This window comes from Ranitomeya variabilis, chromosome 4, assembly GCF_051348905.1.
Source record: "Ranitomeya variabilis isolate aRanVar5 chromosome 4, aRanVar5.hap1, whole genome shotgun sequence".
Taxonomy (NCBI): Eukaryota; Metazoa; Chordata; class Amphibia; order Anura; family Dendrobatidae; genus Ranitomeya; species Ranitomeya variabilis.
This window is the reverse complement of record NC_135235.1, coordinates 531,695,820-531,767,908: the sequence shown is the minus strand read 5'-3', so window position 1 is coordinate 531,767,908 and position 72,089 is coordinate 531,695,820.

Here is a 72,089-nt window from a genome sequence, read left to right as displayed (position 1 = left end):
TCAAGTCTCCGTATAAATGCATCTGCTCAGACATAGTCTCAGGGTTCTGTTTGATGCACAGAGAGCATCATGAAGACCAAGAAACACAACAGGCAGGTCCGTGATACTGTTGTGGAGAAGTTTAAAGCCGGATTTGGATACAAAATGATTCCAAAACTTTAAACATCTCAAGGAACACTGTGCAAGCCATCATATTGAAATTGAAGGAGTATCATACCACTGCAAATCTACAAAGACCCAGCCGTCCCTCTAAACTTTAATCTCAAACAAGGAGAAGACTGATCAGAGATGCAGCCAAGAGGCCCATGATCACTCTGGATGAACTGCAAATATCTACAGCTGAGGTGGGACAGTCTGTCCATAAGACAACAATCAGTCGTACACTGCACAAATCTGGCCTTTATGGAAGAGTGGCAAAAAGAAAGCCATTTCTCAAAGATATCCATAAAAAGTGTCATTTAAAGTTTGCAAAAAGCCACCTGGGAGACACACCAAATATGTGGAAGAAGGTGCTCTGGACAGATGAAACCAAAATCGAACTTTTTGGCAACAATGCCAAACGATATGTTTGGTGTAAAGGCAACACAGCTCATCAGCCTAAACACACCATCCCCACTGTCAAACATGCTGGTGGCAGCATCATGGTTTGGGTCTGCTTTTCTTCAGCAGGGACAGGGAAGATGGTTAAAATTGATGGGAAGATGAATGGAGCCAAATACAGGACCATTCTTGAAGAAAACCTGCTGGAGTCTGCAAAAGACCTGAGACTGGGATGGAGATTTGTCTTCCAACAAGACAATGATCGCAAACATGAAGCAAAATCTACAATGGAATGGTTCACAAATAAACGTATCCAGGTGTTATAGTGGCCAAGTCAAAGTCAAGAACTTAATCCAATCGAGAATCTGTGGAAAGAGCTGAAAACTGCTGTACACAAATGATCTTCATCAAACCTCACTGAGCTCGAGCTGTTTGCCAAGGAAGAATGGGCAAGAATTTCATTTTCTCGATGTAAAAAACTGATAGAGACATACCCCAAGCGACTTGCAGCTGTAGTCGCAGCAAAAGGTGGCGCAGCAAAGTATTGATTTAAAGGGGCCGAAAAATATTGCTCGCCCCACTTTTCAGTTTTTGAATTTCCACAAAAATTTAAAATAACCAATAAATTTTGTTCAACTTCACAATTGTGTTCCACTTGTTGTTGATTCTTCACCAAAAATTTACATTTGGTATCTTTCTGTTTGAAGCATGATATGTGGGAAAAGGTTGAAAAGTTCCAGGGGGCCGAGTACTTTTGCAAGGCACTGTATATACATCTATTCTATGTGTATATATCTATCCTATCTATCCTATTCTAACTTGTCACTCTGTGATTATGCTATATTTGCTGGCTTTTAATCTATCATATATATAGAATATATATACTGTATATATATATATATATATATATATATATATATATATATATATATATATATACAGTATATATATATATACACTCACCGGCCACTTTATTAGGTACACCATGCTAGTAACGGGTTGGACCCCCTTTTGCCTTCAGAACTGCCTCAATTCTTCGTGGCATAGATTCAACAAGGTGCTGGAAGCATTCCTCAGAGATTTTGGTCCATATTGACATGATGGCATCACACAGTTGCCGCAGATTTGTCAGCTGCACATCCCAAAGATGCTCCATACAAGGCAGGATGGATCCATGCTTTCATGTTGTTTACGCCAAATTCTGACCCTACCATCCGAATGTCGCAGCAGAAATCGAGACTCATCAGACCAAGCAACGTTTTTCCAATCTTCTACTGTCCAATTTCGATGAGCTTGTACAAATTGTAGCCTCAGTTTCCTGTTCTTAGCTGAAGGGAGTGGTACCCGGTGTGGTCTTCTGCTGCTGTAGCCCATCTGCCTCAAAGTTCGACGCACTGTGCGTTCAGAGATGCTCTTAGGCCTACCTTGGTTGTAACGGGTGGCGATTTGAGTCACTGTTGCCTTTCTATCAGCTCGAACCAGTCTGCCCATTCTCCTCTGACCTCTGGCATCAACAAGGCATTTCCGCCCACAGAACTGCCGCTCACTGGATTTTTTTTCTTTTTCGGACCATTCTCTGTAAACCCTAGAGATGGTTGTGCGTGAAAATCCCAGTAGATCAGCAGTTTCTGAAATACTCAGACCAGCCCTTCTGGCACCAACAACCATGCCACGTTCAAAGGCACTCAAATCACCTTTCTTCCCCATACTGATGCTCGGTTTGAACTGCAGGAGATTGTCTTGACCATGTCTACATGCCTAAATGCACTGAGTTGCCGCCATGTGATTGGCTGATTAGAAATTAAGTGTTAACAAGAAGTTGGACAGGTGTACCTAATAAAGTGGCCGGTGAGTGTATATGCGTTTTGACGAATATTTCCTTTGAAAACGATGTGTAAATGACAGAGAATTGCTGTATGTAAAAGCTCACATTAAAATCGCATTGCAATCGGATAGCAGTCGCACTGTATACGGATGTCATACGGATACATAGGTGCGAGAAAATCGCATCATCGCATTGCAAACGGATTACACACGGATGACCATAAGGAGAACACTCCTGGGACTCTCGACAGGGAGACCTGGACCAATTTTCCATACGGTAGGTGTGACCCCGACCTAGTTCTTAGTGTTTGTGGTGGAGATCTGTCCAGCTACATACTGTAGGGACAGACATAGTTAAAGCTTGGGAATGGCCCATAGTGGGAAGGAAAGCCCTAGTAAAAGAGGACTGCTTCCTGATCATCAGATAGGCAAGAACAGTATAGCGGGCAACTATTGTTCAAGGCAGTGGGAGGCCTTACTGGAATCTCTTGCGGACATTCCTGCAACATCTAGAGACTATGGCTAGGTACAGATACTACAAAGAGTGCCTTATCCTCTAGTGTATGGAGAAAGTGGATGTTAAACTGTGTTAAGGGAAGGTAAAGGATCCCCGTCGCACTCCAGGATTGGACAGGAAATTCCTGGAAAACCAGTTAACATGAGGATAGTCCTGGAGAAACGGAGAGCGATGCTGGAGATGTACTAAAGAAACAAGGAATAAGAAGTGGTGTACCAAAAACTGCTTGCCACAGTCTGAAGAACTTGAACTGCCCATAAATGTTTGCTTGCTACAATGAACTGTGTGTCCCCTGAGTTATGTATGGCGTCTCCTGAGGAGGCAGATCTAGAGAAAGCAGAGGCCTGCGGTCTACAGGTGAGTGTGATGCACCCCACACTTGCCAGTAAGTTGGGACTGGGACATGATTTTCCTGTAAAGTGCCAGGGTGCAATGGAGCAGCAGCTCGACCATGGCTACCACGGTCACTTTACATCAGCATGGCAGTATAATCCTTTGTGAAAGTTTAATTCAATTTCTACCCACCTAGAAAAACTGACAGCTCCTCGATGTCCTTTCTCCCTGTTAAAATCTTGCCCGGCTCAGTACAAATTAACAAATTTTGAAGGCATCAAAACTATGAATTAACAAATGTGGAATTATATACTTAACAAAAAAGTGTGAAACAACTTAAAATATGTCTTATATTCTAAGTTCTTCAAAGTAGCCACCTTTTGCTTTGATGACTGCTTTGCACACTTTTGGCATTCTCTTGATGAGCTTCAAGAGGTAGTCACCGGAAATGGTCTTCCAACAATCTTGAAGGAGTTCCCAGAGATGCTTAGCTCTTGTTGGCCCTTTTGCCTTCACTCTGCGGTCCAGCTCACCCCAAACCATCTCGATTGGGTTCAGGTCTGGTGATTGTGGAGGCCAGGTCATCTGGCGTAGCACCCCATCACTCTCCTTCTTGGTCATATAGCCCTTACACAGCCTGGAGGTGTGTTTGGGGTCATTGTCCTGTTGAAAAATAAATGATGGTTCAACTAAATGCAAACCGGATGGAATAGCATGCCACTGCAAGATGCTGTGGTAGCCATGCTGGTTCAGTATGCCTTCAATTTTGAATAAATCCCCAACAGTGTCACCAGCAAAGCACCCCCACACCATCACACCTCCTCCATGCATCACGGTGGGAACCAGGCAGGTAGAGTCCATCCGTTCACCTTTTCTGCATCGCACAAAGACACGGTGGTTGGAACCAAAGATCTCAAATTTGGACTCATCAGACCAAAGCACAGATTTCCACTGGTCTAATGTCCTTTCCTTGTGTTCTTTAGCCCAAACAAGTCTCTTCTGCTTGTTGCCTGTCCTTAGCAGTGGTTTCTTAGCAGCTATTTTACCCTGAAGGCCTGCTGCACAAAGTCTCCTCTTAACAGTTGTTGTAGAGATGTGTCTGCTGCTAGAACTTTGTGTGGCATTGATCTGGTCTCTAATCTGAGCTGCTGTTAACCTGCGATTTCTGAGGCTGGTGACTCGGATAAACTTATTCTCAGAAGCAGAGGTGCCTCTTGGTCTTCCTTTCCTGGGGCGGTCCTCATGTGAGACAGTTTCTTTGTAGCTCTTGATGGTTTTTGCAACTGCACTTGGGGACACTTTCAAAGTTTTCCCAATTTTTCGGACTGACTGACCTTCATTTCTTAAAGTAAAGATGGCCACTCGTTTTTCTTTACTTAGCTGCTTTTTTCTTGCCATAATACAAATTCTAACAGTTTATTCAGTAGGACTATCAGCTGTGTATCCACCAGACTTCTGCTCAACACAGCTGATGGTCCCAACCCCATTTATAAGGCAAGAAATCCCACTTATTAAACCTGACAGGGCACACCTGTGAAGTGAAAACCATTTCCGGTGACTACCTCTTGAAGCTCATCAAAAGAATGCCAAGAGTGTGCAAAGCAGTCATCAAAGCAAAAGGTGGCTACTTTGAAGAACCTAGAATATAAGACATAATTTCAGTTGTTTCTTTTTTGTTAAGTATATAATTCCACATGTGTTAATTCATAGTTTTGATGCCTTCAGTGTGAATGTACAATTTTCATAGTCATGAAAATACAGAAATATCTTTAAATGAGAAGTTGTGTCCAAACTTTTGGTCTGTACTGTATATATAAAACCAGTTCATCCCAGCTTGCACCTTCATTACCAGGCTATATTTTATCATTATGACCAGCGTCAATTTATGTGGTAATAACTTTGGAACGCTTCAACAGATCTCAGTAATTCTGAGACTGTTTTTTTCATGCCACATTGTACTTTATGTTAGTGGTAAATTTATGTTGATATTTTTTGCTTTATTTGTGAAAATATTGGAATCTTGGCAAATATTTTGCAATTTTCAAACTTTTAATTTTTAGGCCCTTAAACTAAATAGTTATAGCACACAAAATAAAAAAATAACATTCACCACATGTCTACTTTACATCATCATCATTTTTAAAACATTTTGTTTCTGATAAAAAGAAAGGTTAAAAATTGATCAGCAATTTCAAATTTTTCCACACAAATTTACAAGACCAAATTTTTTAGGCACCACATGCCATTTGAAGTGACTTTGGGGGGCCTATATGACAGAAAATACCCAAAAGTGACACCATTCTAAAAACTGCATCCCACGAAGTGCTCGAAACCACATTCAAGAAGTTTATTAACCCTTCAGGTGTTTCACAGAGTTGCATTTTTCCAAGGTTAACAGGAGAAAATTTACCATACAATTTGTTGTGCAATTCCTCTTGAGTATGCTGATATGCCAAATGGCTAAGTAAACCGACACCCCATATGTAGAAGGAAACTATTGTTTGGGCACATGACAGGGCTTGGAAGGGGTGCCATTTGACTTTTGGAGCTCAAAATTGGCTGGAATAGATAGCGGACATCATGTTGCTTTTGCAGAGCTGCTGATGTGCCTAAATAAAGAGCATGTCGACATCATATTTGCCTCACATAATTTTATACCATTAGGCGATGTAGAAAGTGTAGAACAAAACATATTTTTACCACTAAAACGTTGTTTTAGCCTCAAATTGTTAATTTATATAAAGGCCAATAGTAAAAAATGAACCTTTCAGTTTGTTGCGCCAATACCCTACATGTAATTGTAATTGTGCGGGCAGTGCGGCCACCCTGTTCCTGAATCCCCGCCCCGCACTGTGTTATTCATTATGCACAGTGCGGGGCTGGGGTTCCTGGGCATGCGCACTGCGCTTGTCAGACGCTCCCCCGCCTTCCAGCGTTGTTCTTTGTGGCTGTTCAAAACGTCGGCAATGAAACCTGGAAATGCTGGAAGGCGGGGGACCGGGGGAGCGTCTGACAAGCGCAGTGCGCATGCCCAGGAACCCCAGCCCCGCACTGTGCATAATGAATAACACAGTGCGGGCCCCAGGCAGGCACTCACAGCACAGGCGCCGGATTTAAGAAGCAACAGCGCGAAGGGGGCGGCGACCATCGCCCCTGAAGAGAAGAGTGACGGCAGTTGGGAGATTGATAGAGGACGATTCGGACCGCCTCCAGATACAATATCTGGTATTTGTGGCCAATTTTTAAAACGCTTTATTGAGGTAATAAATGAATCAAAAACTAAAAGAGCCACCTTGTTAGACTGCAGCATTACTGCTGCACAAGGTGGCTCTTTTAGTTTATAACGGCTGGGGGGGGTGACAGTGGCCCTTTAAATTTTTACACCAAAATTTTTGTTTTGGCCCAGGATTTTACATTTTCACATGGTAAAATGGGTAAAAATGGCACCAAAATTTGTCACACGACTACTGGTGAACAAAATTTTGTAGAATAGTTTTCTTATTCCATATACAGAAATACTAAGTGTCAGAAGAGCAGAATCCCCCCTCGAGAGATCCCATTCTGGAAATTGCACCCCTCTGGAAATTTATCTACAAGTGTAGTGATGATTTGACTCCAGGGGTGTTTTCCAGAAACAAGAAGCAGTGGAGGTTGCTGAGTGAAAATTGCAAACCTGCCGTTGTAGTCATCAGTACATTGTAGTGCCTAGTACATTATGCCCAGTTCGTGCTTCTGGAGATACTCACCCTGTAAATTAAGTTGGCTCTCATCACTTCAGAAATTCTAACTGCAGTTTAGGCACACTATGGAGCTCCGAAGAGAGGGGGCATTAGGATTCTGGAGAGCAGAAATTGCTGGATTTCTTTGGCGGTGAAAGAGCCATTTTGCTTTTCCAGAACCTTTGTAGATCCAGTAACGTGGAAGCCCCTATATTTCCATTGATAAATGATGGACCTGAGTGGGGACTTGCTTTTTTTGTGAATTGAGGTGAAGCTTTTATTGAGGACATTTTACATAACATTTCAGATCACATTTATCCGTCGCTCTATGCTGAGCACTTATATTGGGGTTTCCATCTAAATCTCTAAGTGACGTGATTCAGATGAAACCCCTGAGGGATCCACTCACTATAATGAGGCAGCAGAGTTATTCTGGACTCCATCTGGCTTCTGCTCAGCAGTGTCCTTTTTAGAAATGGACTAGCAGTCCACAGTGGCTCCATCTGCCTCATTATAGGAAATCTTATATCGAGGTTTCTGTCTGAAACACGTATTTCAGAGATTTACATGGAAATGCAGGATAAATTTGAGCTCAGCCTTACTGCTATCTTTGGGAGGCAGAATGATTAAATCAACAGTAGGTGAAGAATTGGTTATATTAATTTTACACCATTCCTTGTGTGGTTAAAAGTGAATAGATATCTTTATTCTTTGGGTCGGTGCAATTACAGCAATAGCAGATTTTATAGGGTTTTTTTTCCTATTTGGCTGCTGTCACCCACTAAAAGACTTTTTTTTAACAAAAAAAAGTTTTTGTATCGCCATATTCTGAGAGCTATAATTTTCCTATATTTCTGCTGACAGAGTAATGTCAGAGCTTGTGTTTTGCGGAACGAGTTGACGTTTTTATTGGTAGCATTTTTGGGCAATAACATTTTTTGATCACTTTCCATTTCGATTTTTGGGAAACAGAATGAACAAAAACTAGCAATTCAGGGATTGTTTTTTGTTTATTTTTTTATGTCGTTCTCCATGTGGTAAAAGTGAGGAGACATATTTATTCTTTAGATAAGTACGATTACAGCAATACCACATTTATATAATTTTTTGTTTTGGTGCTTTTACACATTAAAAACACATTTTTTGAATATAGCAATATACAACCCCTGGCAAAAATTATGGAATCACCGGCCTCGGAGGATGTTCATTCAGTTGTTTCATTTTGTAGGAAAAAAAGCAGATCACAGACATGGCACAAAACTACAGTCATTTCAAATGACAACTTTCTGGCTTTAATAAACACTAAAAGAAATCAAGAACAAAAAATGTTGTAGTCAGTAAAAAAATGCATTGCTTGCAGACCTCAAATAATGCAAAAAAAAACAAGTTCATAATAATTTAGAAACAACAATACTAATGTTTTAACTCAGGAAGAGTTCAGAAATCAATATTTTGTGGAATTGTAAGGGGGTGAAGAGGAAGACGAGCCCAAAAGAGGTTGCTTTCCCCGCTCCTTACCTGGAACCACTTAGTTGGACAGCTGGGGGCAGAGAGGAAATGAGAGGAGTGTGGTCAGAAAAGAGCGGGAGAGCAGAGCGCGCGAGACGGGGGGACAGCGCGCTAGAGAGAAAGCAGGCTGCAGCGCCGCGCTCCCCACGAGAGAGTGCTCCACGTGAGGGTACTGAGGCTGAGATACCAGCCGTAGTGAAGGCTGGATGTGAGAGTGTGGACTCGGAAGCCTCCGTAATCAGAGAAGACTTTTTCCCTGACAAGGCAGAGAGAGTGACCCGAGCGCGCAGCCCCGGTGACCGCAGTGACAAGCCAAGACCCCTGAGTGTGATAAGTAACTGCCCAGTGTGTGTGAAGCATTCCTACTGCAGAGAGACTGCCAGCCTAACATACAGAGACTCCTGCAGCAGTGTGCTGTGCTACTTCCTCCTTCCAGTTTCATTCCGAGAAAAAGACTGCAAAGATTTAACCCCGGAATCTCCAGTTCCCAGGAGACAGAGGAGAGACTTCAGAATCTTCAAGTGCTGCTGGTGACTGTACCCACGTTAAAATAAGGACCCTCCAGTCAGGACCTCGCTGGACTGATAAGTTACAAGAACACTCCTTAACCATTTCTATTCCGCTCAACTGTTTCATAGCTTCAGTTAGCTTGTTGTGTATTGTTATACTGTTTGCTTTATCTCTACTAACCCCCTGCTTACTCCCTGTGAGGAGAATCTTACTCCTGTTAATAAATCCCCCTCAACAGTTGGTCGGTCTGTTCCGTGGTGACATAATCAACCCTGCACCCTATTACACTTGGTGTAGTCGGCAGGATGTCACACGGTAGCGTGGAAAGGGCAGACCAAGCAGTTGGGGAGGCCCAAGGTCTAGCATCTCCCTGGGAGCCATGTTGGTTAACCTGCCAAAATTCTCGGGGAGCGATGTCATGTTGTGGAGTTGGACGGAGCGCATCTGAGGGATGATGCGGATGCATCCTATGACGCCGTCTCTGCAGGTGGAAATAGCTGTGATGGCCCTAGAGGGAGATGCACGGGACTCTGTTATGCTCAGACCCCCCAGGCGAGAGATACCCTGGACAAAGTATTACGTATACTTGAGGATACGCATGGGGACCCCACTGACGTAGGTGAGCTGCGCATGCGACTGTTCCGCCGGGTACAAAGAGAGGGGGAGACCGTGACGCAATATATGAATGCCCTGCAGGAGCTTCATACTGCCATCATACGGAAGGATGGCATAGGTGTGGGGTCAATTGACGTTGTGCTGCGAGACCAACGGGCGACAGGCTTGCGAGATGTGTTGATGAAACAGGCCCTGCGAGAGTGCATGCGAGTAAAGCCAGATATGACCTTCTCTGAGGTCGGGAGTGAGGCACGCACGCGCGAGCAAGAGCAAGAGGTGGTAGTGCCAGTGGGGAAGGTATGGAGCGGGGAGGTAACTGCCCCTCAATGGGTAGAAGACTTGAAGAAGGAGGTTAAGCGGGTCCGTGAGGAAGTGGCTAAATATAAGAAGACCCCTGCTGCAGAGTAAAGCCCTCCGATGCGAGAAAGAGATACCGCCCCCCAAAGTGAGACTAGTGCTGCTCGGTGAAGAAGACTGCCTACATGCTACAATTGCGGAGCACCCAGTCAGAATGAAGAGGAAGACGACATGGACCCGGGATTCCCGGTTGAAGATAAGAAGAATCTGGGAAGAGATTGAGAGTCTGGGGAAAGCCCTTACTGCCGTTTTGGGGACCAGCGGCATACCCCGAGGTAACATGTGGAAGCCGCCAGAAAGAGATCGAGGAGAGGTGCGTAGCATGAAGAAGGCTTCAGTGGTGGCCCCAGAGTGTAACTCCGTATCCTGGGGTGAAGAGCAACCGCAGATGAGAGATGTCTCACGCCGAGGTCGACGATCCAGACTAAAGCGGCCTCCAGACAGACACAGACGTGAGAGCTGGTTGTGCAGAAGGGTGGGACACATGTCCAGAAATTGCCCTACCCGAGAAGAGCGGTGGCAGAGATCCGCTCACTCCTCTAAGGGTCCTGCTAACTGGAGGGAACGTCACCCCTGGGGGGAGTGGTATGGCAGGAAGAGAAGAGCCCCACCTAGAGCAAGACAGTACCACAATGTTGGATGCCACGGAGAAGAGGAGAAAGTGCCAAGTGTTCTTGCGACGCTCGTTTTCAAGGTCCTAGTCGATGAGAAGGAGGAACCACTGATGTCGTCCCCTGAGGTGAAGAGTGTGCTGGCTGTCAGCTCACAAGATCCTGATCAGACAGAGGAAATGGAACAGCTGTGTGAGACAGGGCGTGTGGCTGAGAAGCCCTGGGAAGTGATGCCCGCAGAGCCCGGCGCAGATGACGAAGAGTCCGGCCTGCATGGTCTTAATCCATCTGATTCTAGTTTCGACAAGAATGCTCCTGTCAAAGAGAGGGGGAGCTATGGAGAAGAATTATTTGTACTAAGCCCGGGCAAGAAGTCCCTAAAGTTTCCAATAGCGACAAGGAAAAGGACGAATCATCTATGCAAGCATCTGCTAGCGGCAAAACCAAGAAGAAGAAAAAGAAGAAGAGGACAGTGGATGCCGTTGGAAAATTTAATGTGACAACACAAGATTCGTCTGAGGAATTGTCTTCTATGGCTGCCGATGAAGTAGAGGAAGAATATGTCTACCTGACTGATGAACAACTCCTAGACCATTTAGTTTGGCAGTATGTGAAAGAAGAAAGGCGGAAAGAGACGCGAGAATTGCAGGTATCTGACTCCCCTCAAAAGAACAAAGAGAAGCACGAAGAGTTCTCACCCGTGGAATGGCGAGCTACAAGAGAGGGGGAATGTAAGGGGGTGAAGAGGAAGACAAGTCCAAAGGAGGTTGCTTTCCCTGCTCCTTACCTGGAACCACTTAGTCGGACATCTGGGGGCGGAGAGGAAATGAGAGGAGTGTTGTCAGAAAAGAGCGGGAGAGCAGAGCACGTGAGACAAGGGGGACAGCGCGCCAGAGAGAAAGCAGGCTGCATCGCCGTGCTCCCCGAGAGAGAGTGCTCCCCGTGAGGGCACTGAGGCTGAGATACCAGCCGTAGTGAAGGCTGGATGTGAGAGTGTGGACTCGGAAGCTTCCGTAATCAGAGAAGACTTTTCCCCTGACAATGCAGAGACAGTGACCCGAGCGCGCAGCCCCGGTGACCGCAGTGACAAGCCAAGACCCCTGAGCATGATAAGTAACTGCCCAGTGTGTGTGAAGCATTCCTACTGCAGAGAGACTGCCAGCCTAACATACAGAGACTGGTGCAGCAGTGTGCTGTGCTACTTCCTCCTTCCAGTTTCATTCTGAGAAAAAGACTGCAAAGATTTAACCCCAGAGTCTCCAGTTCCCAGGAGACAGAGGAGAGACTTCAGAATCTTCAAGTGCTGCTGGTGACTGTACCCACATTGGAATAAGGACCCTCCAGTAAGGACCTCGCTGGACTGATAAGTTACAAGAACACTCGTTATCCATTTCTATTCCGCTCAACTGTTTCATAGCTTCAGTTAGCTTGTTGTGTATTGTTATACTGTTTGCTTTATCTCTACTAACCCCCGTTTACTCCCTGCGAGGAGAATCTTACTCCTGTTAATAAATCCCCCTCAACAGTTGGTCTGTCTGTTCCGTGGTGACATACTCAACCCTGCACCCTATTACAGAATAACCATGATTTTGAATCACAGCTTTCATGCGTCTTGGCATGCTTTCCACCATTCTTTCACTTTCTGCTTTTGGGTGACCTTATGCCACTCCTGGTACAAAAATGTAAGCAGTTCTTTGTTTGATGGCTTGTGACTATCCATCTTCCTCTTGATTACATTCCAGAGGTTTTCAATGGGGTTCAGGTCTGAAGATTGGGCTGGCCATGGCAAGGATTTGATGGTCCCTCGTCCACATCTTGATTGACCTAACTGTGTAGCATTTTGCATTTTCCTGCAGGAAAAACCAGTCCTCAGAGTTGGGGAACATTGCCTGAGCAGAAGGAATCAACTGTTTTTTCCAGGATAACCTTGTATGTGGCTTGATTCATACGTCCTTCACAAAGAACAACCAGCCCAATTCCAGCCTTACTGAAGCATCCCCAGATCATCACCGATCCTCCACCAAATTTTACAGTGGGTGCAAGACACTGTGGCTTGTACGCTTCTCCAGGTCTCCGTCTAACCAATAGATGACCAGGTGTTGGGCAAAGCTGAAAACTAGACTCATCATCAGAGAAGATTACCTTACTCCAGTCCTCTATGGTTCAATCTTTATGGTCTTTGGCAAACTTCAGCCTGGCTCTCCTTTGCGTTTCATTGATGAAAGGCTTTTTTTTTCTAGCTTTACATGACTTCAGTCCTGCCTCTAGGAGCCTGTTACGAACTGTTCTTGCCATGCACTTCACCCCAGCTGCCATTTGCCATTCCTTTTGTAGGTCACTTGATATCATCTTGCAGTTGCTGAGTGACATTCGAATAAGATGACGGTTATCCCAGTCAGTGGAGAGTCGTTTTGGCTCTCTGACAGTCTGTAGCTTTGTTGTCCCCAATGTCTGCTGCTTGACCTTGTTGTAATGGACTGCCGTCTTAGAAATTTTACGGATGGAGGCAACATGGTGCTTACTGTGTCCCTCTGCTAGTAAAGTCAGAATTGAGCCCTTCTTTTCCTCACTCAAGACTTTTCTTTTCAACTCCTTTGGCATTGTTAAAAGTTATTTTTTTCATTCCTATTACTTTTGGGATATTACTAGCACTTGTTTTGCCATCCAGCTTGTCCTATTGCAAGAGGATTGTGAACACCACAGCAGTGTTTTTTTATACTTTCCTTTGTTAAATAAGATTTGGTTCAGGTGATCACCTAATCAGAAGCACATTAAGTAGAATGAGGTGTACTCTGGTTGGAATTCAACTGACACTGGAATGGAATGGCTGTCAGACATGTAGAGAAGCTGATTATTATAAAACTGTGCAGTGGTCTCTTAATTTTTATATATGTAGCCACACACACATACATGTAGATATTACATAGTCTCCTTTATTATGTATATTGACATCCCTTACATATTGGATTTTATAGAGCCCTGTTTTTTATTACATACCGTCCTATCTTGTTAGCTGTATAATGCAATGATGGCTGATGGAGCAAGGGAAAGCTTCTTTTCTAAAGGAGGAGCTGATGGACTGATAGTCTGGTCACCAGCTCCTCCATCAGTAGTCATTTTATATCTAACAAGAGAGGGGACTATGTAATAAAAGAGGGCACTGTGAATAACAAAAATAACAAGAATACGCTATGTAAGAGACAGCACTATACATAACAGCAGAGGAAGCTATATAATAAGGGAGGGCATCATATTTAACCAGAGAGGATGGTACATAATAAGGGACGGTGTTATACATAACAAAAGAGGAAACTATGTAACTAAGGATGGTGTTATACATAATAAGTGAGTACACTGTACACTAAGGGACTGTGCTATACATAAGTGAGTACACTATACTGCATACTAAGGGACTGTGCTACATAATAAGTGAGCACACTTTATACTAAGGGACTGTGCTATACATAATAAGTGAGTACACTATATACTAAGGGACTGTGCTATGCATAATAAGTGAATACACTTTATACTAAGGGACTGTTAGACATAATAATCGATAATAACATCTTCCTCCACCTTCCCCTGTTCCTAAATCCAGTATAAATCCCCCTTCCTCCCATCCAAATCCCCCACACCCCTCATTGTCCTCTTCCCCCCGCATCCTATTATTGCCCTCTCCCCCACTCCATGATTGCCCTCTTCCCCACCTCCATCATTGCTTTCTCCCCGCCACCCCATTATTGCCCATTCCACCACCTCCATCATTTCCGCCTCCCCTCCACACCATCATTGTCCTTTCCACTCCCACCATCATTGCCTTCTCCCCACCACCCCTATGATCGCTCTTTCCACCACCACCATCATTGTCATTTCTACCACCACCATCATTGCCTTCTACCCCAACACTCACATCAATGCCCTTTCCATCACCTCCATCATTGCTTTCTACCCCATTACCCCATCATTGCCCATTCAACCACCTATATCATTGCCTCCTCCCCCACCCCCCATCATTGCCTCCTCCCCCACCACCACCATTATTGCCCTTTCCACCACCCCCATCAATGCCCTCTCCATCACCCATTTACACACACACACAAACACCACCGCTCACCTCCTCGCACACACAGACACAGGTTTAGAGCATCACTCACCTCTCTGCATGCTCCCCAGCAGCCACAGTGCACACACACACTTACACACAGCACCACTCACCTCTACGCACACATTCAAACAGAGCACTACTCCCCTCTCGACACGTTTCCCGCAGAAGCAGCATCAACGTCGCTGGCAGCTGCCTCTCTCTGGCACAGCCGCGCGCTAATGATGACGTCATCCAGCCACGCTGCTGTTTCAGATAGGAAGCACGGGCAGGAAACAGAGCACAGATCCCTGTCCATTTTCTCCCATAGGCAGCGGAGCTGCAGGGATCGCTCCCTGCCCGCTGCACATGAGGGCAATCTGGCCAGGGCCCCCCTGGAGCCTCGGGGCCAGAGAAAAGGTCCAGATTGCCTCATTATTAGCTCCCCTCCATGGGCCCCCATCCACCTCTGGGCCCCGATGCAGCCGCACCAGCTGCTCATGCGGTATGTCCGCCCCTGTTATGAGGGGCCCACAGCTTCCATATATACAGTATGATGGGCCCACAGCTTCCCTATACAAAGTATGATGGGTCTACAGCTCCTCTGTGAACAGTATGAAGGGCCCACAGCTGCCGTTTACATAGCACAGTGGGTCCACAGTATGATGGACCCACTGCTCCCTCAAAACAATATAATGACCTCCACAGTAACACCAGGGGCTGGCTAGCACTTTTCAGCCTGGGGCAATCACAAGGCAGTGGCCCTCGAGTTGCGGTGGCCCTCCTTTTCCCTGCCTATCTCTGGCCACTGCATTAAAGTAGCAGAGATAACAGGCTTTAAAAAAAGGCTGGTACATAGATATGGGAACAGAACGGAGCTTGCTGCATAGATATGGGAGGAGAACCAAGCTTACTCCAGAGATATGGGAGCAGAATCGAGCTTACTCCAGAGATTTGAGAGCAGAACGGAGCTTACTGCAGAGATATGGGAGCAGAACGGAGCTTATTACAGACATATGGGAGCAGAACCGAGCTTACTACAGAGATATGGGAGCAGAACCGAGCTTACTACAGAGATAAGGGAGCAGAACCAAGCTTACTCCAGAGATATGGGAGTAGAACCGAGCTTACTACAGACATATGGGAGCAGAACTGAGCTTACTACAATGAACCAAGCCTGCTACATAGAATTTGGAGCAGAACCGAGATTATGGCATACATACGGTACCATAATCTAGATTACTACATTGATACAGTGCCAGAACCAAGTTTACTGCTTAGATATGATGCCATAACGGAGCTTACTTACAAACATACATACAACAATACGGCTACACAGTGCCTACTACCATAACCACTACACAGCGAATGCATAATATTATAATATCACCATTACCTCTACACTCAGTGGCCACTTTATTAGGTACACCTGTCCAACTTCTTGTTAACACTTAATTTCTAATCAGCCAATCACATGGCGGCAACTCAGTGCATTTAGGCATGTAGACATGGTCAAGACAATCTCCTGCAGTTCAAACCGAGCATCAGTATGGGGAAGAAAGGTGATTTGAGTGCCTTTGAATGTGGCATGGTTGTTGGTGCCAGAAGGGCTGGTCTGAGTATTTCAGAAACTGCTGATCTACTGGGATTTTCACGCACAACCATCTCTAGGGTTTACAGAGAATGGTCCGAAAAAGAAAAAAAATCCAGTGAGCGGCAGTTCTGTGGGCGGAAATGCCTTGTTGATGCCAGAGGTCAGAGGAGAATGGGCAGACTGGTTCGAGCTGATAGAAAGGCAACAGTGACTCAAATCGCCACCCGTTACAACCAAGGTAGGCCTAAGAGCATCTCTGAACGCACAGTGCGTCGAACTTTGAGGCAGATGGGCTACAGCAGCAGAAGACCACACCGGGTACCACTCCTTTCAGCTAAGAACAGGAAACTGAGGCTACAATTTGTACAAGCTCATCGAAATTGGACAGTAGAAGATTGGAAAAACGTTGCTTGGTCTGATGAGTCTCGATTTCTGCTGCGACATTCGGATGGTAGGGTCAGAATTTGGCGTAAACAACATGAAAGCATGGATCCATCCTGCCTTGTATGGAGCATCTTTGGGATGTGCAGCCGACAAATCTGCGGCAACTGTGTGATGCCATCATGTCAATATGGACCAAAATCTCTGAGGAATGCTTCCAGCACCTTGTTGAATCTATGCCACGAAGAATTGAGGCAGTTCTGAAGGCAAAAGGGGGTCCAACCCGTTACTAGCATGGTGTACCTAATAAAGTGGCCGGTGAGTGTATACAGGTCCTTCTCAAAAAATTAGCATATAGTGTTAAATTTCATTATTTACCATAATGTAATGATTACAATTAAACTTTCATACATTATAGATTCATTATCCACCAACTGAAATTTGTCAGGTCTTTTATTGTTTTAATACTGATGATTTTGGCATACAACTCCTGATAACCCAAAAAACCTGTTTCAATAAATTAGCATATTTCACCCGTCCAATCAAATAAAAGTGTTTTTTAATAACCAACAAAAAAACAATCAAATAATAATGTTCAGTTATGCACTCAATACTTGGTCGGGAATCCTTTGGCAGAAATGACTGCTTCAATGCGGCGTGGCATGGAGGCAATCAGCCTGTGACACTGCTGAGATGTTATGAAGGCCCAGGATGCTTCAATAGCGGCCTTAAGCTCATCCAGAGTGTTGGGTCTTGCGTCTCTCAACTTTCTCTTCACAATATCCCACAGATTCTCTATGGGGTTCAGGTCAGGAGAGTTGGCAGGCCAATTGAGCACAGTAATACCATGGTCATTAAACCATTTACCAGTGGTTTTGGCACTGTGAGCAGGTGCCAGGTCGTGCTGAAAAATGAAATCTTCATCTCCATAAAGCATTTCAGCCGATGGAAGCATGAAGTGCTCCAAAATCTCCTGATAGCTAGCTGCATTGACCCTGCCCTTGATGAAACACAGTGGACCAACACCAGCAGCTGACATGGCACCCCACACCATCACTGACTGTGGGTACTTGACACTGGACTTCAGGCATTTTGGCATTTCCTTCTCCCCAGTCTTCCTCCAGACTCTGGCACCTTGATTTCCGAATGACATGCAAAATTTGCTTTCATCAGAAAAAAGTACTTGGGACCACTTAGCTACAGTCCAGTGCTGCTTCTCTGTAGCCCAGGTCAGGCGCTTCTGCCGCTGTTTATGGTTCAAAAGTGGCTTTACCTGGGGAATGCGGCACCTGTAGCCCATTTCCTGCACACGCCTGTGCACGGTGGCTCTGGATGTTTCCACACCAGACTCAGTCCACTGCTTCCTCAGGTTCCCCAAGGTCTGGAATCGGTCCTTCTCCACAATCTTCCTCAGGGTCCGGTCACCTCTTCTCGTTGTACAGCGTTTTCTGCCACATTTTTTCCTTCCAACAGACTTACCATTGAGGTGCCTTGATACAGCACTCTGGGAACAGCCTATTTGTTGAGAAATTTCTTTTTGGGTCTTACCCTCTTGCTTGAGGGTGTCAATGATGGCCTTCTTGACATCTGTCAGGTCGCTAGTCTTACCCATGATGGGGGTTTTGAGTAATGAACCAGGCAGGGAGTTTTTAAAAGCCTCAGGTATCTTTTGCATGTGTTTAGAGTTAATTAGTTGATTCAGAAGATTAGGGTAATAGGTCGTTTAGAGAACCTTTTCTTGATATGCTAATTTATTGAGACAGGTTTTTTGGGTTATCAGGAGTTGTATGCCAAAATCATCAGTATTAAAACAATAAAAGACCTGACAAATTTCAGTTGGTGGATAATGAATCTATAATATATGAAAGTTTAATTGTAATCATTACATTATGGTAAATAATGAAATTTAACACTATATGCTAATTTTTTGAGAAGGACCTGTATATATATATATATATATATATATATAATATATATATATATATATATATATATATATATACAGTATATATATATATATATATATATGCACATATATAATGATGGCCTAAGTTCTCCATATTAAACAATAATGAAGTTTACACTCACCTCATCCTGATTCGGCATGAGGCAATAGTGTCATCGTGCCGCCTGCGTAAGCCCACTGAAGTCTCAGGAAGCTGCTGTCTGCAACTTATGAGACATACCAGGGCTTCCACTAGGAATTTCGTCCAGGCTACACACCAGCTCCGCCTCCACCATCCCACCGCCCACTCTTGGAAAAACTCAACTTCTTCACCACATCCTCACCGATCAGATATTAACAGTTCCCATCAAACACCAGATCACATTCATAACTAGCAGCTTTTGTTCTGGCCAAAATAATTTTTAAGCTGACACCACGACACGGTAGACTCTTTTGGCCAGGCCCTACTCTACTCTAAACTATTAAAAATAAATATAGTTTTATATATTTTTCTTTAAGGGAATGAGTGAAATACATTTACATTTTTTTTAAACAACCATTAATACCACATACAAGGGACAAATATCATCATACCATGACCAGAACACATATTACCACCACATAGTGACCGAATAATACCACATATAAGGAACAAATACCGCCACACGATGGCCAGACCACATATTACACCACATAGTGACTGAATACTACAATACTGATCATTAATTTAAACAAAAAACAACACAATACTAAGTGCCATTGTATACAGGAACTCTGTATTTACTGTCAGTGTACAGGTAATACAGTGATCACTGGTGACATTATACACAGGAGCTCTGTATATAGTGTCAGTGTACAGGTAATACAGGGATCACCAGTGACAATATACACAGGAGCTCTGTATAAAGTGTCAGTGTACAGATAATACAGTGATCACCACTTCCAGTGACATTATACAAAGGAGCTCTGTATATAGTATACAGTGTATAGTGTCAGTGTACAAGCAACACACTGACTCACCAGTGACGTCTCTAGCTGAAGTCCTTCATCTTTGCTTTTTTTTTCATCCTGCACAGACAGCTGTCACTTCTTCCAGCCAGGACTCATCTCTGCATAAAATAACAGTTACCTAGAGCATGGCTTCCAGAGCACATTCCCTACTTTTTCCCTTTCTTCTACACTATACATCTGAATACAGAGGAGCACCCACAATCTCTATATATATAATTGTCTAAGGTCCACTTCCGTCTGTTGGTCTGTCTGTTAGTCTGTCACAGAAATCCCGAGTCGCTGATTGGTCGTGGCCGACTGGGCACAACTAATCAGCGACAGGCACAGTCAGGCCACGAATTGGCCCCTCCCTACTCCCCTCCAGTCAGTGCCTCCTCCATACTCCCCTCCAGTCAGCGCCCACATAGCGTTTTAACAGTCCGTTAAACGGACTGCGTTACACCGCTGCATAACGCGGTGTAACGCAGTCCGTTAAAGCTGCCATTAACCCTGTAAGTGTGACTGTATAGTAAAAACTATTGATGCTGCCTATGCAGCATCAATAGTAAAAACATATAATGTTAAAAATAATAATTAAAAAAAATCATTATATTCTCACCTTCTGGCGTCTGCGGCAGCCTTTCCCGCTCCTCGCGATGCTCCGGTCCCAAGAATGCATTGCGGCAATGACCCCAGATGACATCACGGGTTATTGCCGCAAGGCATTAATGGGAACGGAGAGTCGCGAGGAGCATCGCTAAATGCCTGGGCTGGATGCGGGGGCCACCAGAAGGTGAGTATATAACTATTTTTTATTTTAATTCTTTTTTTAACAGGGATGGTGCCCACATTGCTATATACTACGTGGGCTGTGTTATATACTACGTGGGCTGTGTTATACACTGCGTGGGATGTGTTATATACTGCGTGGGCTGTGTAATATATTGCGTGGGCAGTGTTATATACTACGTCGCTGTGCTATATACTACGTGGGCTGTGCTATATACTACGTGGCTGTGCAATATACTACGTGGCTGTGCTACATACAATGCGGCTGTGTTATATACTACGTGGGCTGTGTGTTATATACTGCGTGGGCTGTGCTATATACTACGTGGGCTGTGCAATATACTATGTGGGCTGTGTTATTTACTGCGTGGGCTGTGTTATATACTGCGTGGGCTGTGCTATATACTACGTGGGCTGTGCTATATACTGCATGTGCTGTGCTATACACTATGTGGCTGTGCAATAAACTATGTGGCTGTGCTATATGCTACGTGGCTGTGCTCTATACTACATGGCTGTGTTATATACTACGTGGTTGTGCTATATACTACGTGGGCTGTGTTATATGCCATGTGGGCTGTGAGACTCTTTCGCCCATGGCCCTCAAAAACCTGGAGCCGTCCCTGGCTTCACTCATTGGTCGTGAATAATCAGCGACAGGCGCAGTCCGGCCGCGAATTGGAGCGGGATTTGAACCACGCTTTGCTAATTGTTCGCCCCCAGCGGGCCGAATCCTGTGTATTCATTGCATTATTCTGAAATCTTCATAAATAAACTACATACATATTCTAGAATACCCGGTGCGTTAGAATTGGGCCACCATCTAGTCAATATATAATTGGCTATTATGCAACCTCATAGACTGTAAGCTAGCGAGCAGGGCCCTAATTCCTTTTAGTATCTATTGATCTATGTGTTTATTGTTATGCTTAATGTCCATTGTCTGTACAAGTCCACTCTAAAATGTAAAGTGTTGCAGGATATGTTGGCGCTATAGAAATAAAATTATTATTATTATTATTATTATTATTATTATTAACCCACCATTCCAAATATAAATTATAATCCACCACTGTGCACCCACTAATTATAAATAGCCACTTTCCCCATTTAATATATAAATTGATTAGCACCTGTACTCTTTCCCCCAATTCATTACCAGTCACCTCATCCTCAACGCCCCCACTATGTACCTCCTGCTCTAACCCTAACCCTGATTCATTATATTTACATGCCCCTCCCACCCCAATTCATTGTCATATCTTTTTCTCCCACCCTCTATTCATTATCAACTGCTCTACCCCACATTCAATACATCATTTACTCCCCCACCCTCAAAATTCATTATTTGTTCTCCCCCTAGATCATCATTTGCTCTCCCCACCCCGGACCTTCAATTAAATAGTTTTTCCCTGTCCCTCACACTAAATTCATCATTTGTAGTTCCCCATGCTCTCCCCAGTTCATCATTTGCAGTCCCCCACTTTAATTTGAAGTCCCCTTACTTCATCCATTGCAGTCCCCTATTACCCCCTCACTTCATCTGCAGTGCCCCTTCATCAATTGCAGCCCCCTATCCCCCTTCCATATCATGTGCAGTCCCACCTCAGACACACTTCATCATGTGCAGTCCCCTTACCCCCCACTTCATCATGTGCAGTCACCCTTACCCCCCACTTCATGTGCAGTCCACCTTTCCCCCACTTCATCATGTGCAGTCCCCCTTAACCCCCAATTTATCATGTGCAGTCCCCCTTACCCCCAAATTCATCATGTGCAGTCCCCCTTACCCCCCACTTCCTCATGTGCAATCCCCCTTACCCCCCACTTCATCATGTGCAGTCCCCCTTACCCCCAATTCATCGTGTGCAGTCCCCCTTACCTGCCACTTCATCATGTGCAGTCACCTTTACCCCACGTCATGTGCAGTCCACCTTACCCCCCACTTCATCATGTGCAGTCCCCCTTAACCCCCAATTCATAATGTGCAGTCCCCCTTACCACCCACTTCATGTGCAGTCCCCCTTACCCCCCACTTCATCATGTGCAGCCCTACTCCCCCTACTTCATCATGTGCAGCCCCACTCCCCCTTCATCATGTGCAGTCCCTCTTACTACCCCCCACTTCATCATGTGCATTCCCGCTTACCCACCAATTCATTTGCAGCCCCACTCCCCTTTCATCATGTGCAATCCCCCTTATCCCCACGTCATCATGTGCAGCCCCACTCCATCATGTACAGCCCCACTCCCCCACTTCATCATGTGCAGTCTCCTTTAACCCCCAAACTCCATCATGTGCAGCCCCACTCACCCTTCATCATGTGCAGCCCCACTCCATCATGTACAGCCCCACTCCCCTCACTCCATCATGTGCAGTCTCCTTTAACCCCCAAACTCCATCATGTGCAGCCCCACTCCCCCTTCATCATGTGCAGCCCCACTTATCCCTCCACTCCATCATGTGCAGTCTCCTTTAACCCCTAAACTCCATCATGTGCAGTCCCACTCCCTCTTCATCATGTGCAGCCCCACTTACCACCCACTCCATCATGTGCAGTCTCCTTTAACCCCAAACTCCATCATGTGCAGCCCCACTCCCCCTTCATCATGTGCAGCTCCACTTACCCCCCCCCACTCCATCATGTGCAGTCCTCCTTACACCCCCACTTCATCACTTGCAGTTACCGACCATTTAATTCATTTTATAAAGAAAACAAAAAGGTTTTCCATACTTACCTCAACAGTCGCTCCCCTGCAGCGCCTCTCTGCTTCCAGCATCCAGGACATGGTGGCGCATGAGCGATGACATCATCGCACACGCCCGACAACTGACCCGGTAGTACAGAGAACATGGAGGGAGCGGGAGCTGTGCAGCCGTCAAGGTGATATGTGTGTTGATAGACTGTTATGCGGCTGTGTCTGCTGCCGGCCTCGTCACAGTACAGCGGACACGGCCGCGCACAATTTGCTCTGTAGCTCCGCCCTGTTCTCACTCTGCGGCTCCGCTCCTTGCGGTTCTGCCCTGCTCCGCTCCTTGCGGTTCTGCCCCACTCTCGTTCCACACCTCGCGGGCCTTTGTCCTTACTGTCTGAACAGGTCCCTACCTGTTCCCATATATCACTCATACCCAGCGTCGGACTGGAGCACCTTGGGCCCATCAGAGAAAATCATTTTTGGGGCCCACATAGAAATACATTCAAGACCATCAATTGTGAGGTAAAACACGCTAATATCAGGGCATAATATAAGGTAGTACAGGTATTAATTATGTAGCAGGGGTTGGGGTAGCCCCCTCATAGAATATAAAGTAGCCCCCCTCATAGAATATAATTTAGCCTCCCACAGAATATAATGCAGCCCCCCATAGAATATAATGCAGATCCCTCATAGAATATAATGTAGCCTCCCTCATTGAATATAATGCAGCCCCCCTCATAGGGTATAATACAGCACCCCACAAAATATAATGCAAACCCCTCATAAGGCATAATGCAGCTCCCCCATAGAATATAATGTAGCTCCCTCATATGGCATAATGCAGCCCCTCCACAGAATATAATGTAGCCCTTCAGAGTATAATGCAACCCCCCATAGAATATACTGTAGCCCCCTCATAGGGCATAAAGCCGTTCCCCTCATATAGTATGATGTAGCCACCTGAGAGAATAATGCAGCCCTCACATATAATATAATGCAGCCCCTCCACAGAATATAATGTAGCCCCCTCAGAGTATAATGCCAACCCCTCATAAGGCAGCCCCTGTTGTGAGCTCTGTTTTCAGGCTCCCTCTTGTGGTCACTGGTGGTATGAGGTGACTTTTGCTTTGGGCTCCCCCTGGTGGCTTTGTCTGTTATCCTGCTGGTCTCTGGCTATCAGCTGGTTCGTTATCCTCTGGGAGGTTCCTATATAGCTCTGTTTTACTTCCACTTGTTGCCGGCTGTCGATGTAATCAGTGCTACTCAGATTCCTTCTGACTGCCTTGCTCCCGGTCCATCCAGGATAAGCTAAGTTTTGTTTGCTCATTTTTTGATCAGCAGTGTTTGTCATGTTTTCTTGTCCAGCTTGCTAAGATGTAATGCCCTCGCTTGCTGGTTGCTCTAGTGGGCTGAGTTTCTCCCCACACACCGTTAGTTGGTGTGTGGGTTCTTGAAATCTCAGGATGGATATTTTGTAAGGGTTTTTATTGATCGCATAGACCCCTGCTCTATTTTCTGCTTTCTAGTACTAGTGGGCCTCTTTTGCTGAATCTGATTTCATCCCTATGTATGTGCCTTCTTCTTACTTCACCGTTAATATTTGTTGGGGGCTTCTATATCTTTGGGGATTATTTCTCTGGAGGCAAGCGAGGTCTTTCTTTCTCTTTAGGGGTAGCTAGTTCCTCAGGCTGGCTCGAGACGTCTAGGAATTTTTTAGGCACGTTCACCGGCTACCTCTAGTTGTGTTGGATAGGTTTAGATTTGCGATCAGTCCAGTTACCATCTCCCTAGAGCTTGTCCTTAGTTTATTCACTTGCTGGTCTATTTGTGATCCTCAGCCATTAAGGATCATAACAAGCCCCCCATAGAATATACTGTAGCCCCTCATAGGGCATAATGCAGCTCCCCTCATATACGTAGTATGATGTAGCCCCCTCAGAGAATAATGCAGCCCCCACAGAATTGTAATGTAGCCCCCTCATAGGGTATAATGCAGCTCCCCTGAAAGGGTATAATGCAGCCCCCTCCACCATCATCATTGTTCTCCCCACCACCATTGTACTCATTACCACCTCCATCATTGCCTCCTTCCCCACCACCATTGTCCTTTCCACCACTACCATCTTTGTCCTTTAGACCACAACCATCATTGCTTTCTTCCCCACCATCATCATTGCCTCCCCACCACCATCATCATTGCTTCCCCCACCACCATCATCATCATCATTGCCCCTACCACATCATCATTGCCCCCACCACCATCATCATTGCCTCCAGCACCATCATCATTGCCCCCACCACCATCATCATTGCCTCCAGCACCATCATCATTGCCCCCTCCACCATCATCATTGCCTCCAGCACCATCATCATTGCCCCCACCACCATCCTCATGGCCTCCAGCACCATCATCATTGCCCCACCACCATCATCATTGCCTCCAGCACCATCATCATTGCCCCACCACCATCATCATGGCCTCCAGCACCATCATCATTGCCCCCTCCACCATCATCATTGCCTCCAGCACCATCATCATTGCCTCCCCCAACACACACACAGCTGGACACATGGAGGCAGAGATGCACACACAGACACACACAGGCACACGCACACACAGACACACACACAGCTGCACATACGCAGGCACACTCGCGCACACACACACACACAGCACCCACTCACCTCTCTGCACGTTCCCAGCAGCCGCAGCACATCCCGGCAACTTTCTGTCTGAAACAGCCACGCTGAATGATGACGTCATGCAGCCGCACTGATTCAGACAGGAAGTACCGGGCAGGAAGGAGGACAGCGTGGATCCCTGCAGCTCCGCTCTGGTCCCAAGCTGCAGGGATCGCAATCAAGGATCGCCACCCTTTAGATGCCCACCTCCGAGGCCCCCCATTCAGCAGCAGCGGTGGGCAGTGTTAGCCTCAGCCTGCGGCTAATGCTGCCCGCCATTAAAGTGAAATGGTATTCACGCCTCTCCACACCCATGAATATTCCTTTCTCTTTAGCAGCAGGGACAGGCTCCTGTCCATCTGCTGCTCTCTGGCACAAGAAGGGCCCCCCTTGACTCTGGGGCCCCATAGCAGCTGGGTGTGCCGCTATTAGCAACACTCCACTGGCTGGGGGCCCCTGGAGCAGTGGGGGCCCTAGGCAGCTGCTGGCCAATATGTCAGCAGGTGTCAGTGCCTGGGCCCACCGGAGAATCCTCCGGTTCTCTGGTGGGCCAGTCCGACCCTGCTCATACCTGTCCGTGTTCCTATCCTCCCTGAATCAGTTCCTGCTCCTCCACCCTGAACAGGTCCCAACCTGGTCCCATATATCACTCACACCTGCCCATGTTCCTGTTCTTCCCGAATCAGTCCCTGCTCCTCCAGTGTGTATCGGTCTCTACGTGTTCCCATATATCACTCAAATCTGCCCATGTTCCTGTGCCTTCCGAGTCAGTTTGTGAACCCTTCTGTCTCAGCCGTGCCTGCCTGCCAGTGTCTCAGTTGTGCCTGCCTGCCAGTGTCTCAGCCATGCCCGCCTGCCAGTGCCTTAGCCGTGTCCGCCTGCCAGTGTCTCAGCCATGGCAGCCTGTGTGCCAGTGTCTCAGGCGTGCCCGCCTGCCTGCCAGTGTTCCGTCCCCCAGTGGGATCAGCAGTCACAGCCAGACACCACCCTGGAGTGGTACCTGGTAGCTACCTGCCGCACAAGCCTGACCTCACAATCAGAGACCAGTAAACACCAAGGTAGCTGCTTAGTCACACCCCTACAAGGGTAGTCTGGTTTGTGGCACAGTGGGGCCACTCCCCCATGCTCACGCCACCCTAGGTGCGAGCGTAACAGTTCTACTCATATTAACATTTAATAGTGTCCCCTTAGTCCCCCCATGTACAGTAATAATGGTCCCAGTATCGGTGATGTGAGCAGGCGGCCATGTGACCTCAGATATTCAACTTGCAGTCATGTGTTGACTCCACTTTTTTGGCTTCTCTTAATTCTTTTTCATTGAAAGACGCCAAATTGACCTAGTCGGCACTTACAAATAGAGAACATTTGCTTGCATTACCGCCTGATCGCACCTGATCGGACTCATGGCAACAGGTGCACTGCACCTTGTCATGATATGGCAGTCTGCAGTCACATAGATTGACTGCAGATTTTTATCCCAAGCCTGGACTACCCTTTTAAATTGAGCCTGACAAGTTATACATGCTCCTCATGGGTTGTGCAGCACGTATCAGGCCCCGGCTGCAGTGTCTCACCGGGTATGTATGTTTGTCTCTCTAAAGCTGCAGCGTTTCAGAGAAATACAGCAGCGCTGTGCACTAGTTTTATAGACAGGTCCCAGCGGATTCTCCCCTCCCTCTGACAGTGACTGACAAGTGTCTTCCTATGTGCATGCAGCTTTACAGAGACAAACATGCCCGGCTGGCACACTACAGCCGATGCCTGATACCCGCTGCACAAACCATGAGCACTTAAAAAGTGATTAGAACGAGAAAATACACTGCTGATGAAAAGGCTATTATATTTTTTTCTAAAAAAGATCCCTAATTGATTTTGTTAGGAGAACTACACTGATATTTAGGTACAGTTCTGACAGGACCATCCTCAGTGCCATCACTACTTGGTAAGGGGCACTGCAAATTCTACACACCGTGGGCTCTGATTGCCTCACTTTTGTATATAACTTGCTGCTTCCAATAGCAAGTAATAGGCTCATGAAAGTAGGTAGATGGCAGGGGTGAGGAAATCCCAAAACACATGTGGATCGCCCCATGGGGCCATGGGGTACTCGGTACCAGGTCCTGCAATTCACAGGGGGGATGTCACGGTGGCTGACGCAGTCCGTGGCCCTGGGATGTCCGTATAAAAGGGAAAGGTCTTTAAGGTGAATGTTCGTGACGCCACCTGTGGTATTCGGTCAGGGTGACCGACACTGCTTTAAGGTGTCCGCTGGGGTGATGTTATGGCAGCTAGATGGTATACCTTCCCACAGGTGAAGTATGTCCCCAGTGCTTCCCAGTGTGTAGATGGTGGATGGTGAGAGGCGCAGAGAAGAACGAGGACACAAGGTTGCAGTCTCTTTACCTTTACTGAAGACTCCAGCATCCACAGTCCAGGGCACCAGATCACAGGGCAGGCAGAGTCTGGCCGGTTGGAGGCAAGTCGAGTCCCCTTGTCCAGGTGGAAATCAGTAGCCTTCCCTTGCGCTGCAGTGTTGTAGTTCCTTACTGCCTAAGGCTTCACATAAGGTCCTCACAGATGTAATGTCTCTCTCTCTCTGTCCCCCATATAGGATATGACAAACCCATATGACTGGTGGCTTGAGGTGGTTTATAGGAACTCTAGCATGCCCCAGCCTCTAAGGGGTGCCACCGTGCCTCCTGGGTGTAGGGCGGACAGGTAACGTAAAATTAGCTGTCTTGCCGGTCTCTGGAGCAAAGCATAAAGGTCCTTACTCCCTCGGTGTTCCGGCTACCTGGCTTCTGCGCCTCAGAAGGAGGCAGCCTGTGTAGGGCTGGTCCCCTTCTGGTATCCTGTCCTTTGCTCTGACTTCCTTCACGCTCCGTTGCGAACCGCGGCAAATTTTAGGCCACGCCTCTGACCACACCCATTCATAATTAGTCACACCCATATCCACGTCCCAACCACACCCATTTAGCACTGCTGATCACACTGTTTCATATACAATAATTATAAACAAAAAAATATGGCCACACAGGCTCCATACCGTATAATGGCCACACATGATGCTCCATATTGTATAATGACCGCACATGATGCTCCATACTGTATAATGACTGCACATGATGCTCCATACTGTATAATGACTGCACATGATGCTCCATATTGTATAATGGCCACACATGATGCTCCATACTGTATAATGGCCACACATGATGCTCCATACTGTATAATGACCGCACATGATGCTCCATACTGTATAATGACCGCACATGATGCTCCATACTGTATAATGACCGCACATGATGCTCCATACTGTATATTGGCCACACATGATGCTCCATATTGTATAATGACCCCACATGATGTTCCATACTGTATAATGGCCACACAGTGCTCCATACTGTATAAAGACCACACATGATGCTCCATACCGTATAATGACCGCACATGATGCTCCATGCTGTATAATGACCGCACATGATGCTCCATACTGTATAATGACTGCACATGATGCTCCATACTGCATAATGTCCACACAGTGCTCCATATTGTATAATGACCACACATGATGCTCCAAACTGTATAATGACCGCACATGATGCTCCATATTGTATAATGACCGCACATGATGCTCCATACTGTATAATGACTGCACATGATGCTCCATACTGCATAATGTCCACACATGATGCTCCATACTGTATAATGGCCACACATGATGCTGCATACTGTATAATGACCCCACATGATGTTCCATACTGTATAATGGCCACACAGTGCTCCATACTGTATAATGACCACACATGATGCTCCATACTGTATAATGACCCCACATGATGTTCCATACTGTATAATGGCCACACAGTGCTCCATACTGTATAATGACCACACATGATGCTCCATACTGTATAATGACCGCACATGATGCTCCATACTGTATAATGACCGCATATGATGCTCCATACTGTATAATGACCGCACATGATGATCCATACTGTATAATGGCCACACGTGATGCTGCATAGTGTATAATGACCGCACATGATGCTCCATACTGTATAATGACCACACATGATGCTCCATACTGTATAATGGCCCCACATGATGCTCCATACTGTATAATGGCCCCAAATGATGCTGCGTTCAGTGTACTGGCCCCACGTTATGCTCCATACTGTATAATGGCCACACATGATGCTCCATACTGTATAATGACCGCACATGATGCTCCATACTGTATAATCACCACACATGATGCTCCATACTGTATAATGGCCACACATGATGCTCCATACTGTATAATGGCCCCAAATGATGCTGCGTACTGTGTACTGGCCCCACGTGATGCTCCATACAGTATAATGGGCCCACATGATGCTGCATACTGTATAATAGCCACACATGATGCTCCATACTGTATAATGGCCACACATGATGCTCCTTACTGTATAATGGCTCCACATAATGCTCCATATTGTATAATGGTCACACAGTGCCCCATACTGTATAATGGCCACACATAATGCTCCATACTGTATAATGGCCACATTATGCTCCATACTGTATAATGGCCCCACATGATGCTGTGTACAGTATACTTGCCCCACGTGATGGTCCATACAGTATAATGGCCCCACATGATGCTTTGTACAGTATAATGGCCCCACAGGATGCTGGGTACAGTATAATGGCCACACATAATGCTGGGTACAGTATAATGGCCCCACACGATGCTCCATATAGTATAATGGCCCCACACAATGCTGGGTACAGGATAATGGCCACACATGGTTACCCCACCCCCATCATTGCCTTCTCCATCACTACACACACACACCTTTCACCGCGCACCCTCGAAGCAGCCGGCATCTTCCACTCCCACGGCGCTGAATGGTGTCATCCAGCTGCGCCGCTGACTGCTCACGTCGCTGCAGCTGTGATACGCCACTGATAAAGACCTCTCCGTGTCTCCTGTGCCAGTGTCAGAGCAATATCTGCTCCAATCCGACACAGCCAGCATCCGCTCCGTACACCTCGTACACATGCGACTCCACTCCATACACCTCGTACACACACGGCTCCACTCCGTACACCTCGTACACACACGGCTCCGCTCCATACACATTGCTCATGCTGCTCTGCTCCGTATACCTTGCACACACACGGCTCCACTCCATACACCTCATATACACAGCTCCTCTCCATACACCTCGTACACACGCGGCTCCGCTCCGTACACCTCGTACACACACGGCTCCGCTCTGTACACCTCGCACACACGCGGCTCTGCTCCGTACACCTCGTACGCACACGGCTCCTCTCTGTACACCTCGTATGCACACGGCTCCGCTCCGTACACCTCGTACACACACGGCTCCGCTCCGTACACCTCGTACACACACAGCTCCGCTCCGTACACCTCGCACACACGCGGCTCCGCTCCGTACACCTCGCACACACACACGGCTCCTCTCCATACACCTCGTACACATACGGCTCCTCTCCATACACCTCGTACGCACAGGGCTCCGCTCCGTACACCTCGTACACACACGGCTCCGCTCTATACACATTGAACACGCTGCTCCGCTCCGTACACCTCGCACACACACGGCTCCGCTCTGTACACCTCGTACACACATGGCTCCGCTCCATACACATTGCACACGCTGCTCCGCTCCGTACACCTCGTACGCACATGGCTCCACTCCGTACACCTCGTACACACACAGCTCCCCTCCGTACACCTCATACACAAACGGCTCCGCTCCATACACCTTTCACACGCTGCTCCACTCCATACACCTCACACACAAGACTCTGCTACATCCACACTGTGAACACCTCCTGACCTCACACATACACTTACCCTTCTCCAGCGCCATGACAACCAGCAGAGTCCTGTACACCAGAGGTGTCAAACTGCATTCCTCGAGGGCCCCCAACAGGTCATGTTTTCAGGATTTCCTTGTATTGCACAAGTGATAATTTAATCACCTGCACAGAATGATTCCAGCACCTTGTGGAATGCTAAGGAAATCCTGAAAACATGACCTGTTGGCGGCCCTCGAGGAATGCAGTTTGACACCTCTGCTGTACACGGAGGTCCTCCCGATCATGTGACCCCCTGACTCCTCCCATCCTGTGACTTCATCACAGGTCCTGTGCGCACAGAGGAGCCAATATGCTGCTCTGTGGGTGCAGAGGCTCAGGGAGCTGACCGGGTGATATACACACCTCCCAACCAGTGCGGGTCAACTAATGTCCCGCCCGGGATCGTGGGGCTGACTGTCAAAACCGGGACAGTCCCGCTGGATCTGGGATGGTTGGGAGGTATGATAACACCATATGATGTGTACCTGCATTTTACCAGTTTCCCCCATTGCATGTTCTGTCTCTAATTTACTACTCACTCTGAGCTGCTGGAAAGAGACTAGCTGCTGTTATATCTGACAAACACATCACAGCATGCAGAGAGCGATTCCTGCAATTTATTCCTCTACCTAGCACACAGAGAAAAGCAGCATGGGGGACATTTCACAGCTGTGTTTATCAGTGTAGATGCGAATCCAGCACTGAAGTGCGGTAATACATCCCTCTGTGCCTCCCTCTGCTTGCTTCCTCTCCTTGCTCAGTTCTCCTCCTCCCTTTTCCATAGAGTATAATGGACTGTCTCACATTACACCACAGACAGCTGGCAGTCCATCTTGTTTGAGCAAGGAGTATTTGAGCTATTTTTTTCAGAGATGGTAAGTTCAATATACAGTGAGGAGAGAAAGATTTGACTGATAAGTGCGGAAGGAAGCAGATTTCACTAATAAGATATATTACAAAGTTTCTTATATTTGCATGTACTATTGAAATAAACAATGTTTGTTGAACTTTTCCATTTAGTCATATAGCCTTAACACCTTAGTGACTGAGCCAATTTTGACCCAATTTTTGACCACTTTCACTTTATGAGGTTATAGCTCTGGTACGCTTCAATGGATTCCACTGTTTCTGAGACTGTTTCTGTTTCAGTTACGGTGCTATTCATCTCCGTCAACTGTATAGTGGCCGCAGCAGAGTAATGCACATCCGCCCCCTATTCAAATAAATAGGGGGTGGATGTGCAGTGCTCGGCCATGGCCACTATTCAATCAACCAAGCTGTGCAGCTCTGTAACTGAGACGTTCCGGCCACCACCGTCACTGGAAACGGCTGATCACCAGGGGTGTTGGGTGTCGCATCCCCACTAATCAGACATTGATGACCTATCCTAAGGATAGGCAATAAATGTTAAAGACAACCCTTTTAATTTTCATCCTCAATGATAAAGACCACTGTTTCATCCATTTATATGGGATTCAGATTGTGGATAATCAGAAATATCAGTATTGAGATACCATAGAATGTGTATATCCTTTTCTCCAAGAGTCCATTTAATTACATATTAGGAAGGTTTTGATTTCATTTTTCTTGTTATAAAAAGTTTTGTCTAAAAGATTTGATGTCATGTACAATAAGAAAGTTAATGATAAAAGCGTCCACTTTCTATGGACTAAAAAGGGGATATAAAACAGGTTTCAAATGCTAATAAAAATGGCTTATCCAGTACCATTCACCATTGCATAAAGAGTTTATTAAGGAACATATCCAGGTAGATAATTCTGACTCATGGCCTCTTTGTATTTTATATGGATTAATAGCATTCCTTTAGTTTCCACAACATAAAGGCAACCAGACACTTCTCTGATGTGATCTTATAGCTAACAAGTAAAACAGTTACTAAAACGTGTGTTTATAAAAGAGAATTGGGTTTAGCCTCCTTATACATCTCTAGTAAGATCAGAAGACCTCATGTGCTGTGAAAGCAAATCATACTCAGAAGTGACCCGGTGCCATTGAAAGCACATACATGAAGCCATTGTGAGTACTGCAAAGACTGGGAGATACTACTCCACCTCACAGGATCTATTTATGAATTTGACGAGAATTTCAACATGGATTTTGCTACAAAATCAGTATTAATTTAGCCTCCAATGAAACTTAATGAGGTTTCCGCAACCCCGTTTATCTGCAAAAAATCTGTGCTGATTTCATTCTGTCCTTTGATGAGAAAAATAAATTGTTAGCATGCTACTTAATTTTCAATATTCTGTAAGGAATCCCACCATTCAGATCAGCCGCATTCAATGGCGCTAATCTTTGTATGGATTCACTGCACATCAAACTGAACATCCTTGGCAGAAATCCAAGTTCTAGACTCCGATTGATGCCTCAGTAAATATGTATCGAATTTGCCACAGGCAAATCTGACCCCTGTAAATATACCCGTAGGGTGATATCCTAGACTTTCAAGTAATACAAGAAAGAAATATATGTGTCTTAAACACAAGTTGCCATTTTGAGTACCGTATATTAAAACTGGACAAGTTCTGCAGACAAAGAACTTTATCTGCCCAGACTCTTTTCCAGTGCAAAAATCAAGCCAAACAAACGGGAATAACAAAAAAAGACAAGGGTGAGGGGAAAATAGCCAGTTGTCAGTTATTACTCAGGGTCCACAGAGTAAGTAACTGATTTACAGTACATAGGTCGGGTGTAGGGTTTAAAGTTAATTTTACATTTATTCATCAACAGTTAAGCAGCAAAAAGGGACTTGGAACAATGCAGAAAAAGGGCGCAATACAAACCTGGCGGAAGTTTATGCTGGCTAGGGTAGCTGTGAAGTTCCCTTCAACCGGGAACAATTATTAATATGCTGGTTTGCTTCTAGTGATATATTTAATGCATATATATATAAAAAAAATTAACAACTTTGTAATGCAGCAACAATCTGTTAGTACAGAACCAGATAGTCTGGAAATCTTGATAATCTGATAAGGCAAAAAAAATGCTTCCATGTTATGTTAACATGAGTTAACTGCTAGCACTCGGCAGACTCTCTTTATCTACTTTTAGCACTGGTAAAAATGTGAAATACTGAGGAGCCCAAATATGTCGTATAGGCCTCATGACAATACAGAGACAGGTGGGGAGTGAAAGGGTTAAATATTCTAAAATGTCAAATGCAGGGCATTATTGGAATACCTGTAGGGTCTCTGATTGGTGGGGGAAGGTTATGGGGTCAATAAAAGGGTTTGTACCTCCTCTTCCGTGTTCACGAACAGCCACAAGACATGCAGGTGCGGGGACTTGAACATATTTTTCGAGCACGCGGAAGTCACCTGGTTAGCCCCCGAGTATGCTTGGATAACACCTTATCCGCGCACGTTTGCTCATCACTACTGGCTATCCATATATCTGTTATGTCTGCCTATTATTTTATGTGCTGGACACTGATCTGACGACAAGTTGTACACTAGTCTGGTGCCTAAGGTTGGATCTAAAGATGCCAGAAGCTATTGCGGCGCTCCAGGGTCCTGGTCGTCGCAGTAGTATTGCTTTCCTCTCGGGGAGAGTGATGCTACGTTTGGAGGCAAAGAAGGATAACTTCATCCAGGTATCACAAGCATGCAACACATTCACACTCCAGGCCACCAGGGGGAGCTTCTGCTCCTATTTATTAGGACACTCCCCACATATATATAACTGGTAGTCTGTAGGGAAAGTTAATCAGTTCGAGACAGGAGTTCTGAGAGAAAGTTCCAGACAGTAGTCTGAGGAGGACAGAAGGTTAAAGGAGCTGTGCATGCCCTCAGAGCTGCAGCTTCAGAAAGAGACATTGAAAGGCAGAATTGTATTGCAGCGAGCATGAAGGAAGTCGAAGCAAAGGAGAGGATACCAGAAGGGGACCAGCCCCGCTCAGGCTGCCTCCTCCTGAGGCGCAAAATCCCGGTAGCCGGAACACCGAGGGAGTAAGGACCTCTACGCTTTATTTCAGAGACCGGCAGGACAGCTAATTGCAGGTTACCTGTCCGCACCCACACCCAGGAGGCATGGTGACTAGTGTTGAGCATTCCGATACTGCAAGTATCGGGTATCGGCCGATACTTGCTGTATCGGAATTCCGATACCGAGATCCGATATTTTTGTGATATCGGGTATCGGTATCGAAACAACATTAATGTAAAAATGTGTAAAAGAGAGAATTAAAATAAAAAATATTGCTATACTCACCTCTCCGACGCAGCCTGCACCTTACCGAGGGAAGCGGCAGCGTTCTTTGTTTAAAATTCGCGCTTTTCTTTCCTTTACGTGAGTCCCGGCTTGTGATTGGTTGCGTGCCGCCCATGTGACCGGGACGCAACCAATCACAGCAAGCCGTGACGTAATTTCAGGTCCTTCAGGATTTTAAAATTACGTCCCGGCTTTGTGATTGGTTGCGTCGCAGTCACATGGGAGACGCAACCAATCACAAGCCGTGACGTCACGGGAGGCTGGACACGCGCGCATTTTAAAATGGGCGCGTGTCCAGCCTCCCGTGACGTCCCGGCTTGTGATTGGTTGCGCCGCGATCAACCAATCACAAGCCGGGAGGCTGGACACGCGCCCATTTTAAAATTTTAAAATGCGCGCGTGTCCAGCCTCCCGGCTTGTGATTGGTTGACCGCGGCGCAACCAATCACAAGCCGGGACGTCACGGGAGGCTGGACACGCGCCCATTTTAAAAAGCGCGCGTGTCCAGCCTCCCGTGACGTCACGGCTTGTGATTGGTTAATGGCGGCCATGTTGCCGGGACGCGGACCAATCACAGCAAGCCGTGACGTAATTTTGTCACGGCTTGCTGTGATTGGTCCGCGTCCCGGCAACATGGCGCCGTGACCAATCATAAGCCGGGACGTCACTGGAGGCTGGACACGCGCGCTTTTTAAAATGGGCGCGTGTCCAGCCTCCCGTGACGTCCCGGCTTGTGATTGGTTAATGGCGGCCATGTTGCCGGGACGCGGACCAATCACAGCAAGCCGTGACAAAATTACGTCACGGCTTGCTGTGATTGGTCCGCGTCCCGGCAACATGGCCGCCCTGACCAATCACAAGCCGGGACTTCACGTAACCAAGTAAAAGCGCGAATTTTAAACAAACAACGCTGCCGGTTCCCTCGCTGAGGTCCAGGCTGCGTCGGAGAGGTGAGTATAGCGATATTTTTTATTTTAATTCTTTCTTTTACACATTTATATGGATCCCAGGGCCTGAAGGAGAGTTTCCTCTCCTTCAGACCCTGGGAACCATCAGGAATACCGTCCGATACTTGAGTCCCATTGACTTGTATTGGTATCGGGTATCGGTATCGGATTGGATCCGATACTTTGCCGGTATCGGCCGATACTTTCCGATACCGATACTTTCAAGTATCGGACGGTATCGCTCAACACTAACGGTGACACCTACAGAGCCGGGTTATCTAAGAGACCCTATAAACAGGCTCAAGTCACCAGTCATACGGGTTTTGTCCTATCCTATATGGGGGACAGAGAGAGCGAAACATCGCATTTGTGAGACCCTTATGTGAAGCCATAGGCAGTAAGGGACTACACCACCGCAGCGCAAGGGAAGGCTACTGATTTCCACCAGGACAAGGGAACTCTGGACTTGCCTCCAAACCGGCCAGACTCTGCCTGCCCTGTGATCTGGTGCTCTGGACTGTGGATGCTGAAGTCTTCAGTAAAGGTAAAGAGACTGCAACCTTGTGTCCTCGTTCTTCACTGCACCTCACACCATCCACCATCTACACATCGGGAAGCCTTAGGGACATACTTCACCTGTGGGAAGGTATACCATCTAGCTGCCATAACATCACCCCAGCGGACCCCTTAAAGCAGCGTCGGTCACCCTGACCGAATACCACAGGTGGCGTCACGAACACAAACTTTATCCCTTTAAAGACCTTCCCCTTTTACATGGGTGCCCAAGGCCACGGACCGGGTCGCAGCCACCGTGATATCCCCCTGTGAAACAGCAGGACCCGGTACCAAGTACCCGTAGCCCACGGGGCGACTCACAATGATATCTAATCTTGATCTAAGGCCAGTCCAGCGCAATGTTGTGACCCCACATTTGGGGATGAGCCAGTACAAATCTACTGACTTTGGTATCAGTTCCCCTCTGGCATTTTACTATCATGCCAGAGGGAAAAAACTGCATATATGGCAACAAAAGATCTATAGCTTTGCTGTGCTCTAGATCTAGAATATATTAAATATAATTTATTTTTCACAACACATTGTTATTTTTATAAGCCATATGTGATAATCATCGATCTTCATCAATCGTTCTGTAGACTGGCCTATACCTGTGGCTGCAGTGACATGCAGGATAAGCACATACATAGAGACTCAAAGGAAAGCTATTCCCTATTAACCCATTGAGGTGAGTTTCAAATTAACCTATTTCAGGGAAAAAAATATAGTTAATTCTGGATGGAGGCGCACAGACCCATAAGGTGGAAAGAATTACATTTTACATATCAAAGGACAGCAGCCCCAAAGCAATATAATACGTTCACTCTCCTCAAAACCTATTAAGCCTTATTATGTCTGTAGGATAGGACAGACAGGACAAAATTTCCTAATTAAATAGCAATAGAACCACTCTGACACGTATGATCAGATTGTAAAGTTCACGGCCCATCCCACTGCGTCTTACATCCTTGGAAAAGTTAGACGGGTTCTTTGAAAAAAAAAAGGTAAAAATTAACTTTTTATTTTCTTTTTTTAGACAAAACTTGCCCCTAGTACAGTATAATAGGATTTTATTTCCTACCATCATTGTCAGGTCCTTAGATCCCTTAATGGGATTATCCGCTTTAAAAGTCAGACGTTTCCAATCATTCAGCTAAAGCTAAATGTCATAATTCTGCGGAGTTCAAGGTGCTGTTTAACGGGCAGATATGACACACTCTGCTGAAAGAGAAAACAATTACTAAATGATGTGTAGCTAGAAATATATAGTAATCAGTAGTGTGTGACACTCCGGGTATGGGTGCCCAACAGACATCAGACAACATTGGTGAAACCTGTGCAGCTGCACAAGGGCCCTGGAGGTAAAGGGGCCACTTCTACCTCCAAGGCAGGTGGAATTGTGCATTATACAGTGGGGGAAAGAAGTGTTTGATCCCATGCTGATTTTGTAAGTTTGCCCACTGACAAAGACATGAACAGTCTATAATTATAATGGTAGGTTAATTTTAATATTGAGATATAGAATATCAAAAATAAAATCGAGAAAATCACATTGTATAAATTATATAAATTCATTTGCATTTTGCAGTGAGAAATACATATTTGATCCCCTACCAACCATTATTACTGGCGGCAGTGTCGGAACTTGATGCGAGAGACTCGGCCTAACACTGAGGAACAAGTCAGTTGCGGACAGAAGAGGCCCCTGGAACAAGTAGACTGGAGCAGACATCTTCTGTGAGAAGAAACAAATATCAATAAGAAACTGGTGAATAATGTTTAAAAACTAAAGGGAAAAGAACAACTCAAAGGCTCATATTCACTGCTGATTTTTTTTCCATCCAGTTGGAAACATTCTTTATTATGGAACATTTTTGTCAGATACAGACGTTGGTTGGTTTAAATTTCCAACAAAATGTTATTTCTTTAACATAAAGAAGATATAGGAATAATTTTTGAATGTATTTACTTAGTAATGAAGCAACACCAAGCAGGATTCAGCATTTCTATTAAGAAGAAAATCTTGCCATCCAGTGGAAATTTTTATGATGGAAAAAAGGAGAATGTCATATACTGTTATCCATGAAATTCACTATTTACAACTTATGACACTTAAAAAAAGGAAATTAACTTCTTTCCATCATATTATCAAGCAGACAGTTAATTGAGTTAATTGAAAGAGTGGAAAGAGTGCTGCAAATAATATTAATAATATTTTATAATTTATTCCTATGCTAGTGAGAGCAGGTTGCAAGATGCAGTAACGGGTCGGAGGCAGAGCAAGAGTTAACTTGGGGTTTACTTTTACAGGTATACTCCTTGCAGGGAGAAAATGGGGAAAACAGTATACTTGAACATGAGATTTGGAACTCGGGGGAAACAGGGGTAGTGAATATGGTAGGAAGTTCAAGAATAGCAAACTTATCAGTCCGACGACGTCAGAATGCGGTTCTCGGGTTGTGAGCATTGGCGCCAAGGCCGTGGCGCGTATGAGGTCTGGTGTAGTCCTGGAGAAGAAAGGCATCCTGGATCCTGGCAGCGTCGGTGATTCCTCGCGGTCCGGTGGATGTTCGGCGGGATGACAAATGAAAAGCAGGATAGAACACAGTATTTTCCCTGTCAGAGTCCAGAGACAGGGTACGATGAAAAGCAGGAATACTGGGAAATCGCTCAAGGCGGGTGACCCTGATTCCCCGTCGGTGCGTGCGCACGTCTATGTCCTGACTGCATGACTTATCACTCATGGTCAGCACTGTCAGCGGGGAACGGATGTGTCTTTGTCGACAGTCTCTGGTCGCGGCTCTCAGACCCTTCTGGCTTGGGCTTACTCTGTCTGGATGCTCTTCAGTAGGAGGACTGACACTGCCTTCCTGCGCGCTGCATGTTCCCGCTAAGACTTACTTATTTCCCGCGTGCTGCAGCTCTTTTATCTTAGCCGTGCCCCCTACTCCAGAGTGCAAAGGTTGGTCCGGGGCCTTATGCTTTTCCCCGTGCAACCTGGGTGACAGCCCCGACAGTTACGGATTCGTCACGGAGTAGGTTTGCCTGATCCGGCTCTTCTCTTACACTGGCAATGAAGCTGTAATAAAACAGTTTTGTAAAGTTTCATAAGACTAATCTAGAAAGGAGCTTGGATAATGGTCAGTGGTAGAAATCAGCAAGTATCAGATGTAATCTGGGAATGCATACGTCTTCAGTCTAATAAAATAGACAGTGCACGGAGGAATGTGACAGCACATGGAGTGGGCCTATTGGTTAGTAGTGCCAAATCACTGTAATCAGGCACATAGCATTGCAAAGTACATCTTTGAGATACATGTAATGCTGCATACCCTTTTTTATCATTGTATTTTTTTAAAAACTTTGAGAAAGTTACCAGTACGTTACAGTAGAGACCAAAAGATTTCTGTGGCTGTTGTATTAGATACAGATTCTTCTGATAACAATCTAAATAAAGTCTGGTACATGTGCTAATATATAAATAATAGTAAATAAATAAGATTATTATTATTATTATTATTATTATCATTTATTGTTATAGCGCCATTTATTCCATGGCGCTTTACATGTGAGGAGGGGTATACATAATAAAAACAAGTACAATAATCTTAAACAATACAAGTCATAACTGGTACAGGAGGAGTGAGAACCCTGCCCGCGAAGGCTCACAATCTACAAGGGATGGGTGAGAATACAGTAGGTGAGGATAGAGCTGGTCATGCAGCGGTTTGGTCGATCGGTGGTTACTGCAGGTTGTAGGCTTGTCGGAAGAGGTGGGTCTTCGGGTTCTTTTTGAAGATTTCGATGGTAGGCGAGAGTCTGATGTGTTGTAGTAGAGGGTTCCAGAGTAGGGGTGATACACGAGAGAAATCTTGTGGGAAGAGGAGATAAGAGGGCAGTAGAGAAGGACATCTTGTGAGGATCGGAGGTTGCGTGTAGGTAAGTACCGGGAGACGAGGTCACAGATGTATGGAGGAGACAGGTTGTGGATGGCTTTGTACGTCACGGTTAGGGTTTTGTACTGGAGTCTCTGGGCAATGGGGAGCCAGTGAAGGGATTGACAGAGGGGAGAGGCCGGGGAATAGCGGGGGGACAGGTGGATTAGTCGGGCAGCAGAGTTTAGAATAGATTGGAGGGGTGCGAGAGTGTTCGAGGGGAGGCCACAGAGCAGGAGGTTGCAGTAGTCAAGGCGAGAGATGATGAGGGCATGGACTAGGGTTTTTGCAGATTCTTGGATGAGGAATGAACGGATTTGTGAAATATTTTTGAGTTGAAGTCGGCAGGAAGTGGAAAGGGCTTGGATATGTGGTTTGAAGGAGAGATCAGCGTCAAGGATTACCCTGAGGCAGCGAGCTTGTGGGACTGGGGAGAGTGGGCAGCCATTTACTGTAATGGTTAGGTTCGTTGGGGGGGTCGCGTGAGATGGGGGAAAGATGATGAATTCTGTTTTGTCCATGTTAAGTTTCAGAAATCTAGCGGAGAAGAAGGATGAAATAGTGGACAGACATTGAGGGATTCTGGTTAGTAGGGAGGTGATATCTGGTCCAGAGATGTAGATCTGTGTGTCATCAGCATAGAGGTGATTGTTGTGGATTCTGTTTTTGGGCTCCCTCTGGTGGTTACAGCTGGTACTGGGTGACTTTGGTGGGTTGCGGTCTCTGGTTTCCACCTGTCCATCAGAGGCTGGGTGTTTCCTATTTAACCTGGCTTTCCTGTCATTCCCTTGCCGGCTATCAATGTATCAGTGTGACTCTGTTACCTTTGCTACCTGCTCCTAGGCCTTCAAGACAAGCTAAGTCTGGATTTCCCTGTTTCATGTTTGCTTTCAAGTTTTTAGTCCAGCTTGCAGATATGTAATTCTCTGCTGCTGGTTGCTCTAGTGGGCTGAAATTACCACTCATGTACCATGAGTTGGCACATGAGTTCAAGTAATTTCAGGATGGTATTTTGAAGGGTTTTAAGCTGACCGCGCAGTTCACCTTTTGTATCCTCTGCTATCTAGCTTTAGCGGGCCTCATTTTGCTGAATCTGTTTTCATAACTACGTTTGTGCCTTCCTCTCATTTCACCGTCATTATATGTGGGGGGCTGCTATTTCTGTGGGAATATTTCTCTGGAGGCAAGATAGGTCTGTGATTCTTCTGATAGGGGTAGCTAGATCTCCGGCTGGCGCGAGATGTCTAGAGTCCCCCCAGGAACGTTCCCCGGCTGCTGTTAGTTGAGTGTTGAGGTTCAGGATCGCGGTCAGCTCAGGTTCCATCACCCTAGAGCTCGTCCTGTTTTTTGCCCGTGTTATGTGTTTAATTCCCTGCCATTGGGAACATGACAGTATAGCCGGCCCACAAGGTGTTAATTGTTTGGGCTGAAGCAGGAGAAAAAGAAGTGTTGAAGGGAAATTTTTTCTTTTTCCCTCAGAGTTTTGCTGCCTAGCCCTTAATTGCTGTCTAGCTGCTTCTTACCTCCTCTTAACCCTTGAATGGCTCTGACCTTAGCTGTTTAACATGGATGTCCAGAGTTTGGCTTCCAGCCTGAATAATCTTGCTGCAAAAGTTCAAAACATACAGGATTTTGTTGTTCACACTCCTATGTCTGAGCCTAGAGTTCCTATTACGGAGTTTTTTTCTGGAGATAGATCTACCTTCCTGAATTTCAGGAACAATTGCAAATTGTTTCTTTCTTTGAGATCTCGCTCCTCTGGGGACCCTGCTCAGCAGGTCAAGATTGTAATATCTTTCCTGCGGGGCGACCCTCAGAATTGGGCATTTGCATTGGCACCAGGGGATCCTGCATTGCTCAGTGTGGATGCGTTTTTTCTGGCACTGGGATTGCTCTATGAGGAACCTAACCTGGAGATTCAGGCTGAAAAGGCTTTATTAGCCCTCTCTCAGGGGCATGATGAAGCGGAAGTATATTGTCAAAAATTTCGGAAATGGTCGGTGCTTACTCAGTGGAATGAGTGCGCCCTGGCTGCAAACTTCAGAGATGGTCTTTCTGAGGCCATTAAGGATATTATGGTGGGGTTCCCTGCGCCTACAGGTCTGAATGAGTCTATGGCTATGGCCATTCAGATTGATCGGCGTTTACAGGAGCGCAAACCTGTGCACCAGTTGGCGGTGTCTTCTGAACAGGCACCTGAGACTATGCAATGTGATAGAATTCAGTCCAGAAGTGAACGGCAAAATTATAGGCGGAAAAATGGATTGTGTTTTTATTGTGGTGATTCAGCTCATGTTATATCAGCATGCTCTAAACGCACAAAAAAGGTTGATAAATCTTTTGCCGTTAGTACTCTGCAGTCTAAGTTCATTTTGTCTGTAACTCTGATTTGTTCACTGTCATCCATTTCCGTCGATGCCTATGTGGATTCGGGCGCTGCCCTGAGTCTTATGGATTGGTCATTTGCCAAACGCTGCGGTTTTAGTCTGGAGCCTCTGGAAGTTCCTATTCCTTTGAAGGGAATTGACTCTACACCATTGGCTATGAATAAACCGCAGTACTGGACACAAGTGACCATGCGCATGACTCCCGTTCATCAGGAGGTGATTCGCTTCCTTGTACTGTATAATTTACATGATGTACTAGTGCTTGGTCTGCCATGGTTACAAACTCATAATCCAGTCCTGGATTGGAAAACAATGTCTGTGTTAAGCTGGGGATGTCAGGGGGTTCATGATGATGCACCTCTGATTTCAATCGCTTCATCTACTCCTTCTGAGGTCCCTGCGTTTTTGTCTGACTATCGGGATGTTTTTGAGGAGCCTAAGCTCAATTCGCTCCCTCCTCATAGGGATTGTGACTGTGCTATAGAATTAATTCCTGGCAGTAAGTTCCCTAAGGGTCGTTTATTTAATCTGTCAGTGCCAGAGCATACTGCTATGCGGAATTATATTAAGGAGTCCTTGGAAAAGGGACATATTTGTCCATCTTCGTCCCCTCTGGGAGCAGGTTTTTTTTTCGTGGCAAAAAAAGATGGTTCCCTGAGGCCTTGTATAGATTATCGCCTTCTGAATAAGATTACAGTCAAATATCAGTATCCATTGCCATTATTGACTGATTTGTTTGCTCGCATTAAGGGGGCTAGGTGGTTCACTAAGATAGATCTTCGCGGTGCGTATAATCTTGTGCGGATAAAGCAGGGTGATGAGTGGAAAACCGCATTTAATACGCCTGAGGGCCATTTTGAGTATTTGGTAATGCCTTTTGGACTTTCTAATGCTCCTTCAGTCTTTCAGTCCTTTATGCACAATATTTTCCGTGAATATCTGGATAAGTTTATGATTGTGTATTTGGATGATATTTTGGTGTTTTCTGATGACTGGGAGTCTCATGTTCTACAGGTCAGGAAGGTGTTTCAAGTCCTGCGGGCCAATTCTCTGTTTGTAGAGGGCCTATCCCGAAGAGGCCTTGGACGCACATTTCCATGGATTTTATTTCAGATCTCCCTGTCTCACAGAAAATGTCCGTTATCTGGGTTGTGTGTGACCGCTTTTCTAAGATGGTTCATTTGGTACCCTTGCCTAAGTTGCCTTCCTCCTCTGAGTTGGTCCCTTTGTTTTTTCAGAACGTGGTTCGTTTGCATGGGATTCCGGAGAATATCGTTTCTGACAGGGGATCCCAGTTTGTGTCTAGATTTTGGCAGACGTTTTGTGCTAAGATGGGCATTGATTTGTCTTTCTCGTCTGCATTCCATCCTCAGACGAATGGCCAGACGGAGCGAACTAATCAGACCTTGGAAACTTATTTGAGGTGTTTTGTTTCTGCTGATCAAGATGACTGGGTTGCCTTTTTGCCACTGGCCGAATTTGCCCTTAATAATCGGGCTAGTTCTGCTACTTTGGTTTCTCCTTTCTTTTGTAATTCGGGGTTTCATCCTCGTTTTTCCTCTGGTCAGGTGGAGCCTTCGGATTGTCCTGGAGTGGACGTGGTGGTGGACAGGCTACATCAGATTTGGAATCAGGTGGTGGACAATTTGAAGTTGTCTCAGGATAAGACTCAGCAGTTTGCTAATCGCCGTCGCCGCGTGGGTCCCCGACTTCTTGTTGGGGACTTGGTGTGATTGTCTTCTCGTTTTGTCCCTATGAAGGTCTCTTCTCCTAAGTTCAAGCCTCGGTTCATCGGTCCTTATAAGATCTTGGAGATTCTTAACCCTGTATCTTTTCGTTTGGATCTCCCAGCATCGTTTGCTATTCATAATGTGTTCCATCGGTCGTTATTGCGGAGGTATGAGGTGCCCGTTGTTCCTTCGGTTGAGCCTCCTGCTCCGGTGCTGGTGGAGGGAGAATTGGAGTATGTTGTTGAGAAGATCTTGGATTCTCGTGTTTCCAGACGTAAACTCCAGTATTTGGTTAAGTGGAAGGGTTATGGTCAGGAGGATAATTCCTGGGTGGTCGCCTCTGATGTTCATGCGACTGATTTGGTCCGCGCCTTCCATAGAGCTCATCCTGATCGCCCTGGGGGTTCTCGTGAGGGTTCGGTGACCCCTCCTCAAGGGGGGGGTACTGTTGTGGATTCTGTTTTTGGGCTCCCTCTGGTGGTTACAGCTGGTACTGGGTGACTTTGGTGGGTTGCGGTCTCTGGTTTCCACCTGTCCATCAGAGGCTGGGTGTTTCCTATTTAACCTGGCTTTCCTGTCATTCCCTTGCCGGCTATCAATGTATCAGTGTGACTCTGTTACCTTTGCTACCTGCTCCTAGGCCTTCAAGACAAGCTAAGTCTGGATTTCCCTGTTACATGTTTGCTTTCATGTTTTTAGTCCAGCTTGCAGATATGTAATTCTCTGCTGCTGGTTGCTCTAGTGGGCTGAAATTACCACTCATGTACCATGAGTTGGCACATGAGTTCAAGCAATTTCAGGATGGTATTTTGAAGGGTTTTAAGCTGACCGCGCAGTTCACCTTTTGTATCCTCTGCTATCTAGCTTTAGCGGGCCTCATTTTGCTGAATCTGTTTTCATAACTATGTTTGTGCCTTCCTCTCATTTCACCGTCATTATATGTGGGGGGCTGCTATTTCTGTGGGAATATTTCTCTGGAGGCAAGATAGGTCTGTGATTCTTCTGATAGGGGTAGCTAGATCTCCGGCTGGCGCGAGACGTCTAGAGTCCCCCCAGGAACGTTCCCCGGCTGCTGTTAGTTGAGTGTTGAGGTTCAGGATCGCGGTCAGCTCAGGTTCCATCACCCTAGAGCTCGTCCTGTTTTTTGCCCGTGTTATGTGTTTAATTCCCTGCCATTGGGAACATGACAGGTGATACTGAAAGCCATGAGATTCTATGAGCTGTCCCAGGCCAAAGGTGTAAATGGAGAAGAGCAGGGGCCCAAGGACTGAACCTTGTGGGATTCTGACAGATAGGGGGCGAGGTGAGGAGGTGGTGTGTGAGTGGGAGACGCTGAATGTCCGGTCTGTTAGGTATGATGAGATCCAGGATAGGGCCAAGTCTGTGATGCCAAGGGATGAGAGGGTCTGTAATAATAGGGAATGGTCCACTGTGTCAAAGGCAGCCGACAGGTCGAGGAAGAGGAGGACAGAGTAGTGTCGCTTGCTCTTGGCGGTTAAGAGGTCGTTGGTGACCTTAGTTAGGGCAGTTTCAGTGGAATGGTGTGACCAGAAGCCAGAAGATGGTGGTGAAATTAAATTTCCCAAGCAACCAAAGTTGTAGTTGTCTGCGTTATATGGCCTATCTTATAAATATCCTGTACATAACTCTTTATAGGCAGAATATGGAGAATCCACCATTATACCAGGTTCATACAACCATAGTGCTTCACATTTACTACCCAACACTTTCTCATAGACATGAGTAGATCCTTTGAAATTCGAATTTGCCGCCTTACCCAAATTTTCCTAAGAAATTTGATTTGCGGTGAATCTCCATACTAGAAGAGAGAGGAGAGAGAGAGGGCGGACCTCAGTGACCAGAAAAGCTTACACTCTAAGGAGAAAGAGCATCCCTCTCATTATAAGAGCTTACACTCTACAGGAGAGAGAGAGGACCCCGCTGACCATAAGAGACTACACTGTACAGAAGAGAGGACGCTGATGACCATACGAGTTTACACTGTGCTGAAGAGCGAGAGGACCCCGCTGACCATAAGAGACTACACTGTACAGGAGAGAGAGAGGACCCTGCTGACCATAAGAGACTACACTGTACAGGAGAGAGAGAGGACACTGCTGACCATACGAGTTTACACTGTGCAGAAGAGAGAGGGGACTCCACTGACCATAAGAGATTTCACTGTGCAGAAGAGAGAGAGATGACTCCGCTGACCACAGGAGCTTATATTCTGCAGGAGAGAAAGGACCATGCTGACCATAACAGCAGGGGTCCCCAACATGTAGCACATGTGGCTAGCGGTCCCTTGAATTGTAGATCACGGATGTCTGCTAGCTTAGTGCATTAACTACAGGTCTAGCAAACAAGTATAAAGAGCTCATCTCAAAATGGTGAATTGTGTGAGTAGCCCTAGACAGAAAAGCAGATCTGGATGCACATATACTTATCTTAGAGGTTTAGAGATAATTTTTAAGTATGGTAAGCTAGAGACAGGATACTACCTTTTAGAGGAGGTGCTTGAAGCTGGATGCAACAATTTGTTGGGAGTGCTTGATGTTGATGGGAGAATACTGAATGGGGGTATTGTGGGAACCCCTGGATCTTGGTATACAGCCCTGTGAAGATTTCTGTGGAAAAGTTTTGGTTTTACTGTATTATACCAGTAATGAGGGTTTTGGTTGCCAATACTGTGAGGGCGGAGGGAGCTGGATGTGGCTCTCAGAGCTGAATAGGTCTCTCAAGCTAGAGAAGTTAGGGACCACTGCTGTACAGGAAAGAGAGAGGACCCGGCTGATCATAAGCTTACACTGTACAGCAGAGAGAGAAGGCCCTGCTGACCATAAGAGCTTACACTCAACAGGAGAGTGAGAGAACCCCGCTGACCATAAGAGATTACACACTACAGAAGAGAGAGACTTATTCTGTGACTCTGGGGATGGAAATCGACTGCCATACAAATAAATTGTGCTTCACTAGAAACCGCTGATCCGTGTGTGCAATCTAAGTGTCACATGGTCTGCCAGTATATACACACCATTTCTGAAAGGTCACAGAAGCTGCTACACCATTAAGTAAGAGGCACCACTAACCAAACAACACGATGAAGACCAAGGAGATCATCAAACAAGTCAGGGTCAAAAATGTTGAGAACATAGTAACATAGTTATTAAGGTTGAAGAAGACTTTAAGCCCATCTAGTCCAACCCATAGCCTAACCTAACATGCCCTAACATGTTGATCCAGAGGAAGGCAAAAAAAAACCCATGTGGCAAAGAGTAAGCTCCACATTGGGGAAAAAAATTCCTTCCCGACTCCACATACGGCAATCAGACTAGTTCCCTGGATCAACGCCCTATCAAGGAATCTAGTATATATACCCTGTAACATTATACTTTTCAAGAAAGGCGTCCAGTCCCCTCTTAAATGTAAGTAATGAATCACTCATTACAACATCATACGGCAGAGAGTTCCATAGTCTCACTGCTCTTACAGTAAATAATCCGCATCTGTTATTATGCTTAAAGGGAACCTGTCACCCCCCCAGTCGCAGTGAGCGCTGCCCGTCTGTCCTCATATGCAGTCTAGCTGACTGCGCCTGTGCGGCCGCCCTGCCTGTGAATCCCAGCCCCGCAGTGTCTTCTTATTTATTCATACTACGGGGCAGGGATTCAAAGGCAGGGCGGCCGCACAGGTGCAGTCACCGAGACTGCATATGAGGAAAGACGGGCAGCGCTCACTGCGCCTGCACCAGGCAGGAAAAAAGAGAGCAGGGGCCGGCTATTTTCAAAACAGCGCTGAGGAGGCGGCGCCCGGCGCCAAGAAGATTTGAGTGACAGCTGTGTGGCGTCTACTGCAGGGGGGAAACGCCTGCCTCCTTGACTGAAGACAAGGTATTTAGGACAAATTAAAAAACGGATTATTTCTCTAGTTACAGCACCCAGAACTAAAAGAGCCACCTTGTCAGAATGCAGCATTACTGCTGCACAAGGTGACTCTTTTAGTTTGAAACGACTGGGGGGGGGGTGACAGGTTCCCTTTAAACCTTCTTTCCTCCAGACGTAGAGGATGCCCCCTTGACCCTGTCTCAGGTCTATGATTAAAAAGATCATCAGAAAGGTCTTTGTACTGTCCCCTCATATATTTATACATTAAAATAAGATCACCCCTTAGCCTTCGTTTTTCCAAACTAAATAGCCCCAAGTGTAATAACCTGTCTTGGTATTGCAGACCCCCCAGTCCTCTAATAACCTTGGTCGCTCTTCTCTGCACCCGCTCTAGTTCAGCTATGTCTTTCTTATGCACCGGAGGCCAGAACTGTACACAGTATTCTAAGTGTGGTCGAACTAGTGACTTGTATAGAGGTAAAATTATGTTCTCCTCATGAGCATCTATGCCTCTTTTAATGCATCCCATTATTTTATTTGCCTTTGTAGCAGCTGCCTGACACTGACCACTAAATGTGAGTTTGTCATCCACCCATACTCCAAGGTCTTTTTCATTGACGGTTTTGCCCAGAGTTTTAGAATTAAGCACATAGTTATACATCTTATTACTTCTACCCAAGTGCATGACCTTACATTTATCCCCATTAAAGCTCATTTGCCATTTATCAGCCCAAGATTCTAGTTTACATAAATCATCCTGTAATATAAAATTGTCCTCCTCTGTATTGATTACCCTGCAGAGTTTAGTGTCATCTGCAAATATTGAAAGTCAAGGTTGAGTTATAAAAAATCCTAATCTCTGTTGATCCCCCAGAGCACCATTAAATCTATTATCATCAAATGGAAAAAAAAAAACACGATACCACAAGAAAGTGAGGGCCGACCACCAAAATTCTCAGCCCGGGTAAGGAGAGCATTAATCAGAGAGGCAACACAGAGTCCAAAGGGAACCTTGAAGGAGTTCCCAAGCTGAGACTGGATTATCTGTCATACGACCAAAATAATCTGTACACTCCATAGAAGTGGCCTTTATGGAAAAGTGGGCAGGAAAAACCTTTACTTACACACAAAAAATTGTAAGGTTCGTTTTGAGTTTGCCAAAAAAAATGTGGGAGACTTTTCAAATGTATGTAGGAAGGTGCTGTGGTCAAATAAGACCAAAATTGAACTTTGTGGCCACCAAGGTAAATGATATGTCTTGGCACCAAAACAACATAGCTCATTACCCCAAGAACACCATCCCCACAGTGAAACATGGTGGTGGCAGATGTGGGGATGTTTTTCGACAGCAAGGACAGGGAAAATGGTACGAGTCAAGGGGAAGATTGATGGTGGGAAATACATGGATATTCTTGAACAAAACCTGTTCAGTCTGTAAGTGATTTGAGACTGGGACGGATATTCACCTTTGAACAAGACAATGACCCAAAGCATAATGCTAAAGCAACACTACAGTGGTTTAAAAGGAAACCTGTAAATGTTTTGGAGTGACCTTGTCAAAGCCGAGACTTTAATCCAATTGAGAATTTGTGGTCAGGCTTGAAGATGGTTGTTCTCCAGAGGAAACCATCTAACTTGAAGGAGCTAGAGCAGTATTAGCTTGTGGAATGGGCAAAAATCTCAGTGGCAAGTTGTGGAAAGAGACTTATCCAAAGTGACTTTCAGCTGCAATTGCTGCAAAAGGAGGCTCTATAAAGTACTTACTTTGAGGGGTGGGGGACCGAATAGTTATGCACACTGAAGTTTTCAGTTATTTTGACCCATTTGTAGCTTGCTTCACAATAAAAAGAAAAACAAATGTTCACAGTTTTAGGCATGTTCTTTATATGAACTAATGCAAACCCTCAAAAAAGACAGTGAATCCCAGAGTGTAAGGTAGCAAAACACGAAAACTGCCAAGGGGGGTGAATACTTTTGTAAGGCACTCTATATTGTGTTGAATAATTACTTATCCCACCAAGAGGTTATTTTCACCATATTTTCTTAAAAAAGAGTTGGCTCAAAATGGTTAGATGTATTATTTTTCAATTGACAAGAACATCCCTCCACTCTGATGTTTCTCAAATATTTGCAGTTTGTGCACAATCCTGACAATATAACATGGTTCCTTTCATCTGTGGAGAACAGACAGCGCTTTTCATGGATATTCTGTTCGTGGTATATCAATTGTTTGAAATAATGCCTCTGGGCATGCCAGATACACTTCTCACAAGGATCAATGATCCCTATTTTTAGCAGTATTCAAACTATGGTTACTGTGCAGTTAAGCATATTGCTGCAGGGCATCTAAAAGTAAAGATTTATACATACCACTGGAAATTTACCACGCATAATGTATTCATGGATTAAATCAAAAAGTGGAAAAACAGACTCTAGGAGCACCATAAGCAGGCAGGAGAGCAGATCATATCAAATGTTAACAGCATGCTTTATCTTTTAAATTTACCTATCCTGTTTATCATAAATGTATTATTACCTTTATTGATGTTCTCCCTATATTGGGTTTTCTCCAGATAGTCTTACACTCTAGTAATGCTGGCAGATAATCGTCTCTTTAATTTGTCTAATGGTTTGTGTCTTGTCTTTCATATTCAGGTCTCTGATGATTCCCAGAAGTTGGTCACAGTTAACAATTTCTAGTTCATTAGAATCTTGATCTCTGATTCACCACATTTTTTGTTCTGGTCTCCAATTCCCAGTTTTTTCGAATCCTGTTTACCAATTCCCAGTCTTCTATCGTCTTGGTCTATGAGTCCCATATCTCCCGTGTCCTAGTTACCCATTCCCAGTTTTCTACTGTCTTGGTCTACGAGTTCCAGTTCTTTGTGTCCAGCTTATGAGTTCCCACTTTTTTGGTGCCCTGGTCTACAAATCTCAATTTCATTGTGTCCTGGTTACTAGTTCCCTGTTTTCTAGTGTCATTGTCTCCGATTCACAGTTCTTTTGCTTCCTAGTTACCAGTATCCAAGTAGTTTCTAGTTTTGTCTGCAATTCCTGGCTCTTTAGTGTTCTGGATACCAATTTAGTGTCCTAGTCTACAATTCCCATTTCATGGATATCCTGTTCTCCTAATTAGTGGTTTAATGTTCTGTCCAATGGATATCACCTTTTACATCTTATTCAATTCTGCTAGTTTGGTGCCCAAGACCCTTGTGTCCAGTGGTTTAGTTTATGAATCTTAGGTGGTCACCAGATCTCAGTTATCATTGGCCACCAATCTGCCAAGATACTGAACATTTTGTTTGCAAGTGCAGGACAGAAATAACAGAGCTGCCTATGTCCCTTGTGATGGGAAGGAGTGGCTGTCATATGATAGTAGCTCTTCCTAAATAGCAGATGCACTGTCTTTATTCTTTGTGATCTGTAGGACCACACTGCTGGAAGTTGAGGACATGGTCATGTTCCTATGACAGTGGAGACAGCTGCATCCTACACCACTATGTCTCTTACCTTCAGTACTCTCTAAGTCTAGCTCTAAAATAAAAACTTTGTAAATTATGTCCAAAACCTAGCAATTCTCACTGCATACAGAAAATTGGAAAGAAGGAGAATTAAACATTAAAACTGAGAATTGTCTTTAAAAAGCGCCAATCAATGGATTCTCAAAAAAAAAAAAAAAATAGCTTTATCTACCGAGTTATGTCCAGTTTAGTCATGCTATATAAGTCGTCTAGGTTTATTCTCTAGATTTTTTTTACATTCTTTCCAACTGCTTTATACGCAATATTATATATTAATAACGTTATACAGAGGTATTGCATTATTACAGCTGGTGTACGAACTCTTAAATAATGGAACATCTCTGGAAGACAGGCTGCAGGCAGGAGTTGAAGGGGAGTAGGACACACTTCATTGAAAGTCAAAACAGATGCTATGGGTCACAATTCAGGAGGGAGAGGGCTGTGTAGTGAATACTTTAAGTTTCTCTGGCCTGGCACAGACTTTCTCAAAAGCCTGTTTCTTTTATTAACATTGTATGTTCCACATTACCCATTCCGTGCTAGTATAGCATTAACTCCTTTGGCACCCTGAAAATTGGAGTGGGAGGAAATGAAAAGCAACCGATTAGAAGCCCAAAATGGCTTGCTAATGGTTAAACAGATCTGTAATTTGCCTTTCAGCAGATCTATAATCTTGCAGCTGTTACATATAGCTCATGAATAATCTAATGCAACACTCCAATACAGCTTGTAGAAAACTGATTGGCAACTAAGGGGTCCTACTATAACATGCAAAATCACACAGTATCGAGTAGTCAGAAATGCTTCAAGCTGTGAAAGAACTATAAAACACCATGTCAAATTGTTTAATGCTTTAAAGGCGACATTGAAAAACTTAAAGAATAAAATAATAGTAAAGAGTTATTACATAATTAGAAGAATTCAATAAAATTAGATTTTGCTAATCCAGAAGCCAATGGTAATCCTGTTATTGAAAGGGTGCAGGATTAAGGTCCCTAAAGTGTTGTCTTTCCCTACATCTTCTGTCTGTGCTGCAGAAAAAATGTACTTTCAGAATAAATTTTTTTATACCTCAAGGTGAAATCCATAAAAATTGTGAAATTTCATATTTTTTACCATAAAACAAATATAATTGTTTCAATTAATTATATGTACTGTACATGTACAGTGCCTTGAAAAAGTATTCATACCCTGTGAACTTGTCCACAATTTTTAAGGTTATATCCACAAACTTAAATGTATTTTATTGGATTTTTTTGTGCTATACATATACAAAGTAGCAAGTATTTATGAATTGTAAAGAAACTGATACATGGTTTTCTAATTATTTGAAAAATATAAATCTGAAAATTGTGACGTGCATTTGTATTCAGTTCCCTGTAGTCTGATAGCCCTAAATAAAATCCTGAGTGACCATTTGCATCTGAAAGTAGCATAATTAGTAAATTCAGTCCACCCATGTGTAATTTGTTCTCAATATAACTACAACTGTTCTGTGAAGGTCTCAGAGGTTTGTTTGAGAACATTAGGGATCAAACACAGCAGACAGGTAAGGAATAAAGTTGTGAATATTAAAGCAGGGTTAGGTTATAAAAAATAGCCCAAGCTCTAAAAATCTCATGGAAAACTGTTCAATCCATCATTCATAAAATGGAGTGCGTATGGCACAACTGCAAACCTACCAAGACATGGCCGTCCACCTAAACTACCATCCCAAGCAAGAAGAACATTAATTAGAGAAGCAGCCAAGAGGCCCATGATCACGCTGGAGAAACTACAGAGATCCACAGCTCAGGTGGGAGAATCTGTCCACAGACAGACAACTATTAGTTGTATGCTCCCCAAATCTGACATTAATGGATGAGTGGCAAGATAAGAAGTCAAATTTGTCGTTTGCAAAAAGTCATGTAAGAGACACAGCGAACAAGTGGAAGAAAGTGCTCCAGTTAGATGAGGCCAAAGTAGAACTTTTGGGAATAAATGAAAAACGCTATGTGTAGCAGAAAACTAACACTGCACATCACCCTGAAAACATCCCCACTGTCAAACATGGTAGTGGAAGCATCATGCTGTTGGGATGCTTTTCTTTATCAGGGATAAGGAAGCTGGTCAGAGTTGCTGGGAAGATGGATGGCAGTAAATACAGGGCAGTCCTGTAGGAAACTGTGTTAGAGACTGCAAAAGACTTGAGACTGGGGTGTAGGTTCACCTTCCAGCAGAAAAATGACCCTAAACATACTGCCAGAGGTAAAATTGAATGGTTTATATCATAGCATATTCATGAGTTTGAATGGTCCAAAGTCCATATCTAAATCTCATTGAAAATCTGTTGCAAGACTTGAACATTGCTGTTCACATATGCTCTCCATCCAATATCACTGAGCTAGAGCTAGTTTGCAAAGAAGAAAGGGCAAAAATGTAAGCCTCTAGATGTGCAAAGCTGGTAGAGACATAATCCCCAAAAACTTGCAGCAGCAATTGCAGCGAAAGGTGGTCCAACAAAGTATTGACTAAGGGGGTCTGAATACGAATGCACCTCACAATTTTCAGATTTATATTTTTAAAATATTTAGAAAACCATGTATCATTTCCTTTTCACTTCACAAATACTTGCTACTTTGTGTTATTATTATTATTATTTATTGTTATAGCGCCATTTATTCCATGGCGCTTTACATGTGAGGAGGGGTATACATAATAAAAACAAGTACAATAATCTTAACCCCTTAGTGACAGAGCCAATTTGGTACTTAATGACCGAGCCAATTTTTAAAATTCTGACCACTGTCACTTTATGAGGTTATAACTCTGGAACGCTTTAATGGATCCTGCTGATTCTGAGACTGTTTTTTCGTGACATGTTGCACTTCATGCTAGTGGTAACATTTCTTCGATATTACTTGCGATTATTTATGAAAAAAATGGAAATATGGTGAAAATTTTTAAAATTTTGCAATTTTTAAATTTTGTATTTTTATGCCCTTAAATCAGAGAGATATGTCACACAAAATAGTTAATAAATAACATTTCCGACATGTCTACTTTACATCAGCACAATTTTGGAAACAAAATTTTTTTTGTTAGGGAGTTATAAGGGTTAAAATTTGACCAGCAATTTCTCATTTTTACAACACCATTTTTTTTTAGGGACCACATCACATTTGAAGTCATTTTGAGGGGTCTATATGATAGAAAATAACCAAGTGTGACACCATTCTAAAAACTGCACCCCTCAAGGTACTTAAAACCACATTCAAGAAGTTTATTAACCCTTTACGTGCTTCACAGGAACTCAAACAATGTGGAAGGAAAAAATGAACATTTAACTTTTTTTGCAAACACTTTAATTCAGAACCATATTTTTTTATTTTCACAAGTGTAAAAACAGACATTTAACCATACATTTTGTTGTGCAATTTCTCCTGAATACGCTGATACCCCATATATGGGGGTAAACCACTGTTTGGGCGCACCGCAGAGCTTGGAAGAGAAGGAGCGCCGTTTGACTTTTTCAATGCAGAATTGGCTGGAATTGAGATCGGATGCCATGTCACGTTTGGAGAGCCCCTGATGTGCCTAAACAGTGGAAACGCTCCACAAGTGACACCATTTTGGAAACTAGACCCCTTAAGGAACTTAACTAGATGTGTGGTGAGCACTTTGAGCCCCCAAGTGCTTCACAGAAGTTTATAACGTAGAGCCGTGAAAATAAAAAATCGCATTTGTTTACACAAAAATGATATTTTCGCCCACAAATTCTTATTTTCACAAGGGTAACAGGAGAAATTAGACCACAAAAGTTGTTGTGCAATTTCTCCTGAGTACGTCGATACCCCATATGTGGGGGTAAACCACTGTTTGGGCGCACCGCAGAGCTTGGAAGAGAAGGAGTGCCGTTTTTCTTTTTCAATGTAGAATTGGCTGGAATTGAGATCGGACGCCATGTCGCGTTTGGAGAGCCCCTGATGTGCCTAAACAGTGGAAACCCCCCACAAATGACACCATTTTGGAAACTAGACCCCATAAGGAACTTAACTAGATGTGTGGTGAGCACTTTGATCCCCCAGGTGCTTCACGGAAGTTTATAACGTAGAGCCGTGAAAATAAAAAAGTCGCATTTTTTCTACAAAAATGATCTTTTTGCCCCCAAATTTTTATTTTCCCAAGGGTAACAGGAGAAATTAGACCACAAAAGTTGTTGTGCAATTTCTCCTGAGTACGTTGATACCCCATATGTGGGAGTAAACCACTGTTTGGGCGCACTGCAGAGCTTGGAAGAGAAGGAGTGCTGTTTTACTTTTTCAATGTAGAATTGGCTGGAATTGAGATCGGATGCCATGTCGCGTTTGGAGAGCTCCTGATGTGCCTAAACAGTGGAAACCCCCCACAAATGACATCATTTTGGAAACTAGACCCCTTAAGGAACTTATCTAGATGTGTTGTGAGCACTTTAAACCCCCAGGTGCTTCACGGAAGTTTATAACGTAGAGCCGTGAAAATAAAAAATCCTTTTTTTTCACTCAAAAATTATTTTTTAGCCTGCAATTTTTTATTTTATCAAGGGTAACAGGAGACATTGGACCACAAAATCTGTTGACCAGTTTGTCCTGAGTACGCTGATACCCCATATGTGGGGGGAGGGCACTGTTTGGGCACCCATCAGGGCTCGGAAGGGAAGGAGCGCCGCTTGGAATGCAGACTTTGATGGGATGGTCTGCAGGTGTCATGTTGCATTTGCAGAGATCCTGATGTACCTAAACAGTAGAAACCCCCCACAAGTGACTCCATTTTGGAAACTAGACCCCCCAAAGAGCTTATCTAGCTGTGTGGTGAGCACTAGGAACCCCCAACTGCTTCACAGAAGTTTATAATGTAGAGCCATGAAAATAAAAAAAATCATATTTTTTCCACAAAAATGATCTTTTCACCCCCAAATTTTTACTTTCACAAGGGTAACAGGAGAAATTGGACCCCAAAATTTATTGTGCAATTTATGCTGAGTAGGCTGATACCCCATATGTGGGGGATAAACCACTGTTTGGGCGCATGGCAGAGCTTGGAAGTGAAGGAGCGCCGTTTTGGAATGCAGACTTTGATAGAATGGTCTGCAGGCATTATGTTGCATTTGCAGAGCCCCCGATGTACCTAAACAGTAGAAACCCCCCACAAGTGACCTCATTTTGGAAACTAGACCCCCCAAGGAACTTATCTATGTGTTGTGAGAACTTTGAATGCCCAAGTGCTTCACAGAAGTTTATAATGCAGAGTCGTGAAAAAAAAAAAATATTTTTTTCACAAAAAAGATTTTTTTAGCCCCCCAATTTTTATTTTCACAAGGGTAACAAGAGAAATTGGACCTCAAAAGTTGTTGTCCAATTTGTCCTGAGTACACTGATACCCCATATGTGGGGGGGACCACTGTTTGGGCGCATGGCTGAGCTCGGAAGGGAAGGAGTGCCGTTTTGGAATGCAGACTTTGATAGAATGGTCTGCAGGCATTATGTTGCGTTTGCAGAGCCCCCGATGTACCTAAACAGCAGAAACCCCCCACAAGTAACCTCATTTTGGAAACTAGACCCTCCAAGGAACTTATCTAGATGTGTTGTGAGAACTTTGAATGCCCAAGTGCTTCACAGAAGTTTATAATGCAGAGTCGTGAAAACAAAAAAAAATATTTTTTTCACAAAAAAGATTTTTTTAGCCCCCCAATTTTTATTTTCACAAAGGTAACAAGAGAAATTGGACCCCAAAAGTTGTTGTCCAATTTGTCCTGAGTACACTGATACCCCATGTGTGGGGGGGACCACTGTTTAGGTGCATGGTTGAGCTCAGAAGGGAAGGAGTGCCGTTTTGGAATGCAGACTTTGATAGAATGGTCTGCGGGCGTTATGTTGCATTTGCAGAGCCCCAGATATACCTAAACAGTAGAGACCCCCCAGAAGTGACCCCATTTTGGAAACTAGACCCCCCCAAGGAACTTATCTAGATGTGTGGTGAGAACTTTGAATGCCCAAGTGCTTCACAGAAGTTTATAATGCAGAGTCGTGAAAATAAAAAAAAAAAATTTTTCCACAAAAAAAGATTTTTTAGCCCCCAAGTTTTTATTTTCACAAGGGTATCAGGAGAAATTGGACCGCAAAAGTTGTTGTCCAATTTATCCCGAGTACGCTGATGCCCCATATGTGGGGGTAAACCACTGTTTGGGCGCACGGCAGAGCTCAGAAGGTAGGGAGCACCATTTTACTTTTTGAGCACAAAATTGGCTGTGGCGTTTAGAGACCCCCTGATGTACCTAAATAGTGGAAACCCCCCAATTCTAACTCCAACCCTAACCCCAACACACCCCTAACCCTAATCCCAACCCGATCCATAATCCTAATCACAACCCTAACCCCCAAAACACCCCTAACCCTAATCCCAAAGCTAACCATAACCCTAATCAAAACCCTAAACCCAACACCCCCCTAATCCTAATCTCAACCCTAACCTCAAAACCTAACCCTAATCCCAATACACCCCTATCCTTAATCCCAACCCTAGCCTTAACCCTAATCCCAAACCTAACCCTAATCCCAAATGTAACCCTAATGCCAACCCTAATCCAAATCCTAATCCCAACTCTAACCCTAACTTTAGCCCCAACCCTTGCCCTAACCCTAACTTTAGCCCAAACCCTAACTTTAGCCCTAAACCTAGCCCCAACACTAAACCCTAACTTTAGCCCCAACCCTAGCCCTTACCCTAGCTCTAACCCTAATCCTAGCTCTAACCCTAACCCAAGCCCTAACCCTAACCCTAAGGCTATGTGCACATGTTGCGGATTTTGCTGCGGATCCGCAGCGTTTCCGCAGCTGTGGGTCCGCAGCAGTTTCCCATGAGTTTACAGTACAATGTAAACCTATGGGAAACATAAAACGCTGTGCCCATGCTGCGGAAAAAAACACACGGAAACGCAGCGGTTTACATTTCGCAGCATGTCAATTCTTTCTGCTGATTCCGCAGCGGTTTTACACCTACTCCATAATAGAAAACCGCAGGTGTAAAACCGCAGTGGAATCCGCACAAAAACCGCGGTACATCCGCGATAAATCCGCAGGAAAAACGCAGCGTTTTGGTCCTGCCGATTTATCAAATCCGCTGCGGAAAAATCCGCAGAGAACCATTCTATGTGTGCACATATCCTACCCCTAACCCTAACCCTACCCCTAACCCTACCCCTAACCCGAGCCCTAACCCTAACCCTAACCCTACCCTTAACCCTACCCCTAACCCTACCCCTAACCCTAACCCTACCCCTAACCCTATTTGGAAAATAGAAATTCATACATTTTTTTTATTTTATTATTATTTTCTTACTAAGGGGGTGATAAAGGGGGGGTTATTTACTATTTTTTTTATTTTGATCACTGTGATAGGATCTCACAGTGACCAAAATAAAAAAAGAGGAAGAATTTTCTTTTGCCGGCCGACAGATCATGGCAGGCGCACTGCGCATGCGCCCGCCATTTTCTTACCGGAGCAAGAAGCCGGCGGCCAGCAGAAGAAGCAGGAGGACCCAGGGACACCGGTAAGTATAGCAGGGTCCCCGAATCCCCCTATTTCTCTGTCCTCTGATGTGCGATCACATCAGAAGACAGAGAATGACATCGCTTTTTTTTTTTTTTTTGCGGTCGCCGGTAAACAGTTAATTACCGGCGATCGCAAAACAGGGGTCGGTAAAAACCGACCCCGATCATGTTCTTTGGGGTCTCGGCTACCCCCGGCAGCCGAGACCCCAAAGAACATCCGGGTGCCGGGCGGCGGGCGCACTGCGCATGCGCCCGACATTATTTCCCCGGAAAAAGATGGCGGCGCCCATCGGGAGCCACGAGGAGCACCGGGGGAGGTAGGTGAGTATTGGGGGGCTATCGGGGGCTATCGGGGACCACATTTCTCTGTGGACAGAGAAATTAAATGGCAAATCGCGTTTTTTTTTTTTTTTTTTGCGACCGCCGGTAAACGGTTAATTACCGGCGATCGCAACTCGGGGGTCGGTAAAAAAACCCCGAATCATGTTCTCTGGGGTCTCGGCTACCCCCGGCAACCGAGACCCCAGAGAAAATCCGACTCTGGGGGGCGCTATTCACTTTTTCAACAGCGCTGTGGTTTAAGTACCCTTAGCGGCCGCCGTTAAAAGGCGTATCGGCGGTCGTTAAGGGGTTAAACGATACAAGTCATAACTGGTACAGGAGGAGAGAGGACCCTGCCCGTGAAGGCTCAAAATCAACAAGGGATGGGTGAGGATACAGTAGGTGAGGATAGAGCTGGTCGTGCAGTGGTTTGGTCGATCGGTGCTTACTGCAGGTTGTAGGCTTGTCGGAAGAGGTGGGTCTTCAGGCTCTTTTTGAAGGTTTTGATGGTAGGCAAGAGTCTGATGTGTTGTGGTAGAGGGTTCCAGAGTATGGGGGATATGCGAGAGAAATCTTGTATATGATTGTGGGAAGAGGAGATAAGAGGGGAGGAGAGAAGGAGATCTTGTGAGGATCGGAGGTTGCGTGTAGGTAAGTACTGGGAGACGAGGTCACAGTAGTATGGAGGTATATTGTGTTGGTATATTACATAAAATCCAAATTAAAAGAACATTTAAGTTTGTGGGTGTAACGTGAAAAAATGTGGAAAAGTTCACATTGTGTAAGTATCTTTTCAAGGTGTATATATATACAGTACGGACCAAAAGTTTGGACACACCTTCTCATTTAAAGATTTTTCTGTATTTTCATGACTATGAAAATTGTACATTCAAACTGAAGACATCAAAACTATGAATTAACACATGTGGAATTATATACTTAGCAAAAAAGTGTGAAACAACTGAAATTATGTCTTATATTCTAGGTTCTTAAAAGTAGCCACCTTTTGCTTTGATGACTGCTTTGCACATTCTTGGCATTCTCTTGATGAGCTTCAAGAGTTAGTCACCGGAAATGGTCTTCCAACAATCTTGAAGGAGTTCCCAGAGATGCTTAGCACTTGTTAGCCCTTTTGCCTTCACTCTGCGGTCCAGCTCACCCCAAACCATCTTGATTGGGTTCAGGTCTGGTGACTGTGGAGGCCAGGTCATCTGGCGTAGCACCCCATCACTCTCCTTCTTGGTCAAATAGCCCTTACACAGCCTGGAGGTGTGTTTGGGGTCATTGTCCTGTTGAAAAATAAATGATGGTCCAACTAAACGCAAACCGGATGGAATAGCATGCCGCTGCAAGATGCTGTGGTAGCCATGCTGGTTCAGTATGCCTTCAATTTTGAATAAATCCCCAACAGTGTCACCAGCACAGCACCCCCACACCATCACACCTCCTCCTCCATGCTTCACAGTGGGAACCAGGCATGTAGAGTCCATGCGTTCACCTTTTCTGAGTCGCACAAAGACATGGTGGTTGGAACCAAAGATCTGAAATTTGGATTCATCAGACCAAAGCACAGATTTCCACTGGTCTAATGTCCGTTCCTTGTGTTCTTTAGCCCAAACAAGTCTCTTCTGCGTGTTGTCTGTCCTTAGCAGTGGTTTCCTAGCAGCTATTTTACCATGAAGGCCTGCTGCACAAAGTCTCCACTTAACAGTTGTTGTAGAGATGTGTCTGCTGCTAGAACTCTGTGTGGCATTGACCTGGTCTCTAATCTGAACTGCTGTTAACCTGTGATTTCTGAGGCTGGTGACTTGGATAAACTTATCCTAAGAAGCAGAGGTGACTCTTGGTCTTCCTTTCCTGGGGCGGTCCTTATGTGAGCCAGTTTCTTTGTAGCGCTTGATGGTTTTTGCCACTGCACTTGGGGACACTTTCAAAGTTTGCCCAATTTTTCGGATTGACTGATCTTCATTTCTTAAAGTAATGAAGGCCACTCGTTTTTCTTTACTTTTCTTGCCATAATACAAATTCTAACAGTCTATTCAGTAGGACTATCAGCTGTGTATCCACCAGACTTCTGCATAACACAACTGATGGTCCCAACACCATTTATAAGGCTAGAAATCCCACTTATTAAACCTGACATGGCACACCTGTGAAGTGAAAACCATTCCCGGTGACTACCTCTTGAAGCTCATCAAGAGAATGCCAAGAGTGTGCAAAGCAGTCATCAAAGCAAAAGGTGGCTACTTTTAAGAATCTAGAATATAAGACATAATTTCAGTTGTTTCACACTTTTTTGTTAAGTATATAATTCCACATGTGTTAATTCATAGTTTTGATGCCTTCAGTGTGAATGTACAATTTTCATAGTCATGAAAATACAGAAAAATCTTTAAATGAGAAAGTGTGTCCAAACTTTTGGTCCGTACTGTATATATATGTGCATTATATGTATCCCCAAAATGCACCTATTAAATAAAGTAAACTCATAGCACAAAAAAAAGTCCTTAACCGCTTCACACCTGAGCCTGTTTACATCTTCATGACCAGGCCAAATTTTACAATTCTGACCAGTGTCACTTTAGAAGGTAATAACTCTGGAATGCTTCAACAGATCCCACTAATTCTGAGAATGTTTCTTCGTGACATATTGCACTTCAAGATAGTGGTACAATTTGTTCGATATGACTTTTGCCATTTTCAAACTTTTAAATTTTATATCCTTAAATCAGAGAGCTATGTCACACAACATAGTTAACAAATAACATTTGCCACATGTCTACTTTGCATCAGCACAATTTTTGCAAGATAATTTTTTTTGTTAGGAAGTTATAAGGGTTAAAAGTTGACCAGCGATTTCTCATTTTTCCAACAAAATTAACTAAAAAATTTGTAGCGACCACATTACATTTGAAGTGACTTTGAGGGGTTTATATGACAGAAAATACCCAAAAGTGACACCATTCTAAAAACTGCACTCCTCAAGGTGTTCAAAATCCTATTCAAGAAGTTTATAAACCCTTCAGGTGCTTCACAGAATTTAAAGGAATGTGTAAGAAAAAATGAACATTTAACTTTTTTGTCACAAAAATGTTACTTTAGAACTTATTTTCACAAAGGTAACAGGAGAAAATGGCCCCCAAAAATTTGTTTTGCAAAATCTCCTGAGCACGCCGATACCCCAAATGTGGGGGAAAAATATTCTTTGGGTTCACGGCAGGGCTCAGAAAGGAAAGAGGGTCATTTGACTTTTTGAAAAAAAAAATTTGATGGAATAATTAAATTAGTGGACGTCATGTCGAGTTTGCAGAGCCACTGATGTGCCTAAACTGTGGAAATCCCCCACAAGTCACTCCATTTTGGAAACTAGACCCCTTAGAGAACGTATCTAGATATGTGGTGAGCACCTTAAATCCCCAGGTGCTCACCACATAAATGAACATTTAACTTTTTTGTCACAAAAATGTTACTTTAGAACTTATTTTCACAAAGGTAACAGGAGAAAATGGCCCCCAAAAGTTTGTTTTGCAAAATCTCCTGAGCACGCCGATACCCCAAATGTGGGGGAAAAATATTCTTTGGGTTCACGGCAGGGCTCAGAAGGGAAAGAGCGTCATTTGACTTTTTGAAAAAAAAAATTTGATGGAATAATTAAATTAGTGGACGTCATGTCGAGTTTGCAGAGCCACTGATGTGCCTAAACTGTGGAAATCCCCCACAAGTCACTCCATTTTGGAAACTAGACCCCTTAGAGAACGTATCTAGATATGTGGTGAGCACCTTAAATCCCCAGGTGCTTCACAGAAGTTTATAACCTTGAGCAGTGAAAATTTAAAAAAAAAAATCACATTTTTCCCACAAAAATGTCCTTTTAGCCCCAATTTTTTATTTTCTCAAGGTTAACAGGAGAAAATGGACCCCAAAATTTGTTGTGCAATTTCTTCTGCGTACGCAGATATCCCATATGTGGGGGAAAACTACTGTTTGGGTGCACGGCAGTGCTCAGAAAGGAAGGAGTGATGTTTTGGAACACAGACTTTGATGGAATAGTGTGAGGGAGTCATGTCGCATTTGGAGAGCCCCTGATGTGTCTAAACAGTGGGAAAACCCCACAAGTGACCACATTTTGAAAACTAAAAACTTTCCAGAAACAAGCAGCAGTGGATGTTGCTAAGTGAAAACTGCAAACTGCTGTTAGTGACCAGTAAATTATAGTGACGAGTACTTTGTAGTGCTCATACATTGTGCCCAGCTCAAGCACCTGTAAAGTAGGTGGGCTCTCATTGATACAGAAATGCCAAACATGTGGGCGCTAACTGCAGTGTAGGTACACTGTGGTGCTCAGAAGGGAGAAAGGCATTTGTATTTGGAGAAGTAGAATTTGCTGAATTTGCTTTGGGGGCGAGGAGGCATTTTGCTTTTCCAGAGCCTTTGTACTACAAGTAAAGTGGAAGTCCCTTATATTTCCGCTAACAGATGATGGACCTGAGTGGGGACTTGCTTTTTTGTGGATTGAGTTTTCACCCTTTTACTTTGTTCCACTATGGGACTTTAATTGTACTGACAGACAAACTTGCTTCATCATGCTCTGAGCATGATCAAGCAACTTTGCTAGCTCTGGTGACCCGGATGTTGTCATGACATACCACCATAGCAACGATAGGGACGTCATCGCGGGGTCTCCAATCTAAGGGCAGGGGTGCTTTCTTCCCTCTGCCTACTCCCAAAATGCTGTGATCAAGTTTGATTTCAGCATTTAGGGGGTTAAAGTGTCAGGATTGGTGCGGAACCGCTCCTGGCACTAGGTGCCCGGTGTCAGCTGTCAGAATCACCTGACACCTAGCGGGGATGAAAATCACCTGGACGTTTCCATATGTCCAAGGTTGATAAAAACCAGGGTATAATGAGCCCCATATAATGCTCCATATAGTATAATGAGCACCATATATTGCTCCATGCATAATGAGCCCCATATAATGCTCCATACAGTATACAATGGGCCCCATATAATGCTCCAGTATATGATGGGCCCCATATATTGCTCCATACATAATGGGCCCAATATAATGCTCCATAAAGTATATGATGGACCCCATACAGTATAGTGAGCCCCATATGATGCTCTTAACATTAAAAAAATGAAATACTCACCTCTCCTCGCTGGCTGCTGTCCTGCTCCGGACTCCTCAGCATTGGCCTCTACTAGCTCTCTGCATTGTGACTGTTCATAGCAGAGGGCGAAAACTGGTCACATCATCGTGCCCTATGACCTGAAACGTCACAGTCAGAAGACGCCGCAGCGGTGGAATGGGAGAAGTAAATATCGTAAGTACCAGGGCCCGAGCAAGATGGAGGCCCACTCACGGGCGCTTGCACTGGCACCGACACTGGGCCTGCATAGTGTAGTGCACCTATATCCCCAAGTGGGATCCCCCGCCTGCTCAGGGCCTCGGCGCTTGTCCGGGTGCTGACGCCGGCCCTGAACCTTGGTTAAAGTTATCTGAGCACATAAATCTTTATGGATGCCCAAAATTTTGCATCAGCCCATTTTCCTTTTTTTTACTTTTAAAATTTTAAAAATAACTATATGTATATTTATATATATATATATATATATATATATATATATATATACTGTATATATATATATATATATATATATATATATATATATATATATATATATATATATATATATATACATATTGTAGTGCAGCGGTAGCACACTTATACAGTGATGAGGCAGTGAACCAGCAATGTTCAAAAACACAAGTCTCTTTTTTTGTTCAACTCACAGCAATACGCAGAACACGATATCCTCTGGATCGCAGCTGGCAACCATATCCTCCAGATTGCAGCCGATAAACAAGCCAGTCCACCTCCAAGACCAGTTGCTGTGGGCGACTGCACCACTGTGTACACTGTGGATGTCAGGCCTTCCAGTTCCGCTTGCCTGTGTTGCCTGACACAGGTGTAGCTCTGCAGAGCTATCTGCTCTGCACACTTGCCAGATCCGAACTGACTCTGACCCCAACACTGATACACCCAACCCTCTGCTTCAGAGGTTTTTACAAGGGAACCTGTGGCCTTAGGCCACATGGAAAACCCGGTCCGGGGAGGAAATGGACTACCCCACTACCATCCTGTAGTCTGTTTCAAAAATAAAAGCCCAGCAGGTTTTCTTCAGATCTGCCATGGACAGATAGTCTGTCCAAGACCAACACTCACTTTTAATCTGCATTGCAATCACAGTTACGCCTGTGACTGCAATGCACTCCCATGGCCTCAATATGTCTCCGTGCGCATCCTGGGGGAAAAACTAAGGGACCCTCACATTTGATACCGGTCACTGCCTCACATATCCCCCCTCTGTTCAAACCTGTGGGGTTGAACACTTGTTACCCCACATGGGGCGTGACAGGGCATCCACATGTCCCTGTGACACCCCCACCAGACACTGTACTGAGAAACCAAAGTAGGGACCGAAACCATCAGTTGATGCAAGCATCCCTTCCCTTTGCATTTCTCCCTCATACTTTGTACCCGACGAACCACCTCCTCGTTCTCCGATGCAGACAACACGCCCCCTTTCCTGACTGACAGTAGACTTGGGCCAGTTTCGGGTGGCCTTGACCCTATTTATTTGGGGTTTACTAACCCCGAAGCTGATCCCGTAACCTAAGTACCTGCCTTCGGGCACTTGGTACCGTTTCCTCCATACCCTTACCCATGCCTCGGGTACTACATCACGCCGAAACACTGAGGTCCACCCCGGCAACTCCGGGCATACATCTGTACCACATCGCACCCAAACCCAAGCCTTCGATCGCCACTGATCAGCAAGAGCTCTATCCATTTTACCCTGATTCCTGGCCACATCCTTGGCCGGTGCCAGAGGGTTCATCGTGGGTACGACCCTAGTTGTCTCCGCGACCACACACTCCCGGTTCCTCCAGGCTTGCGTCTCTGCATGGGACCCTGAAACTGAACTGTCCCGAACTTACCAGAGGACATTTCCAGCTTGGTGATCGGTGGAGTCTCCTCGACCTCTCCTGCCACAACCTCTAGGGGGAACCTATCGGGGTTACACTCTGCCCTAGGTTGGCGACCCCTATGGCAGATATCACTGACTTGGGATCCTTGGGTTCTGTGCCCGGAACACCATTCACCTTGGGAGGGTTGACCCTGGTCTCTCACAGAGACCAGAACAGGGGCAAGTCTTTTCCCAACACAGTCCCATATGGAAGGGTCTTCACCACTCCCACCACATATTTAATGTCCCAACACGGTGTGGAAAAATTAACCTCCGTGGTCGGGTACTCTCGGATTTCCCCATGAATACCCATCACCTCCACTTTCCGTCCTTTGGGGTTGTCCCTGGCAACAAGGGACCCATGGACCAAAGTTACTACCTGAGTCAAGGAGAGCCTCTGTTTGGTACCCATTCACGAGTACCTGGCACCACTGGGGTTCGCTGTCGGCAGAGCCAGTAGTGGTGGTACAGATTGGCTGTGCATACATAGTCCTTGGGCTCAGATATGTTATGCTCTGTGGACAAAAGGAAAATGAAGGTTTCTGGAGAAGTTCTTGAAACCTTGAGATTGCTGATATTGTTTAGTTCTCAAGACCTCAGACAGTTCATTTCTCCTCTTTCTGTTCTCTGTGCTTAGTGTGGTACACACAGACACACAATGCAAAGATTGAGTCAACTTTTCTCCTTTTTATCTGATTTCAAGTGTGATTTTCATTTTGCCCACACCTGTTACTTGCCACAAGTGAGCATGAACGAACATCACATGCTTGAAAGAAAATGTACCCACAATTTTGGAAAGGTGCCAACATTTTTGGGGTTTTGTGTGAAATTATGTCCATTTTACATTTTTTCCCTGTTTTTTTTAGTTGTTCTAATACACACAAAGGAAATAAAGATTTGTATAAAAAATATGTGTCGTTGCAATAATTTTGCTTGTTCCTGGTGTGCAGTGGTTAATACCAACCAAGGATGTGCAGCGCCCCAGAGTCCTGGTCGTTGCAGTACTGTGGCTCCGCCACTAAGGGGAGCTATGGTACTTCTGATGGCACTGAAGGAGTTCATCTGACCAGGTATCACAGACACCAATACATTTCACAGCCGGGCCACCAGGGGGAGCTAAGGGTTCTATTCACTAGGCCACTCCCCACCATTGAGGGTAAACTGGGGGTCAGGCAGGAAGTTAGACAGAAAGCTGACTGGGTTGGAACCAGGCAACACCTTGTGGCAGAGGGTGTTGTGGGAGAAGATTCGGTAGGGTCCCTGTCAGGGGTGGGATCCTGACAGAGGCTTGGCAATTTGAGCGAACGTAACGGGACCGTGCCTGCTCAGTATAGCGGCGGTACCCAAGAAGGGACTGGAAGCGAGATAGATTGTGCTGAGTGAGAAACGAGATCAAAGCAACAAGGAGAATACCAGTAGGAGTCGTGCTGTAAGACCGAGGCAACATCCTACTGAGGCGCACAACCGGCGGCCGGAACGCCGAGGGAGTATTACAATATTCAGCTTCAAGCAATACTCTAAACCAACGGCAGGACAGTCAGTCTAAGGCGGGCTGTCTCAACTAAATCACCTATGCAGTCTTGGGGGGCAACCTGTGGAGAGGGGCGAATCTAGGGTCCCGGAAGAGCTCCGAGCCTACCCGTCATACGGGTGCCGTTCCAACCGTAACATCAGGGAGGGACGGAGGATTAGCAGAACATCATCTAATCGAGTTGTGAGGGAACTTAAGAAACGGACACAACAGTTGTGGGGACTTTCCGTAAGCACAGCAGGGAAGGACCACAACACATAGCGCTAGGAGGTAGGCGCAGATTTCCACCTGTTAAGAGAACTCTGGAGGTGCCATTGGACCGGCCGGACTTGCGCAGCCTGGTTATCCAGATTCCGGACTGAGGACCCAGAGATCTTCAGTAAAGAGGTAAAGAGACTGCAACTTGGTGTCCTCGTTATTTACTACAATCTACACTGCACCGCAACATCACCGACATCTATCACTGTACGCCCCTCGGCAGGGTCACGGACCGGGCCTAGCCACCGTGACAACCCCAGAGCAGAGACTCAGAGGCCCGGTACCGGGTACCCCTCGGCCCTGCGGCAGTGGGGGCGCTACAGATGATCTAAGGTTATTGGTATCTAAGGCTCATTGATGTGTGCAGCAGGCGAAGGACTGCTGTAGCAGAAGTTAGGGCTTCGTGTAATAAAAAAGTGTCAGATAATGTAGTGCATCTCAGCTTGTTGTGAATGAGGCTGTGTAGGACACAATATATTAATGTTATGGCTGATGAGGGTTACATTTTGTGCATGAAAAGAGGTCGGGGCAGAGTGCCACTATGGGTCCCATCGTACGCTAGCCCTTCTATACTGCAGGCATCCTCTGTCTCTCCTATAGTGTTCAATTCACATATCTCCATCTCTCCAAAATCCATCTGTGGACCTGATGATGGTCAGAGTCAATGACCAAATTGTTGTACCCTCATTTTTGGATTGCAAGTAAATTTCCTACTATCTCATATCTATATCAGTGCTGTAAGTTTGCACTGAACACATAATTGAAGGGAGATATGTAACACAGATGTACTTATCCTCAGTGGTGTAAGCTCGAAAGCAAGCTGGAGCACCTATCGTGCTGAAGGTGTTAATAAGGTGTGGCCAGGGCCGGGTTTACAAGCAGTCAGAGACATGGGTGCCACTGGCTGCTCACATATTCCCATCCTGGAGTGTGGTACAGTGGATACAAGGAAGTCCAAGTGTATCATTATTGCACAGTGTGTGGAGGTAAGAAGGCCTCCTATGTGATGTCTCCAGACTGAGTTTGTGTGCTAGATGCTATCCAGCATGAGTGTGTACTGTGGAGCAGGGCGGTAGCCATGGGCAAGATACTCGTCTTTTTCGCCCCGACTCGTTAATTGAAGGTGTGGGTCCTGGTTGGGTGTGTGGACGTGTACTGTGGGGGCACTACGCCCTTGCAGGCCGCATGTAACCGTTAACTATGGTTGGCCAGGACCAGATGTTTGACAATGAGGGAGACCACCAGTCAAAAATAAACTTTTTACTCAATGACAACTTGGGGGGGACTAAATACAGTATATAGCAGGTACACAACTTGAACGTTTCCTTCACAATATGTAGCATTTTTCACATACAGTTACAATTCCTTCTTCTTTACTCTCTTGTTCCTTATCTTCACTGTTTCACTTTATATCACCACAGCCCAGCTCGGTACTACAATCCAGTTAGCAGGAATGCTATTCTCAAGCCGCAGTTATGCATCTTCTTTCCCCTCTAGGGAACTATATTGCTAGTATGACCAGTACATATCTCCTCTGTTCCTGACTATTTTGAACTCTCACTCAGGGCACTCTCTTCCTCTTGCAATCTCTGTCCTGTCTAGACCCGTTACCTCTGTGAGTTATAAACTTTGGGCCGTACACTGCTAGGCGTCCTGACCCAGGACTTCTCTCCTACTTTCCGCTGGGATCTTGCTATCATATTTCTCAGTCTCCTCTCACATTAGTGACACCCACGTCATGCACCAATGCTCACTGATTAGACCTTAGGTCTGCTTACTACGCACACTGTGCCCTTTCTGACGCTCTTACAGGAAACTGTTCCTTCATCTTAGCCTTTCCCACTATGGGCTAGTCCCAATCATTAGCTCTAACTTTCCCCGCTGTTAGGCCACACACAACATTAACATCAATAATACAAGTCAGAATTCACATTACACAAGATAATATTACACTTGTTCTACAAGGGGGAATGTAGGGGATTGTAGGCAATCAGTCCATCTCCTTACAAGTGTACAAGACCAACACCAAAGTGCCGTTACATGGACTATTTACTTTGTGTTTGTCTGCACTGAAAAGACGTTTATTTCCTTTGCTTGAGGCATGGTTTATGGAGCCTGGACGTTTTTACTTTAACTGCTACCCGTGCCTACCTCAAATTGCAACCGAGTGAGTAGAAACCTTACAGTGCCTAGTTCTTTGGATGTACATGATTAGTGAAAGGACATTTACCAGTGGTAGCAAACCAAGTACACACCCTAAAGACTAAACAAGATAAGGATACATTTTTCTTTATTTATGTCTATTTCTGCAACTATTTTTTTTTTTTGCTGAAATGTATAACAATTTAAGGCCACATTCACAAGTTCAGTATTTGGTCAGTATTTTACATCAGTATTTGTAAGCCAAAACCAGGAGTGGAACAATCAGAGGTAAAGTATAATAGAAACACATCACCACTTCTGTATTTATCACCCACTCCTGGTTTTGGCTTACAGATACTGATGTGAAATACTGACCAAATACTGAATGTGGGAACATGGCCTAAAAGAGAAAAAGGAGTAAGATGGACTAAGTCAAAGATTTCAGATGCAAAAATCTAATAATCGATAGGTAT